The 67,717-nt window shown below is 40.0% G+C and overlaps 2 protein-coding genes and 1 pseudogene across 3 annotated transcripts; 2 read left to right on the top strand and 1 right to left on the bottom strand.

Moving 5' to 3' along the window:
• Nucleotides 1–8,968: 8,968 nt before the first annotated feature.
• LOC132481530 (large ribosomal subunit protein P1-like) lies at nucleotides 8,969–11,802 on the top strand (annotated as a pseudogene).
• Nucleotides 11,803–23,845: 12,043 nt separating this feature from the next.
• MCTS1 (MCTS1 re-initiation and release factor) lies at nucleotides 23,846–32,105 on the top strand. 2 transcript variants are annotated; one of them, XM_060086967.1, is made up of 6 exons: nucleotides 23,846–23,982; nucleotides 25,174–25,326; nucleotides 25,864–25,961; nucleotides 28,976–29,109; nucleotides 31,051–31,118; nucleotides 31,882–32,105. In XM_060086967.1, exons 1-6 carry the CDS (start codon nucleotides 23,972–23,974, stop codon nucleotides 31,961–31,963), a joined length of 546 nt encoding a protein of 181 aa, XP_059942950.1. In that variant the 5' UTR covers nucleotides 23,846–23,971; the 3' UTR covers nucleotides 31,964–32,105. The 2 variants fall into 2 exon arrangements, with proteins under 2 accessions (XP_059942950.1, XP_059942949.1); XM_060086966.1 differs by lacking the exon at nucleotides 23,846–23,982 and adding an exon at nucleotides 24,384–24,605.
• Nucleotides 32,106–42,083: 9,978 nt separating this feature from the next.
• Nucleotides 42,084–49,078, bottom strand: C1GALT1C1 (C1GALT1 specific chaperone 1). Its single transcript, XM_060087881.1, has 2 exons — nucleotides 48,876–49,078; nucleotides 42,084–46,796 (listed from the first exon to the last, which is right to left on the bottom strand). Exon 2 carries the CDS (start codon nucleotides 46,789–46,791, stop codon nucleotides 45,835–45,837), a length of 957 nt encoding a protein of 318 aa, XP_059943864.1. The 5' UTR covers nucleotides 46,792–46,796; nucleotides 48,876–49,078; the 3' UTR covers nucleotides 42,084–45,834.
• Nucleotides 49,079–67,717: the final 18,639 nt, after the last annotated feature.

Below are 67,717 nucleotides of genomic sequence, written 5' to 3'. Positions count from 1 at the left end.
ATGGACCTAGAGTCTGTCATACAGAGTGAAGTAAGTCAGAAAGAGAAAAACAAATACCGTATGCTAACACATATCTATGGAATCTAAAAAAAAATGGTCATGAAGAACCTAGGGGCAAGATGGGAATAAAGATGCAGACCTACTAGAGAATGGACTTGAGGATACGGGGAGGGGGAAGGATAAGCTGGGACAAAGTGAGAGAGTAGCACTGACATATATACACTACCAAATGTAAAATAGATAGCTAGTGGGAAGCAGCCGCATAGCACAGGGAGATCAGCTCGGTGCTTTGTGACCACCTAGAGGGGTGGGATAGGGAGGGTGGGAGGGAGTGAGATGCAAGAGGGAAGAGATATGGGGATATGTGTATATGTATAACTGATTCACTTTGTTATAAAGCAGAAACTAACACACCATTGTAAAGCAATTATACTCCAATAAAGATGTTAAAAAAAAAAGAAAGGGGCTTCCCTGGTGGCGCAGTGGTTGAGAGTCTGCCTGCTGATACAGGGGACATGGGTTCGTGTCCCGGTCCGGGAAGATACCCCATGCCATGGAGTGGCTGGGCCCGTGAGCCATGGCCGCTGAGCCTGCATTGGTGTCCCCTGCATTGGTAGGCGGATTCTTAACCACTGTGCCACCAGGGAACCCCGACATATTCTTAACAATTATTTGAACTTTAAGTTTTATTAGTTTATTTACCACCAGAACCTTTTGATGTGGCTCTATTGGCAATCCCATCCCGAGCAGATGACCGTGACATCATCTATCATTGGGGTCTATGTGAGAAAACGGAGAATTCACTTTTACAGCTGCCCTCTCCCATATCTGGATGCTATTATGGATTCATTGACTGGTTTCCCAACTAATTTTATCCTATTTGTTTCGTATCTTCAAGAAAATCCTCACAGGGCTTCCCTGGTAGTGCAGTAGTTAAGAATTTACCTGCCAATGATGGGGACACACGGGTTCGAGCCCTGGTCCGGGAAGATCCCACATGCCACGGAGCAACTAAGACCATGCGCCACAACAGAGCCTGCTCTCTAGAGCCTGCGAGCCACAGCTACTGAGCCCGCGCACCACAACTACTGAAACCCACATGCCTAGAGCCCGAGCTCCACCACTGCAGTGAGAAGCCTGCGCACCGCAATGAAAAGTAGCCCCCGCTCGCCGCAACTTGAGAAAGCTGCACGCAGCAACAAAGACCCAATGCAACCAAAAATAAATAAATTTATTAAAAGAAAACAAGAAAAAAGAAAATCCTCACAATTTCGGCCTACTAATCATACCGTTCCCTGTTATCCCTTATGGCTATGGCTCTATTCTTATATTTATTTTTCGTCTTTCATTTAAAGCTAACTTGGGGGGAGAAAAATCACATTTGTTCAGACTAACATCTTAAACTGGAAGTCTGACGTAGCCCTTCAAATCCTATTTTGAATTTCAATGGCTTGAGCCCCCGCTGGCTGAAATGCCAAGAACTAGACTCCCCTCCAACTGTCTTGCAGCTATCTTGAGGGTTCTTCAAAGTATGAGCTCACTTGTGATCTGAACCAGGTCTCTAATTATCTTCTATTGTGGCCTCTTCAGCAAGACCTGTGGTTGTTGAGGGTCCTCCCGTGGTCACCGCTTTGCCGGAGGCAGTTTTCTCGACAGATAAATTCGGCTCTCACATACTTACCCCTAAATTCTCCACACCGCAGGTGAATAAAGGCTGTAACTTCTAATATACCTCTTCTAAATGTTTGGGAATAACGAAAGGAAGTACAACATAAAGAATAACTTAAAAACTGTCTAGGGCTTCCCTGGTGGTGCAGTGGTTGAGAGTCTGCCTGCCGATGTAGGGGACATGGGTTCATGCCCCGGTCCGGGAAGATCCCACATGCTGCGGAGCGGCTGGGCCCGTGAGCTATGGCCGCTGAGCCTGCGTGTCCAGAGCCTGTGCTCCGCAACGGGAGACGTCTCAGAGGCTCAGGGCTCGGAAGACAATCTTTCGTTAAACACGCTAACGACGACAGCCAGACCGCTGAGCTAAGTCCTGCCCACTGAGGTTGGATTTCCTGTGGATTTAATGGTTTTCAACGATGATTGACAGCAGATCTGACCAATCCCTTCAGGGGAAACCCCACTCGCCTAGCAGAGGCCTAGTTGGTGCCAAAAGCGAAAAAACGAACACTCAAAGACATCTGCTATCGATGGATACATTACCCAAAGTCTGGGTTATTCTCTCTTGAATAATACCACCTATGGGACATCAGCAGGTCAGCCAAAGTTGTTCTGTTTCAAGACTGGTGCAATTCCTGCACTAACACCACTGAGTGGTAGTGAAAGTTCTGACTCTCCTCGGGGTCTCCTCAGACACAATCCCAGCGCGCAGTGGGAGAGGCACCAGGCTCCCCACGTGGTCTCCACTCAGTGGGCCAGGGTAGGAGAAGTGAGGTGGCCGCCTCGAGGTAGCTTGCCCAGGGTGGCATGGGTGAGGGGCGGGGCACAGTTCTTCCATGGCGTTTGGCTAGAGTACATCAGTTGTGTAAAATTTTCTGTCTTGCTAGGTTGGTCCTTTCCTCATCCTTTGTCTAGAGAGAGCAGAATTTGGGGGGCCCTTATTTGTGCCAGTTGACGTTTCACACATACCTTTTTCCACTACTGTGAATGGGATACTTCTTTTTCCTGTTTCTATTTCTAGTATTGCTAGAATAAAAGAAAGCTATTGGAATATAATAATAGAATGTTAATCGTAAAATCTACGTGGTGGGTATATTGGTGTTCATTGTGAAATTCTTTAAACTTTTCTGTATGTTAAAAAAATTTTATATTAAATGTTGGAAAATAAAACCAAATGGAACCACTTTATAATGCTTCAAAAAATGGAAAAATGAAACCTATGGGATTCTGTACATTTATCTTACATCCAGCTTGTATTATTATTTTTTTTTCTTTTTGCGGTATGCGGGCCTCTCACTGTTGTGGCCTCTCCCGTTGCGGAGCACAGGCTCCGGATGCGCAGGCCCAGCGGCCATGGCTCACGGGCCCAGCCGCTCCGCGGCATATGGGATCCTCCCAGACCGGGGCACGAACCCGTATCCCCTGCATCGGCAGGCGGACTCTTAACCACTGCGCCACCAGGGAGGCCCCCAGCTTGTATTATTAGTTAGGACTTTTGTTTCCAAGGGACAGAAACCCAGCTTGAATAAGCTGAAGAGGAAAATGGAGTTTATTGGTTTATATAACTGGGAAGGACAGGGCAGATCCCAGACACACCTGGATCCAGAGACTCAAGTCTAGCCAGTACCTAGGCACTCATTTCTTCATCTGTCTTCTCAGCCTCTCTCTTCTCTGTATTGCCTCATTCTCTAAGACTCTTCCACATGGTAGAGACACAGCTATCAACTACTCTGGGGTCTACTTATGGTTTAAGATCTGAAGAAAAGAGAATGCTACTTCTTTACCTCTGATTTGGAATATTCCAAGGAAGGTATTAGATCTCTGGTCTGGGTCATATGCCTATCTCTTGGAGCTGCCACAGTGTTCAGCAGGGTTTGATATTATGATTAGTCCATGCTGGGTTAGGTGCCCAGCTGTGTGTGCAAAGGGGGAATGGGGCAAAGTACTAACATTGCTCGTCCCACCAGGACTATATTGAAAGGACAGTGAAGGAGTAACAGATCTCCAAAGGAAGAGAAGTGCTATTACCAGAAGCAGGGAGGAAGGAATGCTAGGCAAACCAAAACAACAGATGTCCACTACATAGACTCCTCAGTTTTAATAGTTTTAAAATTGCATTTCTTGGATTCCCAATGCCTATAATCATATCATCTGCAAATAATTATACTTTTTTCCCTTCCCCCCTTTTTAGTTTTATACAGCTTATTTTATTTTCTTGGTTTATTACATTTTCAGAACCTTCAAAATGCTGTAGTGGGGCTTCCCTGGTGGTGCAGTGGTTAAGAATCCGCCTGCCAATGCAGGGGACACGGGTTCGAGCCGTGGCCTGGGAAGATCCCACATGCCGCGTAGCAACGAAGCCCCTGTGCCACAACTACTGAGCCTGTGCTCTAGAGCCCGCGAGCCACAACTACTGAGCCCACGTGCCACAACTACTGAAACCCGCGTGCCTAGAGCCCGTGCTCCGCAACAAGAGAAGCCACGACAATGAGAAGCCCGTGCACTGCAATGAAGAGTAGACCCCACTCACCGTAACTAGAGAAAGCCTGCGCGCAGCAGTGAAGACCCAACACAGCCAAAAATAAAAACAAAATAAATAAATAAATTAAAAACAAAAACAAAAACAAAATACGCTGTAGTGGACATCCATGCCTTATTCCTGCACAGTTGCCACGATAATTACTTCTGGTAGATAAGTGGATGGCCCAGGTCGGGTGAGTGGGGTAGGTTGTGGGAGGAGGCATTGTAGCCTGGTCAGTACAGGCCTTGTCCCTAGTTCCTGAGGACAGCTCTTGGAGCGGCCTAGCGGTGGTTGATGGTCTCTGAGAGTTGTTGCTGGCATTTGCGTTAAAGACCTTGCTCTTGGTGCTGAGGGTGGCTCTGTCTTCAGTGAGGAGGGCCTAGTCTCTAAAACCAGAGCTCCCCGATTGTTGGAGGCAGGATCTCTGAGCTGCAATTCAATGTTGGCTCTGCAAGAGCTCAGGGAGGTCAGAAGACTGTCTCTTGGGACAGTGGGTTGTGGGGAGCAAAGGTTGTTGCCATAGGAGGCCCACTTGAGCAAAGTCTCTGAGCTTGAACCTGACCTCTCAGCCCTGTGCATGGAATTGGGAGAAGCCCCAGATGGCAGAGGCCTTGTCTCTGGGCATTGTACATAGCACTGGCAGAGACTACTATTTGCTTATATATGGTTCTGCAGGATATGCCCTGCACAAAGGTGTACCACTGAGGGGGTATGTGTGTTGGGGGTGGGAGAGGATGAAATCTAGCCCATACTCTGCTAGTCCAAAAGCCTTGAGCCCTAATGCAGGGATGCCACTGTCAGCAGAGAAAGGCAAGCATTTTTCTAATTGGCCTACCCAAAGGAGTGCCTTTTTCTAATCAACTCACCCAAAGGGGGCACTTTTTTTTTTTTTTTTTTTTTGCGGTACACAGGCCTCTCACTGTTGTGGCCTCTCCCGTTGCGGAGCACAGGCTCCAGACGCGCAGGCTCAGCGGCCATGGCTCACGGGCCCAGCTGCTCCGCAGCATATGGGATCTTCCCGGACTGGGGCATGAACCCGTGTCCCCTGCATCGCTAGGCAGACTCTCAACCACTGCGCCACCAGGGAAGCCCCGAGGGCACTTTTTTGTGTACAATTTTTCTGCTCTGAGGATCATGCCTGCTAGTTGTCACCTTGGCTCTCTCAGAAGCACTGATATGCAGACACTAGATTTCTCAATCCTAATGGACCTTTATTAGAAGTCCTGACTAATCAGAAGCCAGCACTGGAAGATGCCCTTTCCCCTGGCCTTTCAGAGTGAACGCTGGCCACTCTCCTTGCCTCAGTCAAATTGACATAAGAAAATGACTTTGGTCAGATTAGATCAAGATGGCAGCCTAAGTGCTTGTAACTTTGTCCCCATCCTCCCCTCCCCAAATGTCTTAAAACATCAGAATAGCAAAATGACCAAGAGTGGTATAATTAAAGGAAAGTGTACCATCAGCAGTTCAGAAATTGTGAAGAATCCGTTGAGGATAGAAATCTGATATGATCATATTGATAAGAAAGGAGGAGGAGCACAGTCCAAAACGTGCAAGAGAAAATTACTGGATTAAAACCAGAGTAAATAAAATCTCTGAATAAATGCAAAGAGCGGGGGAGGCTCTCTGGTCAATTAAAGAATTGTATTCAGAAAAGAAGGATCAGTTGGGCCCCTTTGTGATCAGCCCTACCCCTCCTTCCCCCAACCCATTCCAAGGTTAAAGCCTAAAATATCACCGTAAAGAAAGTGAGCTATTTGCTTCCAAAAGTTTGCTAGTGTGAGTGTAGGATCCTAGAAAAAAACAGAGCAGACCGTGGTGTAATCTGGACTTCCACAAAATATATGGAAAAACAAAAAAAGAGAAGCCACTTTGAACAGGAGAGAAATACACTAAAGTTCTCCACTGCCAGAGTAAAATTGTTCTGGCAATTTGTGGGGAGTAGGGAGAATGGCCTTTCTGTCTCATTAGTAGTTACTTACCTTAAAGGGAAGTCTGACAGGTCAGCACACACAACCCACTTACATAAAGTTCTTCTGCTCAGAAGACGGGGCAGTCAGACACACATAACTGCAGAGGGAACCCAGGCAAGCTATCTTTGCTAATCAGTGTGTCCCTTATTCACTAATATGCATAGACAACAAAGGATTACCAGAAATAGTTGGAGAAAATCTACAACATAAAAGAGAAGAACCAAGGGTTTCAATTCAACCAACCACAGATCGAAAATATTCTAAAAAGTTCCAAAAAGCAAAAGTGAATTTGCAGAGCTGGCAACTATATACATAGCATTTACATTGTATTTACAACTATTTACAAAGCATTGACATGTATTAGGTATCATCAGTAATCTAGAGATGATTTAAAATATATGGGAGGGGGCTTCTCTGCTGGCGCAGTGGTTGAGAGTCCGCCTGCCGATGCAGGGGACACGGGTTCGTGCCCCGGTCTGGGAAGATCCCACATGCCGCGGAGCGGCTGGGCCCGTGAGCCATGGCCACTGAGCCTGTGCGTCCAGAGCCTGTGCTCCGCAACGGGAGAGGCCACAGCAGTGAGAGGCCCATGCACCACAAAAAAATAAAAATAAATAAATTAAAAAATAATAAATAAAATATATAGGAGGGCTTCCCTGGTGGCGCAGTGGTTGAAAGTCCGCCTGCCAATGCAGGGGACGTGGGTTCGTGCCCCGGTCTGGGAGGATCCCACATGCTGCGGAGTGGCTGGGCCCGTGGGCCATGGCCGCTGACCCTGCGCGTCTGGAGCCTGTGCTCCGCAACGGGAGAGGCCACAGCAGTGAGAGGCCCGCATACCGCAAAAAAAAATAATAATAAAATAAAATAAAATAAAATAAAGTATATGGGAGTTTTTATAATAACTATAAATGGAGTATAACCTTTAAAAAATATGAATCACTATATTGTACAACTGTAACATATAATATTGTACAACCACCATACTTCAATTTGAGAAAAAGTATACAGGAGTTCATTTATTTTGTTTTGCTTTTTATTTGTTTTTTATATTCCACATATGATTAAAATCATACAGTATTTGTATTTCTCGGTCTGACTTATTTCACTTAGTATAATACCCTCAGGGTCCATCCATGTTATTGCAAATGACAAGCTTTCATCTTTTTATGGCTGAATAGTACTCCATTGTAACAAAATAAATGAACATACCAAACCAAACAAAAACAAAGACACAGATACAGAGAATAGAGTAGTGGTTACCAGAGGAATGTGGGGAGAATGAAATGGGTGAAGGGGATCAACTGTAAGGTTATGGATGGAAACTGAATTTTTGGTGGTGAGCACGTTGTAGGGTATACAGAAGGAGAAATATAATGTTACACGCATGAAACTTATATAATATAAATCAATATTACCTCAATAAAAATAAATACACCTGAAAATAAAAAAATATAATAATAAAGTATATGGGAGGATGTACATAGGTTATTTGCAAGTACTACGCCATTTTATATGAGACTTGAGCATCTGAGGATTTTGGCATCCATGGGGGATCCTGAAACCAATCCTCAGTGGAGACCAAGGGACTACTGTACATAGAACAATTGTCCCTGAGTGGGGAAAGGGAAGGAGTGAAGTAATACAAGGAACAAAACTCCAGTTTTCAGATTCTAATTTTCTGACATATTCAGAACACATTGTAGGCATATTCAGAACCTTTGTGAATTACTCAGGTAGGTATTACAGCAAAATGAAAGAAACAAATCCAAAAAAGAGGACGATGTGGAATATAAGAAATCGTGGTAAGCAAAGAAACAGTAAAACTTTGAGTTGTCCAAATGCTAGCAAAAACCAAACAAACAAAAAAACCCCACTATTTGAATCAGACAAAAAGAGAATTCAGAGTCCAAAATATTAAAAGAGGCAAAAGGGTATTTAATATTGTTAAAAGGTACACTCCACTAAGAACGTGTGACAATCATGTATCTTTATGAACCTAACAACATGAATTAGTGACAAAGACTGTTAGGATACTAACAGAATACAAATTTACAAATAACCAATCATAGGTGGAGGATCCCCTTTCTTGCTCTCCCTTTCCTCCTTTCCCTCTTCCCTTCTTATCCCTTTCCTGCTTTCTCCCCTACTTTTCCCCCAAAATATATATTTAGCACCTAATATGTGCCAGGCATTGTATTAGGTACTGTGGGCATAGTAGCAAGCAAAACAGCCTTGATGCCTGCCACATGAAGCTTTCAGTCTAGTCAGGGAGATAGACATTATTCAAATATTCATTCAAATACATGTAAAATTACAACCGTGATGAGTGCTCTGTAGGAGAGGTACACAGAGGTGTGAGAGGTCAGGGAAGGTTCCCGAGCAAGTGAAACCTCCCCAGAGATTTGAAGTTAACTGAGTGAAGAGGGAGAAAAAGTATTTCAAGCAGAGGGAAAAGTCTGTGCAAAGGCCCTGTGGCAGGAGGAAGCCCAGTGCATATAAGGGACAAAAGAGCTGGTTTGGCTGTAGACAATCAGCAAGTGGGGAATTTTATAAGATGAGACTAAAGGAGTAAATATTCAGGGTCTCAGAGGCTATGTTAATTGTGTCCTTATTCTAAGCACAATAAGAATCATTGAAAAGATTAAAAGTGAAAAAGACAATTCTGACTGGATAAAAGTCAAAGCAGGGAGCTCAATTAGAAGGCTCTAACTGGGAATTCTCTGGCAGTCCAGTGGTTAGAACTCCAGGCTCTCAATGCCAAGGGCCGAGGTTCAATCCCTCGTCGGAGAAATAAGATCCCACAAGCCACATGGCGTGGCAAGAAGGCTCTAACTATATGCTGGAAGATATCTTAGAGGTGGTGCAAGTGGTCAACATTGAGAGAGAAGAAGAGAGTTTTAAGAGATTTAACAGGCAAAATTGATAGGGCTTCAGGGTGGGTTGCACATGAAGATGAGAGAGAGGACATAGCAAAGGTGACTCCTGGTTTCTGGCTTTGCAAAAGGCAAGTGATGGACGATGGTGCCATTCTTGGAGATAGGGAACACTGCAAGAAGACCAGGTTATTGGTTTTGGTTTATAGGGGGAGGTGGAAGAAAAGACTTTGGTTTTGAATATGTTGAATTGGAGGTGTTTTGAGGCATGTAAGAGGAGATGTGTAGTGGGCGTAAAAATCTTTGGAGTTCAGAGAAAAACTGGGAACATCAATTTGTGACATATATGAACAGGGGATAATTGAAGCCCCAGGTATGGATGTGATTACTTAAAGAGAGGTTGTAAAGTGAGAAGAGGGGCTGTAACTGAGTTAAATGTTAAGATTCAGTGGTTGAGTAAAGGAAGGTAAGGAGGGTAGAGAGGTATGAGGAAAGCCAGGAGAGTGATGTGTCAGGTAAACCAAGGGAAGAGAGTATTTCAAAAAGAGGCAATGGTTCCCTGAAAGAAGAGCTACAGACAGGTCAAATAAATGAGGATGAAAACATGTCTATTACATTTAGCAATACAAAGGTCATTTTTGACCGTTCTAATTATTCTTTTTTAAAAAATTATTTTTGGCTGCATTGGGTCTTCGGGCTTCCTCTAGTTGCAGCGAGCGGGGGCTACTCTTTGTTGCGGTGTGCAGGCCTCTTGTTGTGGTGGCTCCTCTTGTTGAGGAGCACAGGCTCTAGGCGTGCAGGCTCAGTAGTTGTGGCATGCAGGCTCGCGGGCTCTAGAGTGCAGGTTCAGTAGTTGTGGCGCACGGGGTTAGTTGCTCTGCGGCATGTGGGATCTTCCTGAACCAGGGCTCAAACCCACGTCCCCTGCATTGGTAGGTGGATTCTTAACCACTGCGCCACCAGGGAAGTCCCTGTTCTAGTTATTCTTTTCTAGTTATTCTTAACACACAATCCCAAAATTTAGTGGCTTAAAACAAAAATGTAATAATAATTATTATTATATCTGATGATTATTTGGGTCAAGAATTTAGACAAGGCACATCCAGCTCATTTTGGCTTCATGATGTCTGGGGCCTCAGCTGGGATGACTTGAATGGCTGAGAACTAGAATATTTGGGGGCGGGCTGGACATCTTTTTCTCCAGACAGCCTCTCCACGTGGCTAGCTTGGGTCTTCTCACAGAAGGACGGACTCAGGGTAGGCAGACACATTACCTGGTGCTTCAAGAGTCCAAGAGTAAGTGTTCCAAGAGGCCTAGGTGGAAGCTGAAAGGCTTCTTGTGTCCTAGCCTTATACATTCCAGAATATCACTTCTGCTGCATTCTTTTGGTTAAAGAAGTCACTAAGACAAGCCCAGATTCAAGGAGAGAAGAATTAGACTCCAGAGAGAGAGAGGTGCTGAAGAATCAAGAGAGAAACAGGATAATTGATAAGGCAAGGTTTCTGAGAAAATGGAAAAGAATGGAATTCCAAGGGCAGGTGGAGAAATGGGTCTCAGAAGGAGGGGTAGTTCTTCTATGGTTAGAAGAATGGGAAAAGTTAAATGGGATGGGATGAAGGTAGACAGTTGTAAGTTGTATGTTTGGTACCAGGCAGATGAAGGCAATCCCATCTTCCTTTCCATTTTATGCATAAAGTAGGATGTGATGGTTAGGGGAGGGGTGGCAAAAATTTGAGAAAAGTGGAGAAGGTTTGAAATAGTTCAGAATAACTTAATAAGAGATAAGATTGGGGTTGCTGGCCAGACTTTCAGGCATATTTGAAGTAAAATATTTCTCTAAGAAATCATCAGATCATGTGAATAAGTAAGGATATACAGAAGTTCATAACACTACTCAACAAGATTGAATATATATATATACATATATATATATATATATAATATATATGAGATTACCCTGTCCAAACATAGAATGTGTTTTCTTTGCAAATACCTATAGAACATTTTCCAAAATGACTCATTTATTAGTCTGCAAAAATGCAGAAATCATAGGAGTAACAGTCTCTGATCACAGTGCAATAACATTACAAATTAGCAACAGAAAGAGCCCCCCAAATCAACACACTTAGAATTTCTTTCTGGTTAAAGTCCCTTAGGTAACAGCTTTCTTGAGATAGAATTTATATGCCATAAAATTCACCCCTTTAAAGCATACAGTTCAATGATTTTAGTATATTCACAGAGTTGTGCAACCATTGCCACATTCTAATTTTAGAACATTGTCATCACCCCATAAAGAAATCCTATCCCTTTCCTCAGCTGCCACTTAGGTGGCTAAGGCCGCGTTGGGGTGAGGCCCTCACATCATCGGGCGACTAGAACCACACCGGGCAGCCCCTGCCTTGCACTCCCCCGCACCCTGGCCTCCATCTTAGAGCTCACCTGCATCTACTCCGTCCTCATCCTGAACGACAATGAGGTGACGGTCACGGAGGATAAGATCAATGCCCTCATTAAAGCAGCTGGTGTAAATGTTGAACCTTTCTGGTCAGGCTTGTTTGCAAAGGCTTTGGCCAATGTCAACATTGGGAGCCTCATCTGCAATGTGGGGGCTGGTGGACCTGCACCAGCGGGAAGTCCTGCCCCCTCCACCACTGCTGCCCCAGCTGAGGAAAGTAGAAGCAAAGAAAGAAGAATGTGAAGAGTCTGATGATGACATGGGCTTTGGTCTTTTTGACTAAACCTCTTTAGTAACACGTTCAATAAAGAGCAGAGCTCTTTGCTGACAAAAAAAAAAAAAAAAGAAATCTTGTGTTCATTAGCTGACACATCCTATTCCCACCTTTCCCCATACCCTGGCAACCACTAATCTACTTTCTGTCTCTATGTATTTGCCTATTCTGGACGTTTCATATAAATGGAACTATACAATATGTGGTCTTTTGTGACTGGCTTCTTTTACTTAGCCTAATATTCTCAAGACTCATGCATGCAGTAGCATGCATCAGAACTTCATTCCTTTTTATGGCTGAATCATATTCCATTGTATGGGTAAGCCATATTTGTTTATTTCACCAGTTGAAGGATATTTGTGTTGTTTCTGCTTTTTGGCTACTATGAATAATGCTGCTATGAACATTCATGTACAAGTTTTTGTGTGGGCATATGTTTTCATTTCTTGGGTAGATACCTAGGAGTGGAATTGCTGGACCATTTGGTAACTCCATATTTAACATTATATGGAACTGTCAAACTGTTTTCCAAAGAGGTTGTACTGTTTTATCTTCCCACAGCAATGTGTGAGGGTTCCAGTGTCTCCACATCCTTGCCAACACACAATATTATTTGTCTTTTTAATTATAGCCATCCTTATAGGGTATTTTTAAAACATTTAACAAACTCTTTTAGGATAGTTTTACATTTACCAAAAATATATAAGAATATTACAGAGAGTTCCTATATACCCTGTACCCAGTTTTTCCTATTGTTAGTATTACTATGGTACATTTATCACAACTAATGAACCAATATTGATACACTATTAATAACTAATGTCCATATTTTCTTCAGATTTCCTTAGTTTTTACCTAAATGCCTTTTTTTCTCCTCCAAGATCCCATCCAGGAGACCACATCATCTTTAGTCATATCTCTTTAGGCTCCTCTTGGCTGTGACTATTTCTTAGACCTTCCTTGTTTTTGACTACCTTGACAGTTCTAAGGAGTCCAGTCAGATATTTTGTAGAATATCCTTTTTTTATCCAAATTTGAGTTTGTCTGATGCATTTTCCATAGTTATACATCATACCAAGGGTACATGCTATCAACATGATTTATCATTGATGAGGTGAACCTTGATTGCCTGGCTGAGGCAGTGTTTGGCTTGTTTCTCTACTGCAACACTATTCTTTTTCTCTCTTTCCAAACTCCACTGTTTATAAGGAAGTCATTATGCACATCCTACACTTAAGGAGTGGGCAGTTATGCTCCACTGGCTTGAGAGAGTATCTACATAAATTATTTGGAATTCTCCTGTACAAGAGATTTGTGTACTCTCCTTTAATTTATTTATTCAATCATTTATTAATATCAGTATGGATTTGTTAATATTTATTTTATACTTTGAATTATAATCCAATGATAATTTTGTTGCTCAAATTGTTTCAAATTTGGCCATTGGAAGCTCTTTCAGTTGGCTCCTATATCCCTTTGACATACCTCTATAATTGCAGGGGTTTTTGTTTTTATGTTTGTTCAGTTTTTTATAATTAAAAAAAATTTATGGTGGTCCCGACTCATCTTATATTTTCCATGCTCCAGTCCTAGAGTCAGCCATTTCTCCATGGAGCCCTGATTCCTTCTATCGGAGAATGGAGAAAAATTTGGTGCTATCTACTAAATTAAATATCCACTTAACCCTCAACTCTGCAATTCTGTTAGGTATGTAGCTTAAAGAAATAATGGCATTTGTTTTGAAAGAGGTATGTGCAAGCAATTTTTTGTGTGTAAGCATTTAAAATGCAGTATTATATGTATTGATAATTCACTTAAATATTTATTGCAGGCTTATTATGAGTTCAGCCTATTCTAGGCCTTGGGGATATAGCAGGGAGTCAGACAAAGTCCTTACCTTCTTCTTTTATTTTATTTTTTTAAAATAAAATTATTTATTTATTTATTATTTATTTTTGGCTGCATTGGGTCTTCATTGCTGCGCGTGGGCTTTCTCTAGGTGTGCCGAGTGGGGGCTACTCTTTGTTGTGGTGTGTGAGCTTCTCATTGTGGTGGCTTCTCTTGTTGTGGAGCACGGGCTCTAGGCACACGGGCTTCAGTACTTGTGGCTCGCAGGCTCTAGAGCACAGGCTCAGTAGTTATGGCGCACAGGCTTAATTGCTCCGCAGCATGTGGGATCTTCCCAGACCATGGCTCGAACCCATGTCCCCTGCACTGGCAAGGAGATTCTTAACCACTGTGCCACCAAGGAAGTCCCAAAGTCCCTACCTTCTTTTTTTAAAATTTATTTTATTTTAATTTATTTTATTTTTTGGCTGCATTGGGTCTTTGTTGCCATGCATGGGCTTTTCTCTAGTTGCAGCTAGTGGGAGCTACTCTTCATTGTGGTGTTCAGGCTTCTCATTGCGGTGGCTTCTCATGTTGCAGTGCGGGCTCTAGGCGTGCAGGCTTCAGTAGTTGTGGCACGCGGGCTCCAGTAGTTGTGGCATGCAGGCTCAATAGTTGTGTCCCACAGGCTGCTCCGTGGTGTTGCAGTTGTTCAGTCAGAGACGAAAATGAGTCCAACACACAAGATGTATGCGTTAAAGCACAGTGGTAGAGGGCTGCTGCTCGCTCAGGCAAAACAGCAAAGCCCTCAGTCCACTATGGCGTATTTATTTAAGCTTTATCTAATAGAAAAAGGTTCTTTTTAGCACAGGCTGTGTCGTTCTTGAACATCTAAACAATGCACCTCCTTATTTTCTTATGTTCCCGATTATACCAAGGACATGCATAGATCAGTGCCCAGAACAATCAGTACTGCTTGCAGTCCTGAAACATTCTCACGCACCCAGCTTGTTAGGTGAGCCGATTCTTGGGTCACGTCTTTAGCCATGTCCTCAGTTACCCTGCTACACCGTGGCATGTGGGATCTTCCCAGACCAGGGATCGAACCCGTGTCCCCTGCATTGGCAGGCGGATTCTTAACCACTGTGCCACCAGGGAAGCCCCTACCTTCTTGAAGCTTACTATCTACTAGGGGAAACAGACAATCAACAGCAAAAAAATAAATAATTTTAACGTCAGGCAGTCCTGTCACTCAGGGTACTGGCAGAAATGAGAGGTGCATTCAAACAGAAGGATTGATAAGCATTTAATGAAGGATTTACAAAGTTGTAAACAATGGTAAGTGAAAGGACAAGAAATGATTCAGCAGCCACAGGTGGGAGGGGGATGAGAAGACATTACCATAGCTTGGCCCTGAGTCAACCTGGAGAGAAGTATGACAATAGGAGAGAGTCACCGGACAGGAGTGTCACAGCTGCTGGAAAATCACAACAGGGAGGGAGCTGGGGAATAAATGCTACAACTCCAGTCTCTCCCACCCTCCTGTCTCTTGAGGGTATCTCTCACAGGCAAAACCTAAGGGGAAACCAGAAGGCAAGGAAGCCTATTATTGCAGATCATAAAGATCTGCTGCAGGGCACAGAGCAAGGTGGAAAGGGGGAGAGAGGATCCGGAGAGGCAAAGTGAGAATATTCAGCGCAGTAGTGATAAGTGCTATGGGGAAAAGTAAAGAAGAGTAAAAGAGAGAGTGTAAAATGGGGCACTATTTTAGATAGTGTTAGGATGAGGTGGCATTTGAATAATGGCGTGAGTGAAGTGAAGGAGGGAGTCATGTGGATATCTAAGAGAAGCACATTCTAGGCAGAGGGCAAAAGTGCCAAGGCCTTGAAGTGTTATTCATACAATGAAATATTATACAACAATCAAGATGAATGAACCACAGCAACATGCAAATTTACATGGGTGAATCTTAGAAAAGTAAATATGGAAGGGGAAAAATTAGGTTCCCAAAGAGTACATACAGCATACAGCAGTATAAAGTTAAAATGCATTATAATAAAAATTATACTTTTAAGAAAGATATATATATATCCATATATGTATGTAGGCACACATATCTATATATGTGTGTGTGTGCATATATATGTATGACATAAAATTGTATTAAATGGAGCACCACAAAATGATGAACACAGGATTCAGGATAATGATTCTTTGCCAGGGGGTGGGGGGAGGCAGAGGAATGAGATTAGGGCCATATGGTTAGATTTAGTTATTAGGTTCATGGATACTTATTACATTATTTAAAAAACTAACTAAAAATGAACCATACTTGTATTAATAAAGAGAATGTGCCATGAATCAAAGATTATTATTAATTTAATTCTATTCATCCAAGAACCAATGAAAAAAAATAAGACTCTGAGAAGCAAGGGACCATGCTTGGCATGCTTGTGGAATAGCAGGAAAGCCAATGTGGCTGGAGCAGAGAAAGGGAGAGGAGTAGTAGATGAGGTGGAGGGGTGGATGGGGGCCAGATTGTGTAGAGCCTTCAGAGCAGGATGAGGACCTTGGATCTTATTATAACTGAGATGGGAAGCCACTGGGGGTTTTGTGCAAGGGAGTTACATGATCTGACTTATGTTTTAAAAGGTTCATCCTACCTGCTGTGTAAAAAATAGACTGTAAGGCAGCAGGCATAAGAGTGAAAGCAAGAAGCAAAATAAGTAAGAGACGAGTTTGGTAGTCAAGGTGACAGATGATAGTAAATTTGACTAGAGTCATAGTGTTAGAGGTATGTGAGAAGCGATCAGATTTTGGATATATTTTGAAAGTAAAGGTGATAGTATTTGATGATGGACTAAATGAAGGATGTAAGAGAAAGAGAGGGCTTCAGGGATTTTTGATCCAAGAAAATAGGTGGATGGGACTCCCATTTATTGACATGAAGAAGATTGCATGTTGGGGAAGAACTTGAAATCAAGGATTCTATTTTGGACACGTTTCATTTGCAGTGTCTATTATTCAAGTGGAGATGTCAACTTTGGATAGTTTGAAGTGTAGTGGAGATATTCAGGCTGTAGATTTCAAATTGGAAGTCCATGGTATATAGATGGTATGGAAAGCTATGAAACTGGCTAAGGAGAATCAGGAGAGGGTGGTGTTAAGGAAGTCAAGGTACCAAAGTGTTTCAAGAAGGAGATCATGGTCAACTCAAATACTACTGAGAGCTTGAGTAAAATGAGAACTAAGTATGATTTTTGGTTTTGGCAAGGCGGAGGTCATTATTAACCGAACTGAGTAAAGGGATGGGGGGGTGGTAGATGGCATTTTAAAATACGTATTTATTTATTTATTTTGGCTGCACCGTGACTTAGTTGCAGCACGCTGGCTTTTCGTTGTGGCATGCGGGATCTTATAATTTTATTTATTTATTTATTTTTGGCTGTGTTGGGTCTTCGTTTCTCTGCGAGGGCTTTCTCTAGTCGTGGCAAGCGGGGGCCACTCTTCATCGCGGCGCACGGGCCTCTCACTATCGCGGCCTCTCTTGTTGCAGAGCACAGGCTCCAGACGCGCAGGCTCAGTAGTTGTGGCTCATGAGCCCAGTTGCTCCGTGGCATGTGGCATCTTCCCAGACCAGGGCTCGAACCCATATCCCCTGCATTGGCAGGCAGATTCTCAACCACTGTGCCACCAGGGAAGCCCGTCATACAGGATCTTTACATGCATGCAGGGATCTAGTTCCCAGACCAAGGATCAAACCCAGGCCCCCTGCATTGGGAGCGTGGAGTCTTACCCACTGGACCCCAGGGAAGTCCCTAGATGGAATTGTTAAAAGGAGAGATTACGGCAATACCTTATTGAGAAGGTAACATTTGAGCAAAGGTCTGAAGGAGGTGAGGGAATTGGTCATGTGGAGATCTGGGGTAGAGCTTTCCAGGTAGAAGGACCAACCAGTGCAAAGACCCTAAGATGTGGGGTGTTGGAAAATAGCAAGGCAGTCAGTGTGACTGGAGAAGAGTAAGAAAAGGGAAGGAAGAGTAGAAGAAAATGAAATTGAAGCGGTAACAGGAACCTAGACAATTAAAGACCTTGTAAGCTATTGTACAAATATCGGTTTTACTCTAGTTGAGATGGAGAGCTGTTGGAGAGGTTTGAGCAGAGAAAAGACTTTACTTTGAATTTCACTTTTAATAGGAAAATCTGGCTTGTGTTGAAAATAGATTGTGGTGCGAGGCAGAGGTAAAAGACCAGTTTGGGGGCTATTGAAACAATCCAGGCAGTAGATAATGATGGCTTGAACTAGGATGGTAGCTGTGAAGGTCATGAGAAGTGGTTGACTTTTTTATGTATTTTGAAGAATCAATAGGACTTACCAATGACTTGGGGGTGGAGTGTGAGAGGAAGAGAGGAGTGAAGGAAATTCCTAAGATTTCAGGTCTGAGCACATGAAAGGATGGAGTTGTCAATAACTGACGACTGTGGGTAAAATAGGTTTGGGGACAGATGAGTGTATGAGGGGACAGAATGGAGAGAGTCTAGAAGTACAGTTTTAGACATGTGTTTGAGATGCTGGTAGAAGTGGGTAGATGGGGTGGTGGGAGTCTGTGAAAGGTGTTGGGGGTTGAAGGAGAGAAATAGTCATCTAGGGGAGACTGCATAGCTTATGCTGAGCTGTCCAATACTTAGCCACTAGCCACATGTGACTACTGAGTACTTGAAATGTGGTTAATATGGCTAAGGAACTGGTTTTTCAAGGTCCATCTAATTTAATTATTTAAATGTAAACATAAGTAGCCACATGTGCTAATGGCTACCGTTTTGGTGAGCACAGATTATAGAATATTTCCATCATTGCAGAGAGTTCTATTGGACAGCACTAGTCAAAGAATATATACTATAATCACCAGGCAGCATTAAGGGCCCACTTGAGATTAGTGATCATGAATTTAAAATGAAGCTGGTTAGCATGGCTCTGTGTGTGTGTGTGTGTGTGTGTGTGTGTGTGTTTAATTTATTTATTTTTGGTTGCATTGGGTCTTTGTTGCTGCACGGTGTGCGGGCTTCTCACTGCGGTGGCTTCTAGTCATGGCACGCGGGCTCAGTAGTTGTGGCGCACAGGCTTAGTTGCTCCGGGGCATGTGGGATCTTCCCGGACCAGGGCTTGAACCTGTGTCCCCTGCATTGGTAGGCAGATTCTTAACCACTGCGCCACCAGGGAAGCCCTGTGTGTGTTTTTTAAAAAATGTTTTAATTGAAGTATAGTTGATTTAGAATGTTGTGTTAGTTTCTGGTGTATAGCAAAGTGACTATATATATATATATATATATATATATATATATATATATATATATATATATATTCCAGATTCTGGTACTTCATAGCTTGGTAATCTTGGGCAAGCTACTTTACCTCTTTTTTCCTCAGTTTTCTCATCTATAAAATGGAAATAATAATAGTATCTACTTCATAAAGTCACTCTGAGAATTAAATAAGTTAATACATGAAAGCACTCACAACAGTGCCTGACATAGCATAAGTAGTCAGTAGATGCTAGCTATGATTATGGTCATTATACTTCCGTGTTGTTTGAATGTTAAACGATGTGGGTGTATTCACGTATTTCCGTTGAAAGAGCTGAGAGGAAGGAGCCAGTAGAGAGGGAGAGGTTGAAGGTATAGGACAGAGGTAATGACAGCTTGAGTAAGGTTACTGAGGACCTGTACATGAAAGGGATCTGGAAGACAGATGGAGGAATTAGACCTAGCTTGGAAGAGGGCTCTCTCTCATTTTAACAGTAGAAGGATGGCTCTGAATATATTCCTAGTTTGGTAGTAGTAGGTAGTAGGAAGTTGGTTTCCCATATGGAGACTTCTATATTATCTTTAAGAGGTGAGTTATTTGGTAGATTGAAGGGGCTGTTGAGGTGTTGGAGTTTTGAGGAAAATGGGCAAGCTTTGAAAGAATCACTGGGGAGAATGAGAGAGTGACCCGAAAACATGAAAGGATTTCCCCAGGAATATTGAAGGTCCATTTGAGGCTGGACTACGAATTCAGGGTGGTACCTGTTATTTAACTGTGATTTTTCTTTTGCAGTGTTTAACGACTCTAGGGTGGAGAGGAAAGGCTGTGAACCAGGATCTTCAATGAATGAGTAGAGGACAGCAAAGAGGAAGTCAAGGTGTAACCAGATAGTATGAAACTTGGAGGAAGAAGAATCAGGTTTTTTTTTTTTTTTTACCTGAGGGTGAGGAGGAATTGTCTAGAAGTTGTAGTGTGGCTGGAAGAGGTCATCTCATCACCTCCTGACTCCCTAGTACATGCAGCGTCTTGGTGTAAATCACTTTCACTTGAAAGTGCTGTAAGAGAAGCTCCAATCTCATGGGAAAGCCAGGAATATCACTGGACATTCAGGGATAAGTTGGAGAATGGGTAGGAGTTTGTTAATCATGGAATTGTGTTCCAGGGAGGCATAGCAGAAGCACCTGGAAATTAAGGTAGAAATGAGAGGTCAGGTGGCAGGAGAAGAAGCACAGAGGAATATGGGAATGAGGTTAGAAGAGAGGAATAACGACTGCAATAGTAATTTAATAATAACAATACTAATAATTTAACAATGCTTTGCCTGTATTCTCTCATTTAATCCTCATAACAACCTCATAAAGTAGAGCCTTTACTTTTCAGATGAGAAGACATGCACACGGGTTTAAGTGACTTGCCCAAGGTCACATAATAATAGATTGAACTTGGTGCTTACATATTGGGCGATGACAAAAGAAAATAGGGATATGAGTGAGGCACAGTGAGTTTGGCTTATCATAAATTTGTCAAGATGGTTACTTCTGACAGTCTTTTGATAAATAGGGGTCTCTCAGCTTTCTCCAAATTTAGCTGTATTTGGGACTAGAGGTGGATGATGCTGTTTGGTTGGTGTTCCTTATATTGCTCTGTATGGAAGGATCCAGGCCATGGCCGATGCATTTTCTCACCTGTGCTCTGCACAGTGATTGGTGGTGGGGGTAGTGGTGTGATTCTTAGGTATGTCTTGACCTTGTTGGGGATATAAAGTCAGGCTGCAGGTGGCTCTGAAGTATAAGGCTGCGGGGCGGTTTGTGGGAAAAGTGACCTTAATGGAAGACTTCACAGGCTGTAGATTCTGAGAGATGAGAGACCCAGTAGGGGTCTGGCAGTGGCCCAATTCTTTCTTGCAGTGAAAGCACCTCCTCCAGTGTTCAAAGCTATGGCCCACCTCCTAAAGAAACCATTTTTTACTGGACACTCTGGAGGGTTTTGGTGCCATGCTTATTGCTCAAGGAAGCTTATGAAGAAGAAAAGGAGGCCTTACTGTAAACTTCCTTGGGCAGCATTTTATAGTCTTATGTCAAGATGATCCTATAAAATTGTTTCAAAATTCTAAGACAGCAAATACAATCATTAAACGTTTAATGCTTATTATAGCTAGGTTACTTATTTTAGTAAACTGTATGCTAGACTTGGGTTTTCTGTGTCCTGTGCTGCATGTACATTGATGTCCCTTGTAAAATAAATTGCACAGAACATCTATGCATGAATTCTAGTATAGACAGCATATATGTCTAAAACATAAAGGTCCTTTATAACTATTGCATGAATAAATGAAGTTCATCATTTCAATTTTGGAAGAGGTTTATTTTGAGGTATTTCTTCTTTTATGACATATTGTTTGTTGTAGCAGTGATTTATTTGATGATGAGTTCTGTCAGGAGTAAACCCCCAATTATGACCTTGGAAAAATGATCCCGTTTACAACACAAAACCAGAAACACATTACAGTGAAAAGTGGGCCCTGCTTATGTATCTGTGTAGATGGGTTATGAATAAAGGTATTCATGTACACATACAGAACTAAATATCTCCCTCATTAATACTAATGACCTAACTTGGCATTTGTCATAATTCAGATTCAGTTTCTGTGATTATCAGAGTGTATGAAAGTGGATTAAAATGTGTATGCACATGTAGCTATATATCTATTCCATGCATGTGGGATTTGTCATAATTTAGAGTATGTATAATTTTTTTTTTTTTTTTTTTTTGCGGTACGCGGGCCTCTCACTGTTGTGGCCTCTCCTATTGCGGAGCACAGGCTCCGGACGCGCAGGCTCAGCGGCCATGGCTCACGGGCCCAGCTGCTCTGTGACATGTGGGATCTTCCCGGACCGGGGCACGGACCCGTGTCCCCTGCATCGGCAGGCGGACTCTCAACCACTGCGCCACCAGGGAAGCCCTATTTTTATTTTTTAAAACCTTATTATTATTATTTTTGGCCGCCCCACGCGGCATGCGTGGTCTTATTTCCCCTACCGGGGATCGAGCTGGCACTCCCTGCAGTGGAAGCGTGGAGTCTTAACCACTGGACCAACAGGGAAGTCCTTATGTATAATTTTTATAGAATTAAAAGTTAGCTATTATTTCTAGCACTGCAAATACTCAGCATAATACTTTTTAATAAGTCTAAAATTAGTAGGTTCAAGAAATTAGGAAGTCCATCCAGGTATTATTAATTTTGGAGTTCATCAAGTTAAATTTTATTTACTAGTGGAATGCATTGTTATTACTAAGGTGTTATGTTTAGATTGAATACAAAATATTTATTTTCTCCTACCTCCAACCGCTTAATTATAACTGTTTATAGTTGTTATAATATATTTACTGTTACATAGCAGGCTTCCAGGGCGATGTGAGTTGCCAGTAGAGGAAAGTTCTCCTGTTTTGTAAGAAGCCTAACAGTGTAGCACTAACCACAGCTTGGGGTCTGGGCTTCAGTTTTGTATGTTCATAAACGATATTTAAATGTCACAGAGTTGATTGATGCTGGGAATGCGGATTCACGCTAAGGACGTTCTCAAGAGATTGATGTATAAACCATAATGCCAATTTATTAATTTACAAAGACAATTGTTCACGCGGATATGATTTGAAAATAGCAAGTCCTTTCCGGGCAGATCTTCATGGGAAGCTAAATTATAATCAGAAGATTGTTGCTACCATAGAGTCAAGGCAAGGTGAGTTAGCAGTACAGTTCAAACACATAATACCATTTGCTGTCATTGCCAAGGCCCATCTCCCCAATATAGAGTATTTGCTCCGTGGAGAGACTGGTGTATTTGTTTTACAGATCAGTGCACACCCATCCCACCGCCTGGGTAGTGCCTGTTTAGGTTTTGCATTTTTCTATGCTTTCTTTGCTGATCAAAACCCTTGATTTGCTCTTTTTAAAAATCACATAAGTAAAACGTGTTTCTTTAGCTGTTATCTCTTCAATCGGATTAGTCTAGTATCGATCGGCTACAGGCCATTCTATCATTCAGGGAAGGTACCTCTTTATATTTATAGCTCAACTTATAGCCATGGGGGTGAGGCAGGGGACAGCAACCTAGTGAATAATTCTTTGGGGGCACCTCACTGTGGCCAGTGAATATGGTTGCCAGATTAAAATACAGGACGCCCAATTCAATTCAGATAGCACGTACTTTTTTTTTTTTAGTATAAGTATGTCCCAAATATTGGATGAGGTATAGTTATACTAAAAAAAGTATTCATTGTTTTTCTGAAATCCAAATGTCCTGTACAGGGCGTCCTATATTTTTATTTGCTAAATTTGGCAAGCCCACGAGTACATCAACATGATGTCAAGAGGCTTGCTTGGCTTCAAGCTGGTCTGTAAGCACCAATCCATTCGGTTTTCTCAGGGAACAAAAACCATTCCCACTAAAAAATAACTGTAGGTAGCAATGAAACACGGAAGAATTTTGACCCTTTGAGGAACCCGTAGTGACGCAACAGCCTTAAATAATGCCTTGCTTGATTGCCCCGCCCCCTCCATCTTCTTTCTCTGCTCTTAGAATGATTGCTCTATCACTTCTTCCTTCTGAAGTCCCGCCTTTTCAGCTACCCGCTCTGGATAGGGATCGGTAAACCAAAAAGGGCCGGCAAAAGAGCCGACGGGGCTTCCCTGGTGGCGCAGTGGTTGAGAGTCCGCCTGCCGATGCAGGGCACACGGGTTCGTGAGCTGGTCCGGAAAGATCCCACATGCCGCGGAGCGGCTAGGCCCGTGAGCCCTGGCCGCTGCTCCGCAATGGGAGAGGCCACAACGGTGAGAGGCCCGCGTACTGCAAAAAAAAAAAAAAAAAAAGCCGACGGTTTTGAGAACCGGAAGTAGTCATATTTTCTGACAACCGTAAAGTGCGGCTGGCTGTTTCCCTTTCCGGGTAACGACAACAGCTCCGACTGTTAGTGCCGGCCTTCCTCGTGTAAGGGGATCTGCCGGACTCTTGCTAATTCATTTTTTTTCCCCATTCCGGGCCCTTCCCTATCGTCGCCCCCTTCACCTTGGATCATGTTCAAGAAGTAAGGACATTCTGTGGCTTCCGTCGGCTGCTCACAAAGGTGGTGGGGGGTGGGGGGGGGAAGAAGGCGAGAGCAAAGATTCTCTTTCTCTCTCCCCCGCCCCTGCCATCCTTACTCCCTAAGGTTTTCTATAGTACTATTCTCTCAACTCGCAACCAGCAACACTTCTTTAAGCTTTCGTCCCCAATCCTCAGTTGGGTTTGGGTCCTCCCACCCTCATTTTCTTTCTCCTTACCTCTCTTTCTCTTTTGCCCCCTTTCCTAGTTCTATCTCCGTTCCTAGGGTTCTACCAATCACATCCATGCACTGTGATTTAGGGACATATCCTCTTTAGCAGAGAGGAGAGCCCTGCACTCACTGCCTTGTGGTTACTAGTTATGAACTGAATAAGGGAAGGCTTGACTTCCTGGGTCATGGGAGTGAAGGAGTCTGGGTGACAGGAAGCTAGCGGACTGTGATACCTATTGCCTAGCTGCCAGATGAACCTTGTCTTGAAAATAGCGTGACTGCCCCATAGGCTATTCAGTGTGAGGAAGACAAAAATTCTTTGGAACCTACCTAGTGGGTTTGCCTTCCAGATTTGGTAGCCGCAAAAAGCAAAGGGGGATCATGGGCAAAGGAAGGTGGGTTTTGTGCATGACATTTTGAGCAGAAATAAATAGGGATGTTAAATACTGTCGTCATCATCACTTAAAAAAGAATCTCAGCAGATTACATAGCCTAGGAGGGGCCGATTTTCACTGTTATATTTGGGTTGGTCTTTTGTATCTCAACGCTTGAGGGTATTTTCATTTTGTTTTGTTTTGCTTTTGTTTTTTTACACAGGTTTTGTTATAGGTGGGAATCTGTTTCTTCCTGGGTAGAGTTGAGTAAGATTTTCCAGGAGAGGCATTTGTGTAGCTAATTACAGATTATAATGTGAAATATGCCTCATATCCTTACCCCCTCGCCCCCCCGCCCAGCTAATTGTGACTTTATGACAGTTTATTTTAATATTGTATTAAGACTTTGGTTTTGTGCTGGACACAATAAAAGGGAAATGGTATTTTAAAAAACAATTGATTTCATAATTAATTTAGACGTCTAAATATTTGCTTGGAAATAGATGACTAATTAAAACAATACCTTTAGCTATTCTGATATGTCTTCTTGGAAATGCCTTTTTTTTTCCTTGCAAAAATTATTTGGCAGATTTGATGAAAAAGAAAATGTGTCCAACTGCATCCAGTTGAAAACCTCAGTTATAAAGGGTATTAAGAACCAATTGTTAGAACAATTTCCAGGTATTGAACCATGGCTTAATCAAATCATGCCTAAGAAAGATCCTGTCAAAATAGTGCGATGGTAAGTCTTTATTTTTTTCTATGTAAAGTTCAGAGAAGCTGAATATTGTATGATTAGATTGCACTCATAATAAATGTAATTATCTTCACATTAACTATCTACTCTAAATGAGTAACTCTAAAACTTATCAATATTTGTATTTTCAAGTGTTTTTCTATGTTTGTGAAAATGTGGCTTTGTGTACTGATTGTTTTATTAAAGAGTTAATTAAATGTTTTTATTCAGAGTTGGATTTATTTCAGTTTGTGCTTTAGAGATTTGTTTTATTAATTATCTAAAAAGGAAATTAAAATAATAAAATGTGAAATAAAATTGTAGCAGATCATATTTTTCCTTTTTCTCTACTGGACTGGTATGAATTTTAAAAAAATGTTTTGTGTTTTTTTTGCCCTGGATCTTTATTGAAATTTTTTTAAAAAAGCTTACTGTATCTCTGTATATGCATGCTTCATATTATACATTATTTAAAGGATGTTTGGCATATTCATTTTTGAAAGAAAATATCTAACTTGGTACTTTGTGACATTTGTCTTACAGCCATGAACATATAGAGATCCTTACAGTAAATGGAGAGTTACTATTTTTTAGACAAAGAGAAGGGCCTTTTTATCCAACCCTAAGATTACTTCACAAATGTAAGTCTTGTTAGAAAATATGTATTGGGGCATATGGAAAGACACAAAAGGAGTTGAAAGTGACTTCTGGTAGTTAACTTATTAGTACTAGGTTATATGGAATATAAAACTAAAAAGATTTCCCCCCTCCCCATCTTGTGGTAAATCTGAAAAATGCAAATTCTCTCATTATGCATTCCAGAAAGCCCAAGAAAGAGCATTCATTCATTCATTACTTAATTCAAAAAGTATTTTTTAAACTTACTCTGTGCCAGGCACTGAGCTAGGTACTGAGAATGTGATAGGAAGCAAAGATAGATATGGTCTCTGTCCCTAGGAAGCTAACAGTTTAGTTGGGAGAATAGACAACAATTAGATAATTACACAAATATATATTCACAAACTGTAATAAGTGCTGTGAGCATTTTCTTTTACATTTGTATCCAGATTTGCCTCATAGAGGTAATTCTGTATAAGGGAAAGCATGGAGTCCCAGTTACTATTAGTTGAGTGCCAAGGTCAGGTGTTAAGAAACAAAATAATGTTTATTATGTACCCACATTTGCATGTTGTTAGATTGATTACATTACAAAAGAAAACCCAAAGGAAGATGCTATCCCAGTGTACAAGAGTTTTTCAACTGCAAAGTAAAATTTCTGCTTTTCAAGCCAGTATGTGTCTGGCATGAGTGCTTATTTATGATGAAGCATTGTGTCTGAAATGTCAAATGGTAGAGGAAAAAAATGTGTGTATAAATAGAAAGAGATAAAGCAAATATAGCAAAGTGCTAATGAACGATTGTTGAAACTAAATGGATGGTGTCCAGGTGCTCATTGAACTATTCTTCCAGTTTTTCTATATGTTAAATTAAGCATTTTCACAATAAGTTGGAAGAAAAAGATGTTCCTATTTAATAATATTTTGCTGGGAACCAACCTTTTAGAACATCTTAAAGTTATTCTTGTGCAAGAAGCAGGATGATATGGTGGTTAAAAGTGTGAACTTGGAGTTAGGCAGGTCTGGGCTCAATTCCCAGTGCATGTCACTTTTGTCAAGTCACTTAAGCTTTGTTTCCTTATCTTTAAAAGTGGACGCAATTGTATGTTACATCTCCCAAGGTTGTGAGGATTAAATAAGATAGTAACACACGTGTAATGCACCTAACACAATGCCTGGAACATAGTAAGTGCTCAATATATAATAGCCATTATTATGATGTAGTAATTGTTCAGTAAATGTCCATACACTACTACTACTTGTCATCGTCCCCATGATCAGGATCATCATTATCATTATTATTAAAGGGCAGATATTAATGAGTATGGAGATCTAGAAAACAAATAATAGCTTCTGAGTAGTAAACACATTCATTCATTCAGCTTCCTTTTTTTCAGTAAGATGTTTAATTTGGAGCTGTGTTTAAATTAATTTCTAGGCTTGGTAGGAAAAAGACTTATTTGTTCTCTGACTAGTGGGAGGGCTAGTGGTAAGACATTAAAGTGAATACATTTTACCAATTATTGTTATTACTCCTAGAGAGCCCTGAGAGGCCTAAAAAGTTTTTCCCATAGATATTGTTTTAAATCCTTCAGGGATCCTTTAGTTGTTAGGTTATGAATTATTAATAGACACACATACACACACCCAAATAAATTTTTTAAGATTCCAAAAGGAGTATGTGTTCATTCTAGAGATTTGTAAAATACGGAAGTAAAATCACTTGTATTCCCATGACCTAGAGGTAACCATGGTTAGTATATCAGTGTACTTCCATCCCATTATTTCCTGTATTGTGTGTGTCTGTGTGTTATGTGTAAATGCATATTTTTTTCCTTTTTAAATTGGGCTCTCTGTTATGTAGTTTTTGTTTTTTAATTAATAGACTTTTTCTTAGAGCAGTTTTAGATTTACAGAAAAAATGAACAAAGTACAGAGAATTCCCATATAATTCCTTCCCACCCTTCTTTTCTTATTAATATCCTGCATTGCCGTGCTTCATTTGTTACAATCGATGAACCAATATTGATATATTATTATAATTAATGAAAGTCCATAGTCTACATTAGGGTTCATTCTTTGTGTTGTACATTCTGTGGTTTTTGTCAATTGCATATGTCATGTATCCACTGTTAACAGTATCTTACAGAATAGTTTCACTGCCCTAAAAATTCCCTGTGCTCTACCTATTCATCCTTCCCACCTCCCCCTCTCTTCCAACCCCTAGTAACCACTGGTCTTCCTGGCAGTTTTTTTTTTTTTTTTTTTTTGCGGTACATGGGCCTCTCACTGTTGTGGCCTCTCCCATTGTGCAGCACAGGCTCCAGATGCACGGGCTCAGCGGCCATGGCTCACGGGCCTAGCTGCTCCGCGGCACGTGGGATCCTCCCGGACCGGGGCACGAACCTGTGTCCTCTGCATCGGCAGGCGGACTCTTCAACCACTACGCCACCAGGGAAGCCCCATTTCTGGCAGCTTTTATTCTGCTTTTTTCACTTATCATATATTTTGAATATTTCCCGGGGTATTCTCCAAAAACATGGTCCTATTATATAGGTATTATAGACATACTTTAATTCATTTATCTCTTACTTTATTGCTGGAGATTTAGGTTGATTCCAGTTTATTTCTAATATAAATATTAGTGCTATAATGAATATCTTTCTATCTAAATATATTGTACATCTCTCATTTTTTTCTTAGGATAAAGTCCTAGAAGTAGAATTACTGAGTCAGAGTTTGAACCTTTTTGAGGCTGTTGATACATGTTGCCAAGTAGTCCTAAAGAAAGCTTGTACCCATTTATAAGTCTTCTAGCAGTATATGGGAATGCCAGTTTTCCTACAGTCTTGCTAGCACTGGGAAATACTTTTCTTAAAAATATATACCAATTTGATAAGTGAAGGAGGGTGTTTCAGTTTTATTTTGCATGTGTCACAGAGTACTGTAATTTGGGGAAATATTTGTTCATGTCCTTTGCCTTTTTCTGTTGAGTCATTAGTCTTACTAATTTATGTAATTCATTTCTTTTCTTCTAGATCCTTTTATCCTGCCACACCAGCAGGTTGATAAAGGAGCCATCAAATTTGTACTCAGTGGAGCAAATATCATGTGTCCAGGCTTAACTTCTCCTGGAGCTAAACTTTACCCTGCTGCAGTAGATACGATTGTTGTATCCTTCCCAGGCTCTAACTGTTGAAAAATGTGTTCATTGTATTCTTGTTATTGCTGAAAGATCTGTCATCCCAGAGAACATTAGATGTACTTTTTTGGAGGTTACTCTTACTGTTATCTCATGCCTTTCTGGCTACATTTGAAGTTGTGGGAAGCAACATTATTTCTTGAGACTAAATTATGTCCCATCTTAGAGATTAAATGAGAACAAGTAACAAAAGAGTCCCAGCTGCATTTCAGCTCAGTTAGGGACCAGTGTTATCAGACTCAGGACACAGTATAAAACTCTTAATTATTAATAGAGAGGTTGTATATGATATGATTGGATCACTTATTTGGACATCATCTTGCTACTTTTATGTTTGAATTACCCCAGATACCCTGGAATAAAAGCACTCAAAAGGGAAAAGAACTTAAGCACCAGGTGGAATGTTAGAAGTGAGTAGTGGGAACCATTGGCAATCCCAGTGGTTTTATTTTAAAGTTCCAATGAACTTTGATTCTAAAGTTCATTTTTTTTTTTTTTTTTTTTTGCGGTACACGGGCCTCTCACTGCTGTGGCCTCTCCCGTTGCAGAGCACAGGCTCCGGATGCACAGGCTCAGCGGCCATGGCTCACGGGCCCAGCCGCTCTGCGGCATGTGGGATCTTCCCGGACCGGGGCACGAACCCGTGTCCCCTGCATCGGCAGGCGGACTCTCAACCACTGCGCCACCAGGGAAATCCCCTAAAGTACATTTTTAAGTTGGTTGTTTGGGCCCAGAACATGTTTTCTCAAAGAGAAATGGTAAAGTCCCAGATGGTCCTTAAGAATCTATTCAACTCATGATGGAGCTGAATAATTCTGCATTATTTCCATTTCTACAGTGCTGTTTCAGCTATATTCCAGATTAGTTTTTTGTCACCTAGTCTGGACAGGAGGACATCTTCTCCTTTGTCATAGATAAAGTGGCCATTTGCCTCAGGTTGAGAAAAGGAACTATACTTGGTGGGAATGGGGAAATCACTGGAGCGGAAAGGCCATTGGAGTGGGTTTAAGAGTGTGTCCTGTGGTCAAAAGGAGGGTGTTCTCTCTTGTGGCAGTTATATCTAAGGGGTAGTATAAGTTGTATCAATATATTTATATCTTAGGAACAGCTTGTGTTGATATAGATACTGGTCACATAATAGGTGATCAAATATTTGAATTGAATGAATGACTTGAAAACCAAGGGAGAAAAGTATTCTGTGAGGACAGGTTACCCTTTTATGTTTATGATTTTTCTGTTTTTAAAGTTGATAGTTCTGGGGTTTCCCCTAAATGGAAAATTTTCCTAGTACTTAGCCTTTACTTTTAAAATAATTTTTATTTTGAAATAATTATAGACTTTTGGAAAGTTGCAAAACCTAGTACAGAGAGAGGCTGTGTACCCTTGAACCTTTACTTTTTAAAATATGTACTGCAGTGTTTAACATTCTAGACACTTCAAATGATAACCAAGAACATTCTGGTTGTTCTGGATAGATTGCAACTTACATTGGGCTCTTAAAGATTGATTGGGGATACAATTATTGTTTTAATGTGTCCTTTATATAAAACCACTATTTAGTGATTAAAGCACTAGAACAATTGATATTTATTTCATTTTTAATATTTATATGCAAGAAATTTTGTCTCCTTTTTTGCATGACTTCTTTTTCTTCTCCTCCTTCTTTTGTTGGCATCGGGTTATGGTATTAACATTTGACTTAAAAACAGAGAATGATTATCAGATTCATTCATTTAGCATGTATTGAGTATTTGCAGTCTGCCCATAAATTTTGCTGGGTCCCTGCCCTCAAGGAGTTAATGGACTAGGCAAAGATGCAAGTTGGGTTCACAGTGGCTTAAGTAGTAATGTGACACCCCCTCTCCAAGGCATTTTGATAGATAAATAGTTTTCTTAGCTGTGTGTTTTCAGGCAATCATGGCAGAAGGAAAACAGCATGCTCTGTGTGTTGGAGTCATGAAGATGTCTGCAGAAGATATGTAAGTCTCCTGTTAGGTCTCCTTAGCTTTTAAGATATAGGTAACCTATGCAGGAAGAATCAGAATTACAGGTGAAATTTGCTCTCATTCATACCACATCTTATAAATATTTAAGCACAGAAGCCTAATTTCTGATTTTTCCTAACACTTAGGAAGCCATTGAAACCTATTTTGTCACTGGGATTGCATTCTTCCTTTAGCATTCTGAAAATAACCTGTGTGCCAACACAGCTGTATTATATGTATGTGTGTGGTATTTTAGGAATTTTTTTTATTTAGTATGATTTAGATTAGGTGTGGGGAAAGATATTTTGCTGCTAGTTTTTAAAAACAGTGACATAATTTAGTACCACACAGTATTTATCTTATATTTTAACATGGTGGTATAAAATATTAAGGAAATATTAAAGATATATTACCAAAATATAGTCAATATACTTAAAAACGTTGGAACTCATGACCAAAATATTCCTATTAATTTTGTTTCAGGGTTAATTATAACACTTTGATGTTCTCCTGGTTTGGTGACATCATTACTCTGTTTCTGTGGACCCACTAGTTAGATCACTAGAATCGCTTTAAGACATGAACTGCAGCAGAGTAATGTAGTTTAATGTAGATGATAATGTTAGTGTAATATAAATAAATTCCCTACATGTGGCTCAATAATTTCAAAATAGCAATGCACCCTGAATTATATTTACCATGAGTAAGCCTATAAAAATACTTAACAATATGTTTATGTGCTTTATGCCTTCTGCAGTGAGAAAGTCAACAAAGGAATTGGCATTGAAAATATCCATTATTTAAATGATGGGCTGTGGCATATGAAGACATATAAATGAGCCTCAGAAGGAATGCACTTGGGCTAAAAATGGATATTGTGTTGTATCTGTGTTTGTGTCTATGTGTGACAACATGAAGATAGTATCTCTGTGGTTATGCTGAATAAATTCAACAGATGCTAAAATTCTGTTAGCTTAAAAATTATTTTAATTTTTCTTAAACTCAAGTTGAATTTGGGTTACGAACTTGGACATTAAAAGGTATCTGGTAAGTAACCAAACTCAGACAACTTAATGTCCTTTCTCAGGCTAATGATGTAAGATGAAGGGCAAGACTTGGTAAGTGAACTTGCTAGTATATGGCTGACCCCCCCAGAGAATCTGACTACTTAATGGGGCTGGAAGCTAGACTGGGATTTTTATCCCATTACCCCAGGGCACCTAGAAGTGCCCCTTCTCTTTTGTGTGTGTTTTTTGTTTGTTTGCTGTTGCTGTTTTTAAACTTTTCATTATGGAAAATTCTGAGCGTATAGAAAAGTATGGGTAGAATAGTATAATGGACCTTTTCTGTATCCATCACCCAGCTTCACTTCGTGGCCAATATTATTTCATCTCTATCTCACTCCTTCCCACCCCACTCTCTGATTATTTTGAAGCAAATCTCAGGTATATCATTTCATCCACAGTTTCTTTAATATGTCTTTGAAATATGTATTTTTTTTAAAAACCCATAATATCATTATCACACCTAAAAATTTAGCTATATTTTAAAATATATATATTCATTTTTTATTTTTGGCTGCGTTGGGTCTTAGTTGTGGCACATGGGATCTTCGTTGTGGCACGTGGGCTTCTCTCTAGTTGTGGCTTGCATGCTCAGTAGTTGCGGCATGTGGGCTTAGTTGCTCCGCGGCATGTGGGATCTTAGTTCCCGACCAGGTATCAAACCCATGTTCTGCGTTGGAAGGCAGATTCTTAACCACTGGACCACCAGGGAAGTCCCAGCTATTTCTTAGTAAGGTCAGATATCTGAACTGTGTTCATTTATGTGACAGATGGACCCAATTGTTTCTCTCTTTATTTTTTTAACCATTGGTTTGCTTGAAATTGGTATCCGACTAGGTCCATATATTGCATTTGGTTGTTATTTGTCTGTTTTAATCTCTAAGTTCCCCCTCCGTTTTCCCTTTAAATTAATTATGTAAGAAATCTAGTTGTTTTGTCATATAGTGTTTCTTCCCACATTCTGGATTTTGTTGATTGTATCACTGTAAAGTAATTTAACTTGTTTTTATACTCCCTGTATAGCCTGTAAACAGATCGGCTTGATCAGATTCCAGTTCAATTTATTTAATGCCTTCTCTTGAATCATACTACACAGATGCCCAGAACTTGCAGATTTGAGTCCCCACTGTATTCCCCAAAGAATGTGTATCTCCTATCATAAGTGGCATATGAAGACCATGGACCTACTTCAGTAAGAACAGTAAGCTGTTTTGAGAATTAAACAGCAGTTATGAATTTATACAGTGATAACAGGTCTTTTTTCCTAATAACATTGCTGTTATATTGGGTTGGCCAAAAAGTTTGTTTGGAAAAAAGTTTGTTGTTACAGAAAAACCCGAACAAACTTTTTGGCCAACCCAATACTGTGTTTCAGCCATCTTCATTTGGTTGTTTACAAATATATGACATGTGATTTTATTTTTCAGATGAATACAGACATTTACAAGGTTGTTGTGACCTGTGTTATGGTTAGAAGTTGGTGAGAAAGGTGAGGGTGGATAGTAAAAAGAGAGACACCATTTGGCTGGCTGTTGCAGCTGGGCCTCCCAAGATATAACATGGGTGAAGGGTATAGATCCAGGGTCTGACTCAGATTGAGAAACTATTTTCCAGTAACAAAACCTATAAGACTTGGAGATTCCCACGTTAGAATGTAAATGTATTAATTTATAGTGATAAGTCTGCTTAGGGTAAACAATTAGTAAACAGGAAGTTTCTTGGTGAAGATGGATAAGAGTAAAGGAAGGTTGATAATTGGGGGAGTATTTCTTCTGGGCCGGGGTAAGGCTTGGAGAATTTTTCCTGCTTCATCATTAATTAGAATGCTTATGTCTGCCAAAATCTTTCTTTCCTAGCCTGTAGAGGTGCCCTGATACTTTTCTTCCTATATCCTTTTTAAGTTCTATGTAGAATATTTTTCTTTGTTATGACAGTTATATTTCTACAACTTACTATATTTTTATATTTTATTATTTATTCCTGGTGGATAAAAGTGTAAATAATCTCATCAGTAGCACAATTATAAATGATCTTTCAGGGTAGGTTTCTTCAACAGATAGTCTCATTTTATGCTGATTTACTAGTTTCAAATCAGATGTTTCCCCATTTGAGGGAGAGGCAGCCTATTCGAGGTCTATAGCTCCTTATATGCTTAAAAAGAAAATAAGTCATTTATGTCAGAACCAAACGTTGAACCTTTATTTTTGGTACTAAGATAATTTTAATTGACCAAGATTGCCTATGGAGTGTTAGCAATGAAAAACAAAGCACACACATATATTAGAGAAGTTTTAATTGTGTGGTTTCAGAAATAATTTATCCATGTTTCTAACCACTGTTATGGTGGGTGTGGGGAACACTTTTAAAATATTCAACATCATCTGTGCTTGTTTTCCTACTATGTTCAGGTACATTGACTTTGTTGCCTTGGTAATATGGACTAAATATGTATATTTCCTGCTCCCCCGGGTCTGAGGCCTCAGGTTATAGAGTTAATCCGGGGTGTCACTCCATAGGTTGGAGCCCAGTCTGTTTCTAAACATTAGGTCATGCAAGGAAGCCAATTCAAAGAGGTTGAACTATCAGCCTCTTTATGCACTATGCTAAAGGCAACTTAGTTTTCCCATATTCCTGAGAGTAGGAATACAGGGAGAGCCTGTTTTTCTCACAGGCAATGTGTCTTCAGTTCATTTTTAGTTAGGGTGTCAAGGTTGACACATTTTGTGTCAAGCCAACCTACAGTCTAGTCATTTTTGTGCATCTGACACACTTTTCCTCAGCCAAGGTCAGTTCAGCTCAATGGACATTTATTGAATATCCACTAGGTTCTAGGCATGTGGCACAAAGATGAATAATAGAAAGTTGCCCTTGCTCCTAAGGAGCTTCCAGTCTAGTGAGTAAATTTACGTTTAAAAAAATCTGGGTAGGGCTTCACTGGTGGCGCAGTGGTTGAGAGTCTGCCTGCCGATGCAGGGGACGCAGGTTTGTGCCCCGGTCCGGGAGGATCCCGTGTGCTGCAGAGCGGCTGGGTCCATGAGCCATGACTGCTGAGCCTGCGCATCCGGAGCCTGTGCTCTGCAATGCGAGAGGCCACAACAGTGAGAGGCCCGTGTACCGCAAAAAAAAAAAAAAATCTGGGTAATGGTGACAGCCCAATAGCAACTTATAAAGCCAGTAGGAAGTTACTAATACATTTCCAATTTCAGTCATCAAAATTTGCAAATTATACGTGAACCAGATATAAAAATATTCCTTAGATTATATCCAATGTGAGGTTAAAAAAATCCAGATGTCTTGGAGTTGCAACAATTCAGCATTCCAACTCAGATTGTGGTCCCATTGTGTGGTAATATAAAGGCCTGTTAAACCCTTTTCTAGCAGACTATTATAGTGGTTTGGTGGTGTTCTGTTGGCAGCTACATTTTTCCTTTTTTTAATGTTCTGGACCCAAAACAAGCAGCTGGATTTATCCAAAGGACAGCTATGAACATTTCTAATTTGAGGGATTTGATAGTCCCCAAACATAAAGTCATATGGCATTTGTCAAGTGATTATATCCAGCCAAGTTCCCCCTGCACGTACAAATCCACTACCGAGGATACAATATTTCTAAGCATAGTACTTCAGAAGATACAAGAATGGCAAATGACTAAATTTATAGACGTATTTCATTATAGTAAATATTTCACTCTTTTGTTCATGAGAATATTAATAATGTAGCAATTATATATTAATGGGAATATGAAATGAATGTATGCCCAAACAAAATGTGGTAAATATTTAACTTTATCTAGGTTCCCTAATTTTTTTAAAAAAATTATTTATTTATTTTGGCTGCGTTGGGTCTTCATTGCTGTGCGTGGGCTTTCTCTAGTTGCAGCGAGCGGGGGCTACTCTTCATTGCAGTTCGTGGGCTTCCCATTGCTGTGGCTTCTCTTGTTGCGGAGCACGGGCTCTAGAGCACAGGCTCAGTAGTTGTGGGCCACGGGCTTAGTTGCTCTGCGGCATGTGGGATCTTCCCGGACCAAGGATCAAACCCGTGTCCCCTACATTGGCAGGTGGATTCTTAACCACAGTGCCACCAGGGAAGTCCCATAGGTTCCCTAATTTTGAGAATATGTCTCTCAAGGCTCTTCAGGAAACTCAAAATGTTCAGATTTCTAAAGGAGTATCTACTAAAACTGATTTATAATGAGAGAAAAAACAGAAAATGTATGTATGCATCCTGTGTCAATATAACCATTACTTCTGAGGTCTCAAGCAATCAGAAACTTACTCAAATTATTCAATAACCTGTAAGAATTAGGCCATTAAAATATTTTGAAAGCCCTTCAGAACACATGTTTAGTGTGTCATTAATTGTATTAAGGCAATAAAAATTACACTAAATATAATTATATTTTTTTAAAGGTATTTTTGATATGGACCATTTTTAAACTCTTTATTGAATTTGTTACAATATTGCTTCTGTTTTATGTTTTGGTTTTTTGGCTGCGAGGCATGTAGGATCTTAGCTCCCTGACCAGGGATAGAATCTGCACCCACTGCATTGGAAGGCAAAGTCTTAACCACTGGACCACCAGGGAAGTCCATGTATTCTATGTTTTTACACATTGTATTTATGCTTTATTATACTTTTTAAAATAGAAGGTAAAAGAATGATTAGATATAATGAATTGTAACACTAATTTATTTAATATTGTATTAAAACTAGTTAAGTACTTGTAAAGGACTACAACTCCATCAGAACAGGAGTGAATGAGTGGGATTGAGAACCAGTTTTAAAATCTATGTTGAGACTATTAGGCTAGTTGATTGGTTGGTTGGTTGGTTGGTTTAGGAGGCTGGCCTCTTGGAGAATATAATTTATATATGGAAAGAGATATGGGAGATGATTCACTGGAATTTCTCCTAATAATATCATGTTCATTAGAACAGGTCATGAGGAGGAAAAATAGATAAAAACATCCAAACTAATTAGTACTATTAATATTTGCCTCTTGGAGTGAAAAATTAAAGAACACCAAATTTTATCCCTGAACATTTTGAGGAATAAAAGATCAATTAGCGAAATAATTTCTGCTTAAAACCCTAGTTGTTACAGAGAATGACATGCTTTACTATTAGAATTGGACAATTAAATGGATTATCTTATAGTTTTGTGGGGTTTTTTTGGCTGTGTCGGGTCTTAGCTGCAGCATGCAGGATCTTCTTTGAGGCACGCGGGATCTTTTGTTGTGGCGCATGGGCTTCTCTCTAGTTGTGGCATGCGGGTTTTTTCTCTCTCTAGTTGTGGCATGCAGCCTCCAGGGCACATGGGCTCTGTAGTTTGTAGTGCGTGAGCTCAGTAGTTGTGGTGTGCAGGATTAGTTGCCCCACGGCATGTGGAATCTTAGTTCCGCGACCAGGGATTGAACCCGTGTCCTCTGCATTAGAAGGTGAATTCTTTAACACTGGACCACCAGGGAAGTCCCTATCTTATACATTTTTTAAATCCCATTTTAAAAGCAAAACAAATCATGATTTTCATATCAATCACTCTTGTTCCACTCCCCAATTTTAAAATACTTCAATTTTAGCCAATATGTGAATATAGAGGACTTCTAAGGCATAATGATTTACTTCACTACCTTCAAGTTCATTGTAAATGTTCTCAAAAGTCTATCATAGGGGGGGAAGCCCTAAATTTAAAATATACAAACTTTTACTTTTAAATTTTTATTACAATACTTGGTTGTCAAAGAAACTATTAACTTTCTTTTAACTTTCTTTTAATCTCCTATGATGAAATATGTAATTTCTTCTGATTTTCACAAGCATGTGAGCAAAAGACTGTTTTAAGAAACAAATCATTTAAGCACTTAGAGAAGGTGCCATTTCTCCAAACATATGCCTTGAAAACAAATCAAATTCAGTTACTTTTTTGTCTCAGGGAAGGCCATACTGGGGAGACTTTTGAGGTTGGGCAATCCATTTTCATTCTTACCAACTTCTAGTAAAAAAAGGAACACTTTCTTTGTCCCCAAATGCTGGGATTGTCCTCCTCTGCTCATGTATGATGACACCCTGAGGCTTGGAAACTTGCAAACCAATAAGATGATTTTGTGATGAAATTGCATGTTAGATTGATACTATTAATAGTCCTTGAATGAGCTTAAATTTGAAACAACTTTTAAAAGCAGCATGCACTTAACTTCTCGTTTTGTTTCCCTACCTGTAAGGTGTGAAATACCTGTTTCTTCATACCGATGTTTTTAAATGTATTTTTGGCCGCGTTGGGTCTTCGTTGCTGTGTGCTGGCTTTCTCTAGTTGCGGCGAGCAGGGGCTACTTTTTGCTGTGGTGTGTGGGCTTCTCATTGCAGTGGCTTTTCTTCTTGTGGAGCACGGGCTCTAGGTGTGCAGGCTTCAGTAGTTGCAGACGCGGGCTCAGTAGTTGCAGCATGTGGGCCCTAGAGTGCGGGGGCTTCAGTAGTTGTGGCGTGTGGGCTCAGTAGTTGTGGCACGTGGGCTCTAGGGTGCGCGGGCTCAGTAGTTGTGGCTTGCGGGCTCTAGAGTGCAGGCTCAGTAGTTGTGGCGCACGGGCTTAGCTGCTCCGTGGCATGTGGGATCTTCCCAGACCAGGAATTGAACCTGTGTCCCCTGCATTGGCAGGCGGATTCTTAACCACTGCGCCACCAGGGAAGTCCCTTCATACCGATGTTTTAACGAATTTTTAGTTTTTCATGATCTGAAAGATTTGGTATGTACTTGTTAGTCTGGACACTGTTCTCATCAGTTCTAATGCTGCCCCATTCAGAATTCATTTTTTAAAGCCAAAATTCACTGTTCACTTAAACATCTGGATTAAATTGGGCAGGGTGAGGATGGGAGGAGAGTCCTTTTTGCCTTGTAGGCTCTGGACAGCTTTCTTAGAGAGCTGACTTATCCAGGATTAGGAAAAAGAATGCTTTTGTGTGACTGATATCTTTCTAAAGTTTGCTTGTGTAAGCATTTTGGATTTAAGAAAGTTCAACCTGGGAATTCCCTGGCAGTCCAGTGGTTAGGACTCCGTGCTTCCATTGCAGGGGGCACGGGTTCGATCCCTGGTTGGAGAACTAAGATCCCGCAAAAAGTTCGACCTGAATTGTATCTGAATATAGAGTAGAAACAACTTCATTTGGTGGGATAACAGCAGTCTCTAACCCATCAAATTAATCTCTATCTCCTAAATTGCTTTCAAAAACGCACATGACTGGAAGATATTTTTCACTGGCAATGCTTTATTCTGTTTAAAAAATAGTAGGGGCTAAAATATAGTAAAAACTTGGAAACTTACACTGCACTTAGTGCTTTACAAGATAAAAATTTTATATTTTGTAAAATGTTTTGAAAGGAGTCCACAAAATAATTCTGCTTTCTTGCTCCCAAATGCAGAGGTCTGAGAGAAGGCACATGGCCTCATGAGCTTCTGGGTGTTGTCAAATCCAATTCTCTCTCAAGTACCAAATGCCCAGATGCATTTACTGGGGATGCAGGAGTATCACTTAAGCAGTGGTTTTTGTCAATATAAAGAGAAGCATCTTGATTAAAGTGTGCGGAGATAGAAACCATACTGATTTGGGCAATTTCGGCTCCAATAATGTCTAATTTACTGTGAAGGGGGAATATGTTCTAAGTTAATGTTCTTAAAAGCAACTTCCAAATTTCTCCTTAAAAAATATTTACTTTATTAAAAAGCTGTTTGGGAAGAGCTGTTTTATTGCATGGCCCAGATTCACTGTACAGATGTTATCTTAGAACTATTAATTAAGGAGTTCCCTTGTGACTTTGAATATTCAATACCAGCTGTTATTCACATCAATATTTTAATATTTTACCAGAAAGATACTTAATAAAAGGATTGATACATATTTAACTGCGTAAAGTGCTAGTTAAACTTGTTCAAATGGGTCAGAGGGAAAGGGAAATAACATTCCTTGAGCACCTACTATATGCACAAGCTCTACTTATATATCTTGCTTAATCTTTATGACTATTCCATGAGGTAGATTTTAATTCTCATTTGATAAGTGAGGAAGCTAAGGCTCCAGAAGGGTTATATAACTTTCCTGAAGATACATTGCTAATAAATGGCAGAGTTGGGATTTGAACTAAGTGTCCCTTGATTGCAAAGCCTGTTTTTTTGTTTTTTTTTTTTACATTATCATATATTTTTTATTTTAAAAAATCTAATATTTTAGTATTAAAATAAAATTTAAACACAGCGTCCTTTTCTCACCATTAAAAGTAGGATAATTCTAGACAATTTTTCTGAAATCTATAAATGTGCTTATACAAATGCATTAAAAGCTAAGTATCTCAACATCTGTAAGGCCTTTAGCAAATAAGTATCAACCTTCAGGAAGATGAGAGGCCACCTGGAAATGCACCAAAATTTCAAAATTAAGCTTTTAATTTATTGATAATAAAGCTAAGTATCACTGATATGCAAGTAAACAGTTTTTAGAACAAGCTGGAGTTTTTCTAAAATTTAACCACGGTTGAATAAAATAGCAAGAACTTCAGGCAAGATGGTATGTAAATATGAAAAAATACATAAAACACTTGGAATTAATTCAGAACTTGTAAAAATACTTGAGTGGTAAAGTGTTAAAACAGTCAAGAGAAATATTCTTTGACAAAGAGATTACATGCTAGAAGAGACTTTTTCTACCTTCCATTCATACTTCACGTATAAAGAATATACACTCAGAATTTGCCTAAACCTCCCTACCTCCCTCCCGCAAAGCCTATTTTGCAGAAAATCTCCCATCACATTTCATAAAATGTTAATCTTGGCCCACAGTTGCATCAGCATCTTTGTTTATGGGCTATTGGAGAGAAGTGTAAGTTGGTCAAGCCTCTATTCCACAGTGGGAAAATATGGGTAGGATTAGAATGCAGTAAGACTGGGTTGCTTGCAGTGTGCTTCTAAGGAATGTTCCGTTTCCCTCTTCATCAGCAGGGTATTCTGGGAGAATCTTTTGAAATTGAACTTAGTCCTGAGGTCAGAACTTTTTCTGTCACCTTCAAGCTAGGTGATTTGTGACCATTTAAAGGTTATACCATTTAGAAGCCTTTCCTGGATTTTTAAAGAAAAGGATACAAGGGGGCGGGTTGGTTAAGTGGGGGAGATTAGGGTATAGAGTGTAAGTGCAAAGGCAGAACTAGCAGCTGCTTTGTGACTATCAATACATCCAAAAGATAGGTCAGGAAAAGGATTAGTGAATATTAAAATTGACAGGAGCAATTTGGTTCAATTATAATCTAAGGAAAAAGGCTGAGGGGTCTAATCGATATTTTACTCCAGATCTAATGAGTTAATTTTGAGAAGGAGGATCCAATGACTTAATTTTGAGAAGGAAGATCCAGTGATGGAACTCATGTAAAGAGATGGCCTGGGGCCTGCTAAAAGCAATTTCTGTAGCCTTCAAGACAACCTGAAAAATAAACAGGCCTTTTAGAAGAAACTTCAAGTTTTCTCCCATTCACATGACAGCCCCGGGGTGGGGTGTTGTCTCACACTTCTGGAATTGGTTAGATCTGTGCTGTAACTGTAAAATACACACTGGATTTTGAAGACTTAATAAAAAAAAAGAATGTAAACTATCTCATTTTTTCTGTTGATTACATGTTGAAATGACAATATTTTGGATATATTGGGTTAAGTAAAATATAATACTAAAAGTAATTTCACCTCTGTCTTTTTTAATGTGGCTACTAGAAAATTTTAAACTACACATGCAGCTCCCATTATATTTCTATTGGATGGCATTGGGATGGAGAACAGGCAGTATTCCCTGAAGCTTCCTTCTGGAGGTGAATACCTTAGAGTGGTAAATATGGAAAAGAAGATTCTCAGTACCAGTATTTAAAGTCTTCCATTGGGGGGAGGGATAAGTTGGGAGATTGGGATGGACATATACATGCTACTATATATAAAATAGATAACCAACAAGGACCTACTGTATAGCGCAGAGAACTCTGCTCAATACTCTGTAATGGCCTATATGGGAAAATAATCTAAAAAAGAGTGGATGTATGTATATGTATAAGTGATTCGCTTCACTGTACACCTGAAACTAACACAACATTGTAATCAACTATACTCCAGTAAAAATTAATTAAAAAATAAAGTCTTCATCAAGTTAGGACCACTTTTCCCCTTTTCCCCTCAGATGGTATGGGGTTGGTGTTTTGACTGTTAGAACATCCCCATTTATTCAGCACTTTGAGTACCTCTGTGGATGTCTCTTATCAGTCATTCATTAGAAGCATTTCTTACTTTTTTCCAAACACAAGCCTGTCACATAATTAATGGCATCCATCCTCACTCCCATCCATCGATCCATTCATAGAAAATCTGAGTCTTATTTTTAGGCCCTGCTCTTCCTGCCAGGGCTTTCACTAAATTGCCAAAGCAATGGAAAAACCAATGTGGCCATTCTTGCATGGAATCAGTGAAAACTACCAAAGAAATGGGAATTATGTGGGTTAAGAGAAATAGCACTTATCAAATTGAGGACTTTTAAGGCAAAGAGGACCACCATATTCTAATAGTAAACAATGGCTTGTTTTATTGCTCGTGCAAAGCTTACATGAAATGATTATTTGACTCTCTGTATGAATCATGTGTTTGGGCTCTTTTTGCTTTCCACAAAATACCAGGTCTAGTGTTAAGCTCATAGTGTTAAACTCAATATATACAAGGAGTAGTATAGTATATAGATTCCACACTAATAAAAGTGGACTTTTCTTTCTATTATGCTAGAGACCCCAGACATACACCATCATTTCATACTTTCTAAATAAGTCATTTCCCCCATTACCCTTTGAATACTTTATAGTATTTTATCTTTGATGATATTGGAATTGAGTGATTTTTTCATTAGACTTTGGGGGACTCCTTGGTGGGAAGGTTGGCAAAACCTTCCCTGAATTTCTTTGAATGCCAAAAGAAAGCTAAACTTTTACAAACAGGCTCTTCACATAAACACTCAGACATGCATTGAATGCATCAATCCAAGTCAGATAGCACTAAAAGGAACACAATATTTTAACCGAGTGGAAAATTAGTGGTACACCATTACTAAACTCTGTGCTTTCAGTAACTTTTCTAATATAGGTGTTCCCTGAATCTGGGCATTATAAATCAGATTTGATACACAAGCAGTTTTTTAGCTACATTAAAAAAAAGCCAAGGGGTCTAATCTATATTTTGCTCCAAATCCAATGTTTTGAGAAAGAAGGTCTAGCGATTGAACTTGTGCAAGGAGATGGCCTGGGGCCTGCTGAAAGTCAGGTTGCAGTTTCCACTGCATTCAAGAAAACCAGAAAGATAAATATAACTTTTAGAAGAAACTTGAAGTTTTCTCTCATTCACATCTCAGCCAGTGGGCCTCACACTTCCAGAACTGGTTACACCTGTGTTGTCCAATATAGTAGGCATTACCCAACCATATGTAAAATATATTCACAATCATGATCAATTCCCATTAGACCTCCATTCTTCCCGATTCTCTTCCCAATAACAGAGTGGAGTTAGGGTTATGGTTTTTGGCTGTTGAATGCATGATGATCAAATCTGTAACCATGACTTCTGTAGCACAATTTTCTGCGTTACTGATTCCAATTTTATCTACAAGACTAGGTACAAATAAGTTCAAGGAGACAGCATATTATTTAAGACAACTAACATTTTATAAAGGAATACTCACGTATAAAAATACAATCAAGGGTTTCCCTGGTGGCGCAGTGGTTGAGAGTGCCTGCCGATTCAGGGGACACGGGTTCATGCCCTGGTCCGGGAGGATCCCACATGCCGTGGAGCGTAAGCCATGACCACTGAGCCTGTGCATCCGGAGCCTGTGCTCCACAACGGGAGAGGCCACAACAGTGAGAGGCCCGCATATAGCAAAAAACAAAAAACAAAAAACAATCAAGAGCATCAATTTGGTTTAAAAAGCAATTGTTACTTTAGTACCCACTAGGAAATCAAACAATGGAATGCATTTTCTGATATATTTATTACAACTATACCTTGATACACTAATGTAATTGAAGGTGATAAATACAGTAGAAAAAGTTTTAAGATACTGGTGTTGGGGGCAATGTGACACTTGTAAACTGGGTGTCACACTCAGTGAGATACTGTTTATCATTGCACTCACACTGAATATGATTTGGTTTGTAGTAATTACATCTGAGACCACATATTTGGGTGCTTGATAAAAGGGTTTTATTATTTTTCAAAACTAATAACCTTTCATTTTAATCAAGAGCCCCAGTGAGGAAAATCTATAAATTAAAACAAAGGGTTTTACATACTACTCTGATGATCAATAATTTGAAGCCCAAGGCCCTCTTGAGGAAATTCTTCCTGGCTTGCAAAAGCTGTGGGAGACCATTAACATCATGAGGCCAGTTACAAGAAAAATTAACCTCTAAAATGTCATGGTTTCACACCCTATGGGGGCTTATGGATCTGACTTAATATGGCATGTGCAGGCCCGATTTTAGGACAAGTCAGCTCCAAGTGTTTCACACATTTATAAACACAGAAGCTGTTGTATCCACCATCCATAAAGCTTTTGGGTAGCCACTGAAATCAGGCAAATGGCAGAGTAATCCAAGGTGAATGGTGAGGTTAAGGCCTCCACACCAAAAACCGTTGGATATGGTGCAATCATGAACATGGGGAAAATCTCAAAATTTGAACAGGTAAACAAAAGCCAGGACAGAATCAATTCAAGTAAGTGAAACTGCCAGACTTCCGAAAGGAGTTCTTCAAAGAAGACTTCCACAGAACTTGTTTGCTCTGCAGGAGTAAATAAATCTCAACTGATATATTTTTATCCAAGCCACAGCTGAGAGCTTGATTAACTGGGAAACAATACAGTTAAATGACATTACATTCTTTATAGTCACGACTCCAATATCTGCATAGAGAAGTACAGAGGGTTACACTGAAATTGTGTATGCTGAGGGATGCCACTGAATTAGCTCCCAGGAAAATTATTAACCTTTATAATTAATTTTCACTTTTTCTCTCAGGGATAGATTTCAACTTTCACTTTAACAGTGGTTGGGAACATTCCCTTTATTGCTTGGTTGTGTATTTTGAGAAAGCAAATCCATTGGCACTTGCGAAGGCTTAGAACATAAACTAACATTAGAAGTAACAGAAACACATAGCTAAAAGTTTTACTTTAATCACAAATTCACAACTAGAGATTTCATTTGCGTATCTTAGAAAGCTAAAAAGACATGTTAACTTTTTTAACCAATCAGCAAAAACATGTGCCACACAGATTTTTAATGTTCATAATTTAGAATTTATCACATAAATATATTATTTATAAATATATCCTTTATTTGTAAAATTATTATTCTTAAAACATTTCTTTCCAACACAGTTGAAATTTTCATGTGTGTTTTAAGGGAAAAAAACCCACCCTATTTTAAAATGTATTACTAAACTTCAATGTGCGAATAAACCAGTGCCACCAAACTGAAAAAGAAAAAAAAAAAGAACAGAAACATACTGCTGTGTTGGATATGCAGTTGTTAACTACAAATAACACCACCACATGTCCTATATGGTGATCATATACATGCTCGTTTCTTCTCAGTCATTATCAGAACCATTTGGAGGTAGGAAAACCAACGCATCATTGAAAATATGCCCAAATGCCCTAAGACGGTATACCCCGTACATCATTACGTGCATCTGATTAGGCGTCAGTCCATTAAAAGTAACAGCCATATCTGAACAACATCCTTCTACTACCTGGTTGGGGTGATTAGTCATTGCCTCTTTAATAAAAAGCCCAACAGACTTGGTGTTAAATACATCTTTTCCTTCAGCATCTTCTGCATTTTCTGCAAATACTCCAGCGTATTTCAGGCAGACTGCTAGCTGCTTATCTTCAGATATCTTCCAAATCATCCCTCCCTGTTCAGGACACTTTTCAGGAATACTTAGAAGGCTGTTAAGTCTTTTCATTGATTCTACACTTAAGACAATTCCTCCTTCCATACTCACATACTCGAGGTCTCCAGATTTTATAGTGTGGCCTAGATAGAAAGGTTGTGATGGATCCTTTTTTAACAAAAAGTACTTTAAGTTTTCAATAATAGCAAACGTCGTGGGGCGTGCAAGGAAGAACCAGTTGTATTGGTCTCTATATTTATCAAAGGCGTATTTGTAAGCTTTTCTCATCATTAACCACACGTCATTTGTTTCCATGTTAATTGACTCAAACACTTTAACATTTTCGGAACTGAAGAATTCTGCTTTGTCACAGTGTTTGGTCCAAGTCTCCTTCACTGCAGCCCAGAGACTCACATCTTTGGGTTTGACAAGGATAATACAGTATACTCGAAAGCTCTTACTGAGCTCCATGCGTTCATCCTCTGAAATTTTCAAGATATCTTCTTTATTAGGAGCTTGTAGGTGATGATGCTCATGGTGGTGCATTCTATTTCCATGACCAATCCTAATGTGTCCTAGCATAGTGATCAAGGCACAGAAAATGCTTCCAAGCATTACACCCTTCAAAAATGAACTGCTTTCAGAAAGCATTTTTCCTATAAAGAAGAAAAAGATCCTTAGGATACTTAATAGAAAAGGAGTCTAGTGATTTGATTTGATATTCCCCCTATACTTACATTTTGCTCTTAATGTTAAAAAAAAAGGCTCCCAAGCTTGAAATCGAGTCAATGCAAGTAGCACAAGAGAGTCTTAAGAATTTTTGCTTCCAATGATAACTGATTACTGTTCGGTACAAAGTGGAACTTTGCAGCAACACCTTGCTGCCATAGAATTTTCTGGGAGGCTATTTTTGCACTTCATCTATAGGGATTTAATTAACCAAGTACTAAACCAAAGCACTAACCCCAGAAACTGATATTACAGAGGTTGTCTGTCCACCATTCTCTTTAAAGGAATTTCATTTCACAAGCTTGCATTTTATTACTTAAATACCTCTGCGGATATAAATGGACTTTTACAACAAAACCTTAAATTGAAGAGATAAAACCACCTACAATTGGTAAATCACCAATGGTGTCTGTGCTGGCCTCTGTTCTCAACCTAGTGCTTTATTTAACTGATGGCTGCTGTCCTTAAGTGTTTTGAGTACATCTTGGAATTGATACCATATATGTTAATATTTACCCTTTTGTTCCTAAGACTAAATGGTTTCCAATACAGTATGTCAACTAACTGATGTATAATAATAAAAGCCCATAATGAAAATAGCTAAATTATTTGGATGAGAACTGAGTCAATATAGGCATATCTGGGGACTATTAATGAACATTTTTATTTCCTCCAAAGGCATTTTCTTATTCTTTGGGGAAGTAAAAAGGGAGAAGTCTACACTTTTATTTCAGTTAGAAATTAAAAGAAACCCAACATTAAATACAACTGTTGAGATTTTCCCAATCTCCCTTCTATCTCCACAAGGAATGTTCCACTGAGCTACTTAGATTTTCCCTTTGTTTCTTAAAGTTGAAAGTGGCCTTAGAAGCTATCTAATGTCACTTTTCTCATTTTACAGATAGGGAAACAGAGGGTCCACAGAGGTTAGGTAACTGACCCAAAGTCACAGTCAGCAATAGAACTGAACTAGAAATCAGATATCCTGGCATCAGTTTAATGGTTTTTCTATTACAGAATAAAGATCTCAACAGTGCTTCCACCCATATTATTGAGAATTTAATAAAAAGTTACTGCATAACCTTGTTTTCCTACAAATGGAAAAACATGTAGGATCTGTTAACCATAATTGATATTTTGCATCCAGCATCACCGTACTGCTACAAGGAAACCATCCCTTGGTTTTCTTCTAGAGGAAATGGACTTTGACCTCCATTACCTTAGAAGGACAACGTGTGGAACAACCTGACAGATGTAATTCCTAAAGAGGGGTGGGGAGTCAGGTGGGAAAGAGGCAGGACAGCTTTCCTGTGTCACTCACAGAACTTGGTCAGCAAACACAGCTCTAATAAGGAAAAGAAAATTCACAGGAAACAAACTCTGCTTGTTTTAGAATTGTCAGATGCACTCCAAAATGAATTATTTTATATAGGATTTTGGCATTTCATATTACACAATTTTCAATATGTCTGGCCATTATATAATAATTTACTAGTGTCTCTTAGATTGATAATGGTATATGTATGTCAGAATTCTTCCTGATGGGGATACTACTTATGAGTCATCTGCACAAATTTTTCTAAGGAGTAGCATCTAGAGGTGCACATGATAGGATATTTGGTGCAGAGGCAAGGGAAACTTAAAACCGCACACGAGCACAAGCGAGGCAGAAACGACCAGAGTGGTTTTTGAAATGAATCCTTTTAGATGAAGGCGGTTGGGGTGGAGTATGGAAAAGGGAGGAGGATGAAATGGAGAACAAAAGTGAGGGAGAGAACATGGTCATCTCAACACCCCAAGGAGGGGCCGAGGGAGCGCCTCTAGGAAGCCGGCGCTCTATCTACCCCCCTCACTGTTCCTCACACTGCACCTGCCCGGACACACCGCGTGGAGTACGCTGGGAATGGGCCAGGGCCCAAGCCTTCCCCGGAGAGGGGCGGGGTCAGGCCGCTCCCGGGGCTGCTCCGCGGGCAGCTCCAGGTGCGGGCCGATGCCCCAGCACTCACCCGCGTCTAGAGCGGCTCAGGGGCGGGAAAGCGCAGCCGCGCACGGCTTTCCTCTCACGTTCGCGCGCCACTCGGTTACGTTCCTGGTCGGGCTGCTCTAGATGCAGGCGGTTTCTTCTCGTTGGTTTCGCTAAAGGTGGTGAGGGCCCGGAAGTAGACGCCACAATGGCGCGGGCAGCGGGGCGGGGCAAAGGAGCCCTAGGCCAGGCGGAGCCGCCCGCCCGCGCCGACGTCGGAAGGGCCCGCACGCACGCAGCGCGCCCTTTCTCCCCGCCCCGTGCCGAGTTCAGAGAAGCGCGTCCTGCTGGCGTGACCCGCACGCTCACCCGTACCCAATGGGACGCCCAGAGAGGCGTGCGTGCGTACGACCGGCTGACACGTCCCACCGCTTCATTTTCCGGTTGTGGAAACTGCGAGAGCGAGGTAGAGTGTTTCACCTGACTGAGATCGTGTCAGGTCTCTCGGTGGTTTCTGACAAGCACCTGAGGCACTGCACCCTCCCATTGACAAGAGGGCGCTCCACCCAGTACTGGGCTGGGATTAAATGCAGGCCAATAGTCGTTGAATTATGAGGACAAAGATCACTAAGGTTATTGGAACGGCATCTGAAGCCCCACTGTCCGGTTTCCAATCCTGTCTTCACCGCTCGCTATGCCTCAGTTCCCTCCTTTGTAAAGTATAGAAAGTATCACGGTAGTGCTATCATGGAAGATTAAATGAGATAGTGCCTTTGACTCCATTAGCAAAAGACCAAGCATGCAGTAAGCATTCGTTAACTGTTAGCTGTTATATTACTCACCCCTGTATCACTAGCACTTAACCTAGTGCCGCACGCAGGGGACAGTACATATTTGTGGAATTAATGAATGTTAGAGCAACAGATCAGGAACCAGGACCAGAAAGGATAAGGAACTTTCTAAAGGCCACACAGTAATTAATGGCAGAGGTGGGACTAGAATTCAGCTCTAATTATAAGTGTAGAGCTCTCTTTCCGCTAAACATGTGATCTGTCCTTTAAAATTCATGTTTGTGGCAGAAAGGGTTTTTTGCTAAAAAGCACGAAGTCTTACAAATTTTTAAAATGTACTGTCACCAGTTTCCATCTAAATAACTTTGAGTGGTGATTTACTCAGGCCTGAGTTCCTAAAGACACGTACATTGGAGTATTGGCAATGACCCAGTTTAAGTAGACTGAAGGTTTCAAGAAGCACTGAAACAATGAACAAATAGATGTTAGGCAATTACTGTTCTGGTAGCATTACCCTAAATTCTGGAGATATAGTGGTGAACAAAATTAGCCCCCTGCCTTCAAGGAGCTCTCAGTCTAGCAGGGAAGAAAGACATTAAACAATTCATTACAAATACATGGTGGTATGTTCTCCAAAGGAATACAAAAATGAATTCTAGAACTGGAAAAGAACTTATGACTGCAAATTATCTCCACTATATTTTCTTAAATAACATATATTGTCTATTGTCACCTATTATATATAAATATGTGTGTATATATATATATATATATATAGTTAAGTGAAACAAGTTGCAGAATAATGTGTATAGTATGACTATACTTTGGTGAAAACAAACAGAATTTTACATATGTGCACATATGTTTGATCTGTTTGTATGAGCAAGGGGAGTTGTGGAAGGCTGCTCAGCAGGCTATTAATATTGATCACATCAGGAGGTCGAGGTGTGATGATTAGCTTTGTGTTTATACATCCTCCTATTGCATTGTTTCACTGGTTATAACAGGCATTTGTTATTTTTGAATTTGAAGAACAGCAAATAAAAAGATCTTTAAAATTAGAGGGACAAAAAGAATAAGAGGAAAAGATACCAATAAAAATACCTTGTAAAGAGTGCGGACAGCCAGTCTCTTCTTGCAAAAAGGGACCAAGGAAAGACAGAAATGGCACTCAGAATTCAGAGACAGTGGCAAGGAGTCAGTTTAAGATGCTGCTTCCTTCTAGTACAGGAAGGAATACCAAACTGGAAGTACTGATACAAGATGCTCTGAAACAGAATAAACCATGGAATTTTCAACACCAAAAGTGCTGTCAATGAGAGATTGTCTAAGAACCCAGTTCTCTACTTAAAGCAGAGCTTAAACATACTTTGCATTTGAAGTGAGGTTAGTGAGATGGTTGATTTGTAGTTAGGTGATTCGTTTTTAAAACGCCATTCCACATCGTAGCCCTAATTTTAAAAATACATGCAATTAGTTTCTGCTAAAATTAAAAATATTTATATTCTTTGGCCCAGCTAACCCATTTCTTGTAATCTCTCCCCCAGAAATTAAAGCACCAGAATGTAAGGCTAAATGTATAAGGTCAAATGCATTGTTGTTGATAATAGTGGGAAATATCCATCAAAAGAGAATGGTTGAATTAATTACGGTGCATCCATATAGTGTAATATTAAGCATAAAATAAACAGCTTATCTCACCTGCACTAAACACTTCAGTAAACACACTAACCTGCTCCTTGTGTGTGGGGGGGTGAGGGTTGCTTTTGAATTTGGTTGCCTTCATGTACCCAGCAGGTAAGGCAAGATTGCATTAAAAACTGACAACACTGCATTTTTGGTAAAGTCCTCCTGCCAAGTGCATGCATTATTCAGCATGAGAAGTCATTAATTTTTAGTAATTGGCGATCACTTGCATTTGAACATTCAAATTTTCGAAATCTGTCCAAAGGCCTTTGGGAAATTAACATGACTTTCTACAACAGTTCAGTGGAATAATAAATATTGAAGAAAATCTAAGATGGATTGTTTTCTGCATAACATCTTTTTGAAGGGTTAAAAATGTCTCCTGTGTTTACCAAAATTAATAGCTATAATATATGAACCTTTTCTGCCCAGAATTTCACAACTGTTCATCTTTAATAAACAAATTCCCTTGTCGGAGCAAATTCATTATTGTTTCCATTTGAGTATAGATTGGTCCCTAAATGAATCTCATTTGTGTTTTCAGGCATATTCATGCTTGCAATCTCATTTTAGAATGTTTTTCCACTTGATGACCATCTGGAAGCTTTCCTTTTTTAAAATTAACAAACCCACTTGCCTGCCAACAAATATGTATTAAGTGTTTACAGTAGGTCAGGCTCTGTGTTAGGTATTGTTTTTTTTAAAAACCTTTTTTTATTATGGGGAACTTCAAACATATACCGAAATAGAAAAGTATAATGAAATCACGTGTACTTTTTAAGGAAGCTTCAACATCCTCAATTCAAAGCCAATCTTATTACATCTATACTCTTTCCACTTCCCTCCTTTCCATATTATTGTGAAGCACTTCTGGGACATGTCATTTCATCCATAAACATTTCAAAATGTATACGAGATAAGGGCTTCTTAAAAAACCCCACAATACCACTAGAAAACTAAAAAATGAATAATTCCTTAACATACTTATGGAATTACTTGACAGTGTTCAAATTACCAATAATATCACAAGTGTCGTGGTATTTTAATAATCTGAAGCAGAATCTAAATAGTCTACACATAGTGATCGAGTTTTGTGTCTTTTTTTAAATTAGTCTCTGCTTTACAACAAAGTGAATCAGTCATACATATACATCTGTTCCCACATCCCCTCCCTCCTGTGTCTGCCTCCCTCCCACCCTCCCCATCCCACCCCTCCAGGCGGCCACAAAGCACCGAGCCGATCCCCCCGCGCCACGCGGCCACCCCCCACCATCCATCCACCCCACGCCCGGCAGTGTATACACGTCCATGCCTCTCCCCCGCCCCGTCACAGCCCCCCCATATCCCCAAGCCCACCCCCAGTAGGTCTGTGTCTCTATTCCTGTTTTACCCCTAAGTTCTTCATGACATTTTTTTTCTTAAATTCCATATATATGTGTTAGCATACGGTATTTGTCTTTCTCTTTCTGACTTACTTCACTCTGTATGACAGACTCTAGGTCTATCCACCTCATTACAAATAGCTCAGTTTCGTTTCTTTTTATGGCTGAGTAATATTCTATTGTATATATGTGCCACATCTTTATCCGTTCATCCGATGATGGACACTTGGGTTGTTTCCATCTCCGGGCTATTGTGAATAGAGCTGCAATGAACATTTTGGTACATGTCTCTTTTTGAATTATGGTTTTCTCAGGGTATATGACTAGTAGTGGGATTGCTGGGTCATATGGTAGTTCTATTTTTAGATTTTTAAGGAACCTCCATACTGTTCTCCATAGCGGCTGTACCAATTCACATTCCCACCAGCAGTGCAAGAGTGTTCCCTTTTCTCCACACCCTCTCCAGCATTTATTGTTTCTAGATTTCTTGATGATGGCCATTCTGACTGGTGTGAGGTGATATCCCATTGTAGTTTTGATTTGCATTTCTCTAAGAGTTTTGTGTCTTTTAAGTCTCTTTAGTTTATAGGTTTCTCTTTTTCTCTTTCTCTCTCCCCCTTGACATTTCTTTGTTAAAGAAGTCTGGTTGTTTGTCTTGTACATTTACCCACAGTCTGGTGCAGATAGCCTCATTCTGGTTCCTTTAATGTGTTTCTCTGCTGTTTGTGTTCCTTATAAATGGGTAGTTGGATCTAAAGTAGGGTTGCCAGATTTAGCAAATAGAAATACAGAGTTCCCAGTTAAAATTGAATTTCATATAAACAATGAATACATTTTTAGTATAACTGTGTCCCAAATTTAGTGTATGGGACATACTAAATATTGCATGGGACATGCTTACACTAAAAATATTATTTGTTGTTTATCTGAAATTCAGTTTTAACTGGGCATCCTGAAATTCATCTGGCAACCATAACCCTAATCTAAAAGCTTTGTTTGATTCAGGTTCAATTTTTTTGGGGGGAGGGAGGGGGTGCAAAATTACTTCATAGGTGGTGGCGTGTGCTTCCTTCAGGAACATTATGTCTGGTTGTCTTTTTTTAATGTTTTATTTATTTTGTTTTGTTTATTTTTGGCTGCATTGGGTCTTCGTTGCTGTGCACGGGCTTCTAGTTGCGGCGAGTAGGGGCTGCTCTTCATTGTGGTGCATGGGCTCTAGGTGTGCAGGCTTCAGTAGTTGTGGCACGTGGGCTCAGTAGTTGTGGCTCATGGGCTCTAGAGCATAGGCTCAGTAGTTGTGGCACATGGGCTTAGTTGCTCCGCGGCATGTGGGATCTTCTGGACCAGGGCTCGAACCTGTGTCCCCTGCATTGGCAGGTGGAGTCTTAACCACTGTGCCACCAGGGAAGCCCTGTCTGGTTGTCTTTGTGATGATAGCTGCCATTGATGCCTAGATCCATAATTCATTAGGGTTGCAATATGGTGGTCTTCTAATTTTCCAAGGCATATTTTTAAGAGGAAGGTTGGTGTAGTGATTAAGAAGTCAGGCTCTGGCATAGGAAAGACTTGGCTTAAGCTCTGGCTTAGCTACTTTCCTAGTTGTGTGACCTAGGGCAAGTTAGGTCACTTCTCTCAGCCTTAGCTTCCTCATCTGTAAAACAAGGTTAATAATAGTACCTTTCTCATAAGATTTTTTTTGAGGATCAAATGAGTTAAGGTATGTGGAGGATTTAGAACGGTGTCTAGCACACAATAGATGCTCCTAAGAGCCTGCTATTATATCTAATGAGACTCTTGAAGAATTATGGCCTTTAAATTCAGGATTTCCCAATATTAAAAACTTTAAATCCTCCACTCAGCAGTTATATTTTCACATAATTAATAAAAATAACAATAAGGATGTATTGAACAAACAGCCTCTCCTATTTGTCCAGTGCTTTGCAGTTAACAAAGGCCTTCTTCACATGATTTCATTCTCATTTGATCCTCATAGCAGCCTGTTAATCAGGACTGGTCTTATCTATTTTTAAATCTGAAGAATCTTGGGCTTAGGGAGGTGACTTGCTCAACTTGTAACACAGCTAGAAAGTCGCACAGTAGAGTAGGAACTGAGTCCTAGTACAAGGCTCTTTTGAGGGAAAACATTGAGTGAGGAAAATTGTGTGGTTCTCCCTCTGTGCAACACTTTCATTTCTTGGTTCCAGGGACAACACTATCTTGTTTTCGTTTTCAACTTTTCAGCTTCTTGTTTCTTTCCCAGATGAATCCCTCCTCGTCCCCATCCTCAGTCTCTTTCTTCTCTTCAAAGTGTAGTTGTTCCCCAGGATTCTATCCTTGGGCCATTTTTATTGTTATATTCTTCCCCTTTAATACCTACTCAATAGCTTCATCTATTCAAATAGCTTCAACGATTCCCTCTGGGAAGATGATTTCCACATCTATATTTCTGGGCTCTACCTCTTGAATTTTGGACCCCAAATTTCAGTTGCCTGCTTGATATCTCCATATGGCTGTTTCAGACAGAATCTTACATTCAGTGGGACTGCTTATCTGGATCCTGGTTTTAACCTATCAACTATATAAATCAAACAAACAAGGGGCCGATTGAGGAAGTTTGAATAATTACTGATGACATTAAGTATTTGATGACATTAAAGGCTTAATGTTACCTTTTTAGGTGAGATAATTATATGTGGCTATGTTAGGAATATCTTTCTGAAATACATACTGAAGTGTTTATGGATAATATCGTATGATGTCCAGGATTTACTTCAAAATAATCCCGTTGGGGAGAGAAGGAATAGGTAAGGGTATTGATTGGCTGTGAGTTGATAATTGTTGAGCTAGGTAGTGGGTATATGGGACTTCAATATCCTATTCTCTCTTTTCCTCTATGTTTTGAAATTTGCATAACAAAAAATTTTTAAAGCTTAAATAGGCCCCAAACTGAATTGATTAACCTTGTCTAAATCCATCTCCTGACAATCATTTCCTCTTATCTTCCCAGTCACTTATGAAAACCAAAGCTCTTGGTTTCTTCCTTCTCCCTGACCTCTACACCCAATCAATTGCTAAGTCAGGCCGAGCCTCACTTCACAGTGAATCCTGCTTCTGTCCTCTTTCCCATTCAAACTGCCACCACTCTCTTAAGTCCCTAATTACTTCTTGCCTGCACTAGTTTAATAGCATTCATAAATTTCTCTCCATTTCCAGTCCCTCCTCACTTGGTATATGTGAAGCATCTAGCATAGTGCTTGGTACTTAGTCCCTTCTCCATTTCTCTTCAATAGTGAATTCCTCTTCCTTCCTGCTGCCTGCTTAACCCTCTGATGACATCTCCCTTCCCTGAGACTGCTTCTCACTCCCTTTCAGAATTGCTTTCTTCCCCATCCCTCCTGGATCCTGCACCCTCACTGCTGCCTCCAATCCACCCAGCTGCTATGCTTTGTGGAGGAAGCACGTGTCTGAATAAAGAATGATTTCTCAGTTCCAAAGTTAGAGCGGGGTTTTTCATAGCTGTAGGTGAGTGGAGTCTTTACGTACAGATGAAACAGGCATACTAAGTGTGAGTAAAAGAGAAGCAAGTTTTAAAGCTGCCTCTTGTCCCCTCAACTCATTGGAGAAGAAGAGGCAAGATCTCTAGTCCAGAGGGATCAGCTTCTAGATCCAGGCAGGCTAGGGTAAATGCCAATGGCAAAGAAGGAGCTGGGTAGATATTATTCCAGCAAGCTAGGGACTTCTTGAGGAAATACCTCTTGCCTGTGGTCTGGCTAAGGGAGGAAGAGCAAGAACTGCCTCCGGTGGGTCTCATAGAGGCAGCATCAGCAGTATGGATTGGGTGAAGGTCCTGTTGCTCAGGGCTGTCCCAGAGAAATAGAACCCTTACTTTTGGTGGCCTGCCTAGGTATAGTTCTGTCTGTTTTGGAGAGCAGCCAGGCATTCAGGAGCTGGGCTGACCAAGCAAAAAAAAAACCCTATCCTTTAAAAAAAATTCTGTAAATCAATCACATTCTTGCATTTTAATCATAACACTTGCAACTAAAACCAAACTGCTGTATTATAATCAAGATGCATCTGCCTATTTTATATTTAAGGCCCACAGGCTCCAACTAATTTAGGGAACCATCTGGTAAGAAAGAGAGAAAGTCTTATTACAAAGTGGTATTTGTTTGCAGGCTCAGGCCTCAGAAGGGATTGTTCTGGGGATCCCAACCAATTTCCAGTGCTCCTGACTTAGAAAGGCATGGCTCTGGAGTCAAATAGATCAGATTCAGTTCCTCCTGCAACATTAACAAACTGGTGTCTTGAGCCATAGGACTTCTGAGGTTTGAATTTCCTCAGTTTCCTCATATGTAAAATGGGAATTAGATTATACCTGAAGTTGCTGGGAAGATAAAGGAGATAAAGTCTCCCAGAGGGAGCCTAGAAACATTGCTTCCTTTCCCTTGATCCATAACTTAATCTTCCATCTTATTCCCTCTGAGCCTTGCTCTTCTTACCTACTTTTTATAATATCCACTTTCACATGGATAGATGTGGGCATGCTTTTACACTGAGCTTTGAACAAAAGTTCTGAGAAATAAGCTTTATTCCAATGCTGTTATTTGTTCACTTCTACAGAAGTTAAAGAATTGAAATGGAATTGCCCTGGGATGCAGTGGTCAGAGGGCAATTTTGCCTCTTCTGCAGTATGCTAAGCAAATCTATTCTCAAAGTCCTCCTGTCCTACATTTAAGTAGTTGAAAGGATTAGACCAGTTAGCTGGGACAAGTGCCAGTTGCAGCTCAGGAGCGGGAGGAGAGGGAGTTAGAAAGCAGGTTGGTTAGAAATGGAAAATCTGGAAATGGGGATGCTCTTTGATTTTAACCAGATAACTGCTACTTAGGTGACAGCTTTATTTCAAGTGAGAATATGAATTTGGCTGTATTCCTAGTTAGAATCTAATGCTCAAAATTTCCTCTAAATCGAGAAACAAAATTAAAAAGTGATGATTGAGATAGGCAAATGTAATTGCTGAAGCTGAGTAGTAGCTACCTGGAACTTCATTGCACTATTTTCTATACTTTTGTGTGTGTTTGAAAATATCCATAATTAAAAGTTTTTTGTTTATGTGACAGTTATGGGACAATGGAGGTCACTCAAAAACTGGGGAGTTTGATGTCATGTCAGTAAAGCAAGTAGAGGATATTTGAACCAAAAGAACTCCTTAGAGGAAATGTGGTGATTTCTATAATTCTTATCTAGCTAAGTGGATTTATTTGAAGGATTAAACAGCATGCAGATAAGACATTTGATGGATATAATATAAATTGACCTCCAAAAGTTTTTGACAAGATCTTACGACCACTGTTTTGGGTTTGTTTGTTTTTTAGGTTTTTGTTTGTTTGTTTTGGGGCCATGCCACACTTGCAGGATCTTAGGTCCCCAACCAGGGATTGAACCCAGGCCCACAGTAGTGAAAGCGCAGAGTCCTAACCACTGGACCACCAGGGAATTCCCACGACCACTGTTTTTAAGGGAATTGAGTCACTATAGGACCTTGACTCTCTTTCCTCTCAGTAGATACCACCTTAGGAATAAGAAACAGACATAGAGTACAAGGAGGTTAAGGACATTATTTTGACATTTTGAAAATATGATTTCTTAGGGATTGGTGGGGGGGCAAGTTTAAAAAAAAATCTTTATAAAAGATCCAAAGGAAGGAATGCACAGTGAAATCTCCAGGTGGAGAATTACATGAAACTTCCTGACAATGAAAAGCTTAGTTGATGGGAATAAACTATAAGGAAATCTCATGAATATGGGTGGGGGTATATTCACTGGTAGCTATGAAGATTGGCTTTAGTTGTTGCTCTGAGTTGTTGCTAAACTACTTAGGGATATTATGAAAACCTTGCTTGGCAAGGCTCTAGGCATGAAGGCTCATTATAGAATGACTTAACAATAATTCACATATGTATATGTACACATATGCATTTGATGCTAGAGTAGTGGCTGGGATTGATTGTGGACCACAGGAGAACAGATTTTTCTCCTCCTAGAATTGGCATGTTGGAAGGTAGGTACTCTATTATGGACACCTGCAATCCATCCTGTCAGGGGCTGGGAGAGAGTGTAAAACTAAAATCTAGTAGGGAAGAAAAAATAATCTGCCCTCAGAGGCTTTCCCTTCCCTTCAGGGAGAGGATTGATAGTCTTGCTGACAGTGGAAAAAATAGGTCAAAAGCCTCCTTGTTGAGAGGTATTACCCTTCTACTTGAAGGAACAGAAATGAGAGTAGCAAGTTCTCACGTGGTGGTTGTAGAACAGCACATTTCCGGATGAGAGCTGAAGAGGCAAGCTATACTCCTGACAGGACCAGCAATGTAATTTGTAGGGCTCAGTGCAAAATGAAAATGTGGGGCCCCTTGTTCATGAATTACTCAGAATTTCAAAATAGTGACAGCAGAATATTAAACCAAACATGGGCTCTTCTAAGCATGGGACCCTGTGTGATAGCACAGGTTGTATGCCCATCAAGCTGACCTTACTCCTGGGCAGCAGGAATAGTGATAACAAAAATTCAGAAGACATAATAGAAAGGTATAAATCAGAAAATCAAGATCATCTAAAACTCCCACCACGTAGAAACAACCCTTGTTATTTTGGTGTATATATCTAAGAGATGTTTCTGTACACATATACATATATAGACACATATTCATACAGTTTTTCATACTATGGAAATTGTATGTTAAAAAGGAGATAAGGGGGCTTCCCTGGTGGCACAGTGGTTAAGAATCTGCCTGCCAATGCAGGAGACATGGGTTCGAGCCCTGGTCCAGGAAGATCCCATATGCTGCGGAGCAACTAAGCCCGTGCGCCACAACTACTGAGCCTGTGCTCTAGAGCCCGTGAGCCACAACTACTGAGCCCACATGCCACAACTACTGAAGCCCACGCTCCTAGAGCCTGTGCTCCGTAACAAGAGAAGCCACCGCAATGAGAAACCTGCGCACCGCAACGAAGAGTAGCCTCTGCTCGCTGCAACCAGAGAAAGCCCGTGTGCAGCAACGAAGACCCAACACAGCCAAAAATAAACAAATAAATTAATAAATGTATTTTTTTAAAAAGGAGATAAGGCCCAAAGTGGAGTCACTTGTGCTAAGCCCATGTCACCAAATGGAGACTTAATATGTACGAAACCTAATTACAGTTTCAGCCTCTCCTAGGAATGTAATCTTAACCAGTCAGTCTGGACTTTCCTGGTTAGCACTAAAGAGGTAATCTCCTTGATGGACCCCTGCTGTCCCCCAGAGGAAGGTAACCTTGCTTGAAACAACCAGCTCTTTGCTAGAATAACTTCCTTGTTCTGCTTCCTTCTACCTGTAAAAGTCTTCCATTTTGTACAGCTCCTCAGAGCTTTTTCCTATTTGGTAGATGGTATGCTGCCCAATTCATGAATTGTTTAATAAAGCCAATAAGATGTTTAAAATTTACTCAGTTGAACTTTGTTATTTAACAGATTCGGTGGCAGCAGTGGGACTGAAGGAGACTTCTGATGGCTTCAGGGACAATGAGAAACACAGGAGTGGTACCTTGTGAACCCCTTGAGTTCTCTTTCTCGCCATTTCCAAGGGCCGTGGGTAAGTTCTTCTTGGTTCTGAGCTCCACTCTCTTTGCCTTGAGCTTCCAATCTAATTGGCTTTCTGCAGTTCCACGTTGGGACCTTCTGGTAATTAGACCACAATCCCCTATTTGACTGGAAAACCCCAGCCCTTAGTTTAGTCCCCAGATTCCACATTGGGAACTGCTGGCGATTCTGTCAGTAGTTCCCCATTTGTTTAGAATCCCAGTCTGTAGTCCCCACTTGTTGGGTCTGCTGGTTCAGTCCTTTCCCGAGTCCCAGGTTCCACATTGGGAATTTCTGGTGGTGTGTACAGGGCCTTCTCTTGTCCAGGCCACAGTAACATCTCTTGGTTACTGCTGGTGTGTTAAGGTGCACATGTTTGTTTGTCTTGTTTTGTGTAGATAAGGGCTATTGCTAACGGGATTCTTGGAAGCCAAAAGTCGCAAAATTGGTGGGCATGGGTCAAGTACTTAAAAACTGATGGAGCACTCACCACCTAACTCTAAGATTCCTGTGTTAGGATAGGTTGATCACCAACCTCAAGAAAATTTCCATGCAGTGAGGTATGCTGTAAAACACCACACAATCCTCAATGCAGCAGCACAACCCTCTTAGGTATTACAGTAGTCCTCCCATATCTGCAGTTTCACCTTCCATAGTTTCTGTTACCCCTAGTCAACCGTGGTCTGAAAGTATTAAGTGGAAAATTCTAGAATTAAACAATTCATAAATTTTAAATTGCACACCATTCTGAATAGCTTGATGAAACCTTGAGCCCTCTAGCTCCATCCTGCCCAGGATCCCCAACCAGTGACATTGTCCGCTCCTGACATCCAGCCATCAACATCATCATGGCTCGATGATCTAGGATCACCCAAAGCAGATGATCCTTCTGACATATCATAAGAAAGTCAATAGTAGCCTAATGCTACATCACAATGCCTACGTCATTCACCTCACTTCATGTCATCACATAGGCAGTTATCATTTCATATCATCACAAGAAGGGTGAGTATAGTACAATAAAATATTTTGTGACAGAGACCACATTCACATAATTTTTATTACAGTATATTGTTATAATTGTTCTATTTTGTTATTAGTTATTATTGTAACTCTCTTAGTGTGCCTAATTTATAAATTAAACTTTACAATATGTATGTATGTTCATATAGGAAAATATATATATAGGGTTTGGTACTATCCTTAGTTTCAGGCATCCACTAGGGGTCTTTCTTGGAATGTATCCCCTGTGATTAAGGAGGGACTACTGTAGTTTGGCTCCGAGAGACCAAAAAGGCTTAGCTAAGAGAAATGGGATCCTTAAATTCCAAAGAGTTGAACGCACCACCTTTTGGCACACCTGCTTATTTTATGTGTAAGAACTATGGTCCTGGAAGCTATAAATATCTACAAAAATGGCAGAATCTTACTAAAAAAATCCTAGAATTACAATGGCCATTATGGGGAATGTTCCAACTAGACAAGATCGTTTCAGTTAAGAGGTTCACTAAAAAGCAAAGGTTCCCAAATCAAACAAACAGAATGGGATACCTATTTTAATTGGTATGTAGAAGCTTCCAAAAGGCTTCTAGATTCCAAAATAGCTTCAGTGAAAATTTTGTTGTAAAAGGCTAATGGAAAATCAAAGACACAAAAGGTATCTAAAACAACACCAAGGCCTCCTGAATTACACCCTCCTAGGGGTCCATCATCAAAATGCTGTCCTAGAGATTGATATCTATTGTAATCAACTGGGATACTGGAAAAGAGATCGTCCTCAAAGGTCCTATGCAAATTCTTCAACATCAGCTTGAATGCCCCCATATCTACCTTCTAAGGAGGGGCCCTATATGGCCCCCTCCAGAGTTGATGAGACTCTGAGGGATTTTTCTAGTAAACTGCTACTTTATTCCCTTAAGCAGCCAAGGGGAAACTAAAGTTAAAATCAATCAGAAACTTTACCAAATTCTGGTAGATACCAGAGCTTACACTCTCTACTTTAAACCCCACTCAGAGCTTGCAGATGGGATCCTGGGAAAACTGGCAGAAGCTGGCTAAGGGTAATAATTCTTGCTACAGTTGGCTCTCCCAGATCTCTTCTGTTGTATCCTGTAGAGAAAGGAAAATAAAATACCGTTTGCACCCTCTTTGGGGGCGCCTCTGTAGTCCAAGGAATTGTTCAATACTGCCAGAAATATTTACTGTTTTTCCCGGATGAAACCTGACAAGATATTTGAAAGGATTTTTCTTTTTTTAAAGTAGCTCTGCGGTCAGAAGTTGGCCAAATTGAAGCTGATATTCAAAGCCTATTAGGAACTTTTTTTTTTTTTTTTGCGGTACGGGGGCCTCTCACTGTTGTGACCTCTTCTACTGCGGAGCACAGGCTCCGGACGCGCAGGCTCAGCGGCCATGGCTCACGGGTCCAGCCGCTCCACGGCATGTGGGATCTTCCCGGACCGGGGCACGAACCCGTGTCCCCTGCATCAGCAGGCGGACTCTCAACCACTGCGCCACCAGGGAAGCCCTGGGAACTTTTTTAAAGGCCTTCTCCCCCAAGCTAAAATGAAAACTATACACCCAGAGGGAAAGAAAAACCTTCTGAAGCCTTTGTGGGAGGACTTACTGAAACATTCCAAAGACAAATATTTCTAAATCCAGAACATAGAAATATTTTGGTTTTCATCTTAGTTGGGAATCTTCTCCCTGACACAGAAAAGCAAATTGAAGATAATGTGGTTGGATGAGTGGAACAACCTATGATGCCGTTTAAGTTGCAACCCAATTTCTTGAGAAATTAAAAGCTACTGTCCTTATCTTACAGATCTTTGCAAAACGAGAAATGTGGCTCCAGAAAAAATGCAAAGTCCACCTATCCTTTTTACCTATCCCAAAACTTCCCCTACTTATCTCAGAAAGCTTGTAAGTATTGTAAAAATTCTGGTCTTTAAAGAACAAAAGTCTTTCTTGGAGGAACTTGCATTCTTTCCCTGAGCCTTTGAGAAGTAAATGTTTTACCTAGTCTTTCTCTGGGAACTCTTATCTAGACCATCGCCAATTCCTGAGAATGAAAGAAAAAAGTGGGGGGAAGGCTCTTAAAAAATACAAACTGCTGGGGCCTCCCTGGTGGCGCAAGTGGTTAAGAGTCCGCCTGCCGATGCAGGGGATACGGGTTCGTGCCCCGGTCTGGGAGGATCCCATATGCCGCGGAGCGGCTGGGCCCGTGAGCCATGGCTGCTGGGCCTGCGCATCCGGAGCCTGTGCTCCGCAACGGGAGAGGCCACAACAGTGAGAGGCCCACATACCGCAAAAAGAAAAAAAAAAAAAATACAAACTGCTATAAATGCTCTCTTGCCCCAAATCTGGTCCACAGCTTCTATAAGGTTACTTGTTAAGGACAAATACAAATCTTCAGTGTCTTCTCCACAAATATTATTAGAAGAAGCTTTAACCATAGCCATTGGAGCAGGTATACTTATTTCGACTGTTCTTTTATAAGCTAGTGAGTTTTATATTATCATATCTGTCTCATGGTTAAAATTTTAGGACAAGAACTATAAAGTCTCAACTATAAAGTTTGCATCTGTATGTTTATGTGTGTCTCTCTATATATGTTGTAGATGTGTGGTATTTTTTTTTACCTCCAGATGGTATTGCCAAAATTAATTTGTAAAAGAGTTCTGTTTAATTGGCGTAAAGAAAATGAATGTCTATATGAATTAAGTATTTATAAAATTCTCAAAAAATATAATAGAAACTAACCCAAATGCTTTTCAGGTTCGTGTGATCTAGGAAAATATTTGGTATTAAAGCTAATTTAAATCTGCTGGTTTAATTAAAATAGACATGTCTTTAGAGTTATCAACATTGAATATAATGCAGACATACAACTTTTATTCTACCTAGGTTTATTAGTCAAATAAGTTCATGTTATCTCTGTTATAAAACTTGTCAATAAGAAACATAACTTGGTATGATGAAGTAATCTAAGCATAATTGTTGAAAACAAGTGAATTAAATAGATGTAAGTGAGATAAGAGTTTTTAGGTGAACTTTTTAGCAATAATTATATTTTACAGTATATCTACTTAAGCAGTTTCCCCAAATCTTTTTGGTAACCTGAAACCTTAAAGTTTTGCTAAGTTAAATTAAATGATAGTCATTAAATATCTAGATAATTTCCAAATAAGATGAAATACTGAAACACTAATTACTGAATGTAGGTTTATCCACTTTTGGTTTTGTTTTACAGAGCAGCTAAAGATATTTGGGTTTATTAGTGAACATGTTTTGTGCCACACTGAAGAAAAATCACTATGAAAAAGCATATGTTTCTAGAAAATATAAAATGTTTATAAATTTGCCACAAAATGCTAATATATAAAATATTTCACAATTGCTTACTTATTTATTTTCAGTAGAAATTAAAGTTTTTAAGGGTTGAAAGTTATATGTAATTAAAACTACTAGAAATAATAAGGGAAAGTTTCCATATGCAAGGCAAGTAGGATGTATGTTTTCAGTAAAAGAAGGTATGAGGAATGGAAATGCATTTTTGTTGAGGGAAAGGAAAGTAGTTTTGTCCTAAGGCTGGTTATTTCAGAATGGAAAAGAAGGAAAACATAGGACAAAATCTGAATGTAAAAAAAGTAAGTTGTAAAAGGTTTATGGGAAAGGAATCTTGGGAAATAATTTTATGCATGGTTAAGCTGGCTAAGATTAAAATGAATTTATTTGAGTGAAAAATGAGTTTTAATATCAAAAGTAGCTGGTACAATATTAGAATTTCGTTTTCTCTCTGTTAAAAGGACAAAGATTTTGTGCACTATTGATCTGCTCTTGTAAGAGATTGTAAATGGTTTTTCTTTATCTTTTAAGTAATTTGCCTAGAAGACAAAGATTTTGTGTCTTATCAAAATAATTTCCTGTTTCGGGCTTCCCTGGTGGCACAGTGGTTGAGGGTCCGCCTGCCGATGCAGGGGACACGGGTTCGTGCCCTGGTTCGGGAGGATCCCACATGCCGCAGAGTGGCTGGGCCCCTGGGCCATGGCCGTTGAGCCTGCGCATCCGGAGCCTGTGCTCCGCAACTGGAGAGGCCACAACAGTGAGAGGCCCGCGTACCGCAAAAAAAAAAAAAAAAATTTCCTGTTTCACATTGTCTTTATCAAGTCTTTGATTACTTAAGAAAATTGAGTCTTCTCTATTAAAAGAGCTAAGGTATTTTGTTTGTTTGTTTACAGGTATTTAATTTTCTGTATTCGCCTGTGAAGTCTAATTGTCACTATGGCTAAATAGATAATTAAGTATTGTTTCAGTGACCTATGATCCTATTTGACCAAATGTTTTTAAAGCCTTTTGATATTTTGAAAACTGCCCCCCAACACCAAAAAAAAATCAAATTCTCAATGAAGTCTTTTTGACCTGGAAGTAACTTTGAGATTTTTCCAGAAGCCCCTGGAAAATCACAAAAGAATTACTCTCCTTAGAAAAAGAGAGATGTTAAACTTATTAGGCATATTTGATATGCTAATTACATGGGAAGCATTGTCAAATAAGTAGTACTAAGCTTTCTTTATGTTGTATTTGTATAGATATATGTGTTCCAGAAATTGTATGAAATTTCTGGGAATTTGAAGTGTCCTGGTATGCTATCAGTAATAATTCTAGTTATTATCTTAAAATGTAATATGTCACAGAAATAACCAAATTTCCTCATCAATTCCATTGTAATTAATTCTCATCAGACCTTTAACAATGAGCAATTTTAAAGTCTTTTTACAGACAGTTACTGTCTTACTCTGATACTTTTGTAAAAATGTTCCTGAAAAGTACTTCTATCTTCAAGGAGGTTCACAGAAAGAACTTTGACAAGTACAGGTTTCTGATAACTTTAAGATCATAAAGCTGAACTCAGTGAGAATTTCCAGAGCTAATGGAAAAATTGGATTCAGGCAGAACAAGTATTAATTACATGGGTCTGAATGAACTGAGGAGGATGATTATAATTTTTAATGACTTTTTGGTTGAAACATTGCTGGTTCCTTAATGTTTTGTTTTTCCAGATTTAAGAAAACTTTTTCTCTTAAGCTAGCTATGACATGCAGCAACTTGGTAAAGTATACCTTTGTAAGCAAAGATGAAACATGTACTTTCTCTCCCTACCCAATCCCTCCATAATTTAGAAACTCTTGAGTATTCTTTTCATGGCAATATAGTTAGTTATTTGAATAAGTTCAATAAGGATCTGTTTGTTCTCCTTGTAACAGAACACAGTTAGAAACACTGGCTATATTACAATACCAAGGCTTTAACAGGAAAGTCATATTTGAGAGAGACATGCATAGACTTAGATATGACCAGACAGCTTTAAGGTACTAAGGTTGACTTCATGGAGCCAATAAAGCCTCTCAGAAACATCGACCTGGTACTTTGCCTACTGGATTCCCAGCAGCCTTACCATGTAAGTAAGGAAGGTCACTTCCTGGCAGGCTCAGAAAGCTCAGGATATTTTGGGGATCTGAAGAAGAGAGGAATTCACACAACTATAGGCAAAATCTTGGCTAGGCTTCCTGTCCTCAGAGGCTTTTAAGAGTTCAAGCAGAGATTTCTTATGAAAAGTTCCAGCAAAGCTGTCTTAAAAAGAACTTATATGGTCAATCACTATTCTTGCTGCACTTATGTAAATAACAAGGCCAGTTTTAATGCAAACAAATTAGTTTTACTGTGATTATATTGGTAAAAAAATGGGGGTGATTGTAGAGAGAAAAATTATGTTTGCACCTTTGTAGATACTCGATTTTAGTCCTGTTAACTGTCTTTGAAGTTTTGTTATATACCTGCAAACTGGACTGGATCCTCAATTCTTTTAGTTTCCTCAAATATCTGGCTATAACTCTCCAAACTAATGTTCCCAATTTTCTCCCACCCTTCTGATTTGGAATCACTAAGAATAAAGGCTGCTGTTAAATTTTCTTGGAAGGGACTATACCAGGTCTTCCTCATTTATCCAGATGGCAGCCAAACTTCAGGGACTTGAACCTTGGGTACACATCTCACAGCTAAAGAAGGCTGCACCCGACAACTGGTCCTATGTAGACACTGGAGACTCCAAATCAGAGGAAGAGAAGTAGCTAACATTGATGTAGACTGCCAAGATGCCAGATCAAGACTTCATACTTTAGCTAAACATGAAACTCTCTCTCCTTTTCTTTCTTTCCTTTACTCTTCCAGACCATTGCTAATAGAGTTAACCTTTCAGACTGCTGGATTTGTCATCAAAAATGCCTGTCTGTGATGCCAGAAGACCCCCTGGTCCTCCCTGTGACCAATTTCTCTTCTATTCCCAATTGACGCCCCCCCCCCCACCAGGAGTCACTTAGAGCCTGACTTTCATGGCCAGAACATCCTGTGCCTTCTT

The sequence above is a fragment of the Mesoplodon densirostris genome, chromosome X, assembly GCF_025265405.1.
Source record: "Mesoplodon densirostris isolate mMesDen1 chromosome X, mMesDen1 primary haplotype, whole genome shotgun sequence".
NCBI classification, from domain to species: domain Eukaryota; kingdom Metazoa; phylum Chordata; class Mammalia; order Artiodactyla; family Ziphiidae; genus Mesoplodon; species Mesoplodon densirostris.
This window is presented reverse-complemented; position numbering and strand designations above follow the sequence as displayed.

What these genes read in the sequence shown, in the direction of transcription:
- C1GALT1C1 (XM_060087881.1), bottom strand. Translation starts at nt 46,791, where the DNA reads ATGCTTTCTGAAAGCAGTTCATTTTTGAAGGGTGTAATGCTTGGAAGC.
- MCTS1 (XM_060086966.1), top strand. An exon ending in CCTGTCAAAATAGTGCGATG is followed by an intron (nt 25,327 to 25,863) that starts GTAAGTCTTTAT and finishes TTTGTCTTACAG; the next exon opens with CCATGAACATATAGAGATCC. An exon ending in CCTAAGATTACTTCACAAAT is followed by an intron (nt 25,962 to 28,975) that starts GTAAGTCTTGTT and finishes CTTTTCTTCTAG; the next exon opens with ATCCTTTTATCCTGCCACAC.